General features: G+C 36.2%; 1 protein-coding gene across 1 annotated transcript; it reads right to left on the bottom strand.

The window, feature by feature from the left end:
* Positions 1-24,181: 24,181 nt before the first annotated feature.
* LOC114539698 (low-density lipoprotein receptor-related protein 4-like) lies at positions 24,182-59,926 on the bottom strand. The gene is made up of 7 exons (XM_028560313.1): positions 59,854-59,926; positions 48,575-48,948; positions 43,021-43,393; positions 35,525-35,934; positions 29,931-30,029; positions 29,540-29,665; positions 24,182-24,713 (listed from the first exon to the last, which is right to left on the bottom strand). The coding sequence occupies exons 2-7, from the start codon at positions 48,915-48,917 to the stop codon at positions 24,364-24,366; spliced, it is 1,701 nt and encodes a 566-aa protein (XP_028416114.1). The 5' UTR covers positions 48,918-48,948; positions 59,854-59,926; the 3' UTR covers positions 24,182-24,363.
* Between the last annotated feature and the right edge of the window lie 12,163 nt (positions 59,927-72,089).

Below are 72,089 nucleotides of genomic sequence, written 5' to 3'. Positions count from 1 at the left end.
TGCTTGTTTTATTATTGCACCAATTTTTATTGTTTTAATTTAGTTTAAAGAAATTTTATCATTATAGCGTTAAAATTTGGTATGGCATCGTGTTTGGAAAACCAGCTATTTTCCATCTTTTGTTTCAATTTGGTTGTCTGGTGTTCGTAACTGTGGTAACTGTACTTTTAGACTGCGTTCACACGGGATTCGCTCGTCACGACATCTTCGTTTGCCAATATAAAGCAACGATTATTAGCAAACGCTTTGTAATTTAAGAGATTTGGTATATTTGTTCAGATCTCGGACATTAAAAATCTGTACTGTCTTTTATTAACATCGCAATTTAACTTGTTCCGATGGCAATCCGTTACCGTGTGAACGGGGCCAAAAAAACCTTTTTTTACTCACAAAAGCTTGCCTAGTATATAATATGAGGAGAATGGTTATCCAAAGTCAAAGAAAACTTGTGGACACCATAAAATCAAAGTAGACTATACAGGGTGTCTCAAGAAAACCGAAAACTATTGAAATCACTCATTGTTAAAGTTTGAATGCGGTGTTCACGAATTTTAGCCCGTGGGGATTTAATGCAACCTATAAAATGCTAAATATGAAAAATTTGAAATTGTGAATATGATTTAAAAATTTAAATTAGCCTTGTTATTGCTTCGAAAGAAAATGGTACAGATGACCGCAGAACAACGAGTGATTATTGCTGCGGAGCGAGCGAGCCTGAAACGAGCGAGCGTAGCAGCAGTCTAATTGGCGTAGTAGGCAGTGAAAAGCAAATTTTTAGGGTTGCGTTGCATTGTGGTTGTGCGCAGTGACGCAGTTGTATCCGGCCTGTTTGCATGCGCAGTTGTGCACAAATTAATCTCACCTTTCAGTGATATGGATTAAATACCGATATGGATTAAAAGTCAAACGTCCAAGTCTGGAAGAGGTACCAGATTTAACATACAATCTGTTCTTCATTCGCCTTTGTTTTCATTTATTATAAGATTGACAGTTGCTTGTCGTTTTGCCTGATTTCTACTGTAATTTGTTTTGATTCACAATATAAATATTCGCGCATTGATGTCTAGACTTTTCGTTTAGCATATCGTACGACGCGCGATATACAGTATTGACTATCAAATCGTATTTTAAGTATATTGTTGATTGTTTTGCCTGTTTGGACTTATTTTGACTCAGTGTTAATAATCCAAGTTTATTTCTTCATCTTTGTCATTGCGCCTCGTGTTTCATTGTCATAGTGTGCCTGGGCAGTCTACCGTATTCGAATTTCATTTATTTGAACTATTAAACTGTTTGTATTCTCGGTTTCATTTGCACTACGATACTGCACTTAATTCAGTGTGAGGTTTACTAGGGGTAAAAAGCTCAGGAAAAGCTGCAATTTTGTGTTTAAAATTAAAAATCCAGGTGTTATGTTTTACATATTTGTCATTGCGGCTCGTGTTTCGTTGTCGCTTGCCACATGTAAATACAGTAAATGAGTAGCAATTCTTTGAAGGAACTGATTATATCTTCGATTTCATTTGCACGTCTGCGCTTGATAGTATTTCCTATTTTATCTTATTGTTAGACCACAGTTTAGTTTGATTATCGAAGTTTATTTTTACATCTTTGTCATTGAGCCTCGTGTTTCATCGTCGCAGTGGGTCTGGGCAATCTGCCATATACGAAAATACAGCAAACGAGTATAGCAATTCTTTGAACTATTTAAAGCACGACGACGATGCCGAAGGGTCGCCGAATACATCAAAGGTGGATTGCCCTGCAAAAGGAGTCACTTACATTCTTATTTTTGTTAACTTTAGAGTTCTACTCTTGAGAAATGTAGAATGCCAAAGCACGTGTTTTACGTTGATATTTTTCCAATCCATATGGCATATTTTCATATTCACTTTACTGATTACAAGCAGAATTCCAAGTTGCAAGAAAAATTTCACCTTAACACGTCCTTTGTTAAATTAGTTGCGACGTGATCGTGTGACACATATTTCACAAATTTCAACGCTTTTGTAATATTTTTTTAACAATTGTACAGTTTTGCCAATCCTGTTCTTATATAATATTTGGTTCAATTTGTTTTTAATGCCCGCAGCAATCCTACCTTGCAGGTAACCTAGTTAGAGACGTTTAGTTTGACGTTTACGGCAAACGTCAAACCGCTGGCAAAGTTTGTGTTTTAACTCCACTCTCTTTAAGTGTGCGGCAATTTCGCTAAATTACAAACGTTCTACATAAAACTTGTGATGTTCAGCAGTAATGTAAGAAAGCAATAGGCTATTTCTGATGTATTTAGAAAAGCAGCAAATTCAGCTTTGCCGACTGAGGGTGTATGCAGTCGTTCAAGCATTAAATTTTATACGGCGAACGTGAAACACATACGGCAAAGCTGAATTTGCTGCTTTTCTAAATATATCAGAAATAGCCTATTGCTTTCTTACATTACTGCTGAACATCACAAGTTTTATGCAGAACGTTTGTAATTTAGCGAAATTGCCGCACACTTAAAGATAGTGGAGTTAAAACACAAACTTTGTGAGCTATTTGGCGTTTGCCGTAAACGTCAAACTAAAGGTCTCTATTGTGATAAATAGGGAGGTTAAGATCTACTTCCACTACCAGTACCGATACGAAAATGCTTGACGTATTACAGTTTGGCAGCGCGGAAATTTTAAAGCGTTAAGATTGTGACTTCCGTAAGAAGTAAATAAACATGGCGGAGTATAGCGGCTGTATTCACATCAAAAACTCTAATCACAATCCTTAAGTCTCACCAAACAAAGCAGAAACATTATACAACTAAAACCTAAATAATATTTTTAGAAAACTACTGCAGAAAATGTCAATAATACAGTGAATATATTTCGGTACTTTGCCTACCTATCCACTTCCATTTTCAGCCCCAAAAACGGTATACTCGCGACTTCCAGTGTTGCGCGTGACTGATCATTGGTATCGGTACTCGTAGCGGAAGCCGATCTTAACTTCCCTAATTATACGCGTACAACGGAAGTGCGAAACGCTTTACGACAAAGGTCGACAAGGACAAATTATAAATATTATTAATACATATTTTTGCGTATTATTAATACATCTTTTTGCGTATTTTAATGCATCATACATAAAAGTGCTTATGGCAAACATTTATACACTTGTGGGTGATTTCAATAGTTTTCAGTTTTTTTGAGACACCCTGTATGTATACGACATGGTTTAAAGGCGGATTTCCACTTACAGCGAAATCGTATGCTAGCGAAATATTTGCATATTTTCTTTGGAATTTTTAACAGCATAAATAAATTAGTGCGACTTGACTGTTCTCAATTCAAAAGAAAATATGCAAATATTTTGCTTGCGAATGATTTCGCTGTAACTGGAAATCCGCCTTAAAAGCACATGCATGCTGCAGATAATTAATCTACATAGTGTACCTTTTACACATGTTTTTCCATCCAAAAGCAAACTATATCCCTTTTTACACATTTTCAAACACTTGTACGAGCCAACTGTGTTTTTGCATGAATTTTGACTCAAATTACAAGGGGACGATAAACATTCATTGATATCTAAAATAAAAATGAACCGTTTTCCAAACTACAAGTTTTGTGCTAACTTAAAATGTGTTAATATTTTGATGGTGCTAATCTAAGTTTCCAACCGGGAAGCTGAAAAAAATAGCTTGATCACAGTGGGAATCTAACCCGTGACCTATATGGTTTACAAGTTCAATGCTCTTCTAATTGAGCTAGTAGGTCAAGACGGTTCGATTTAGGCTATGTTTCGAAACTCAATCTAGTCCCTTTCATATCCAGATAGTTAACGAAATTGTTCATTTTTTGTGATTTGTAGCATTTATGTCGCCGAGTTTCGTGATCAAATCTTACAACATGATAAAATAATGCTACACATGCAGCACAACTGTGTGCAACCCAATTAAAACTGTACTGATACCTTAATTAACTAAAACAAAATTATACGCTTATACCGGGCCTATTATTTTCTCATTGAAGCTATAAAAACTGTTTAAATGCTGTCTCATTCGTTAAACTCTTTCAATTAACTGAATAATTTGTCTACTATTGCTGGATATGCAACAGAAATTCTGCGTGGATTATTTCGTATAGTATATAATTATGCCCTTATAGCTGACGAGGCGAGTTAGCTATTATTCATATACGACTAGAGTGAGAAAAAGATGAATAATTAAATGCAGTATTGTGTTTTCTCGAACGTTTTAATACAGAAAAACAGAAACAAAATCGTTTATCTTGTAAAACTATAGTTTTTAACCTATACCGTTGAAAACATTCATTTCAAAGTTTCTAGCCCTTTGATGTATTTTTATGAAGTAAAACTTGATTTTATTGTCGTTAATTAACCCCAGTGGCGTACCCAGCCTGATGACTTGCTATACGAGTTTGCATGTCTTTAGAAATTTATTGTTTTCACAGTCAATTAATGAACACAAAAATATTAGCAAACCCGGACAAATCGCCAGGCTGCATGGCTATACGCCCAAATCATTTAGCCCTTTTTTTGTTTACGTTTCTTTAACGGACAGTTATGGGCTAACATCTGTCTAGTTGGGAGACAATCAGATTGCACATACTCATATCCATATAACAGGAACTGATATTCAACTAATAGAAAGCCAATCTGATTAGAAGAAAACTCATATCTGATAGATATAACCTGTAATATAATAATGCATAAGAATGCATATTAAGTGTATTACCTGTGCATGACTGCCCAATAGCTGTGTATCCTAATTCACACACACACGAGAACGTACCGTTATTTCTACAGTAGCGTAGAGGGCCACATTTTTCAATAGGGCAGCCTTCTACAAAAAAATTGCAACATTAGGTCCCATGAAGAAAAAAAGACTGATTTCGTTTACGGTACAACTATGGTCCACGCATTAATGTTTTAAAATGGCGGTATGAATCAACAATTATGCGATTTCTGCATGTCTACCAGCGCATGCACGTTTTAACTTAGAATGCAATAATCATATTAAAATTATATAAAAAATATAAAAAGAAATATTTCTACACTATAATTGTTTATAGAAATTTACGCACATTTACGGCACATGTACTTTTCGTATAATATGGACCATTCACCCAATAGTATGATTAGATGCGTTTCATGAAGGGATCAAACTTTTTACGTGCGAGCTTAATGTTAATCACCTAAAGGCCCACACAGGCAGGACGCGAATTGGCAACGCGGTGCGAATTTTCAACGTCTTTTATTTCTCAAAAACGAAATTTTTAGTAAAAATATTAGCAAAATAACGATGCTCAGGAGAGAGTATATACATGTGGAGTAATGATATTCTCTCAAAAAAGTAGGGTGCTATATATGGCGGTGCAACGCCCGAGAGCGCTCGCTGCTGTACAATTTTAAAGTATGGCCCTTTTCCCTCAATCTTTTTGGTGAAAATATCTATTAGTTCGTTCAGAGTCGCTGTATCGTAGCATAGTTAAAATATAGTTTATATATATGTAACATAAGGTGAACTGAGATTTAGGTTTCACATTCACGCACCACTGCATGCTGACTGTGGCGACAGATAACGTTATAACTAATTGGCTTTAGAGCTTATTAGAGAAAAATAAATCCTGGCCTATAATAATTCAGTTTTGTCGATGCGCCTCGTAACGTTACAAAAACGTTACGTGCCTGTTTAGAATAATTATCGACGCCCGAATACCAAATTGCCAAAACCCGTTCGAGTTTTCATCAATAAGTATATGTACTTACTTTGTGCACATACTTACTCCTACGATCCAGATGTAATAGACGCAAGAAGATGATAACCTACCTTCAATATGTCGAGATTTGTGCACGACCATAAAACGTTTAGGTACGGAGTTATTAGGTAATAGAATAATGCGCGATATAGTATTGTTAAATAAATTCACTTCTGTGATGTGATCAGTCGGAGACTCTTTACTCTGAAGGTAAATGAAATTTCTATATATATCCAATGGATAACGATAACCTGATCCGATCAGTTCTTTCTGGTTCCCTCCATCGTAATCCATTACAAATAGCCTACCATGCCATGTGGTGACGTAAACTCTCCTGTTTTGGTAGTCTAAGGCAATACCTTCAACGAAATGATTTCCTTTAAATATTGTTTTTCTGTCTTCACGAGTCAAATGTCTTTGCCGCAGGCCATGTGAATGGAAATCATTAGCCCAAAATATGTATCTGCAAAGATTAAATATGTCCTTATTCAAAATGGAGCTTACACGAAGTCATAAGACAAGACCCGGATCAATTTTATCGATGCTAGGAAATTGATAAAAATTAATACAGCGAATTTCTTCCAGAACCGAATTCAAGCAAACATGCTATTGTTCTCTATAATTTTCGAATACATGCAAAACGCTCTTATCGCTTTCTATAAGCGAATGGAAAATCACATTCCCCTTACTTTCGTGCAAGATAGCTACATAACTAAAGAAATAATAATGGGAGTAAACTTGACAAAATGTTCAGGGCTGACTTTATAGACATTCTTCTTGGAGAAGGGCTGAAAGAGTTGTATTTCGTTTAGCCTAAATTGCAAAACTTTTATCACTTCACCAATTTTTTTTATTTCATTTCAGCTCCTGGGCAAAAATATTTAAAGCTATTTCTTAAATAAAGCAATTTCATAGTATTTTCCTTTAAATTCGGTTTGCTTTCGTGTTTATCGGTCATTTTCAATCAGGGGCGGATCTAGGATTTTTCGTACGTTAGTCAAAATATCGGATGTAAAAACGGGGAGGTGGTTCAATTGCCGCCGCCCCCCCGGAATAATGACATTTCAAAAATTATTAACTTATCATCTGAACGCGAAATTTATACAAAAATTATACGCGAAAAGTACGCATTAAAAATGTTAACGTTTAAATGTTTACTGAGCCTTCAGTTTTAATAGCAGAAACACGTGAGCCGAAATAAGAGGCAATAATAGGAAATTACACCCATGGGCATGGAATAAAAACATGAATGCGGTAAATTTGTAAGAGTGACTGAATAATATTCATAACTGTTACAGCATAAGCTAGTATTGCTCCAAGCTATGCTACATGCCAAATATAATATGTGCTTAATGCCGCTTACACCTTACAGTAAATATCGCAGTTGGGCAATATTGTTGATAATGCGCTATAATTCATATTAAATTGCCATATTGGTTTGGTGGGTAATCATGATTACGTTGTACTTTTTGACATAAACATGGATTACATGATTTTACAAATATTCAAATCTTCTTTACGCGCCTAGATCTAGTATTATGCATATAGGCTGTTTGTTAGACGTAAATTCATACAGTAAATCGTGGTTGATACTTGATACAAATAAACAATACAATAATCGACCTTATGACCGAACGACGACGGGCGAATGCAAATATATGCTAATACAGAACCACGCTCAAATATACAGTTAACATAGCAAATTATAGGACTATAGTTTATACGAACTTATAGGAGTATTGTTTATATGAACATCGACATGAATCTTTACCTTATCTCAGTAGATTTCTCATGTTGACGAGCACACGAGGTAACGGAATTATCCATATTACTTGACAAGACGGCAACTGAAAGCTATTCGACATATTCGCTATTTGTAGCGTGAACTTCCTAACAAAGATCTGTATTGGGCCTTGCAGGAACCTCAAATCATTGCGATGAAATGCCATTTTGTAAAATAAATATACGAATTCGTATAAATGGCGAGATCGAGCAGTAGAATCCAACAGATTTTTAAAAATATCCGCTGTCAAACATCCAGAAATTTTTCAATATTCCTTATTTACTGAAAAGGATATATTTTTCCTTTAAGTCAAATAAAGCAAACCAATAAGAAATCAATATTTTTCTTTCACCAGCCAATGGGAAAGCTTAAATTTGGCGAATGAGTCAGACCCCCGCAAAGATAAGGCAAGCCAATGAAGAACCAGTATTAGCCCTCCACCAGCCAATCGGAAACGCTTAATTTGCACAGATGAGTCAGACCCCCGCAAAGATGAGTCAAACTCATTCTAAGCCAATCAAATGCCTAGAATCAGAAGTCGATGAGGCAAAATTCAAGCGGGTATCCGCTATTATGACTCATTTGCCGAGGGCTCAAAAGTCAGTGACCGGCAACTGCATGAAGCTTAATAATTTTTAACTGGACTGTTAATTTATCGAATGACTATTTTCGCTGACTGAAGTTTAAATATTTCGACCTGGACTTGTGTATTTCTTGACTTAGTCGCGTGACTCATCTGACAACCCCTAAATCCGCCCCTGTTTTCAATCGTTGGGTGCGTTTAGTGTTCGTAACTATATAGTAACTGCACATTCATACAACCCTTTTTATTCAGAATAACGTTTAAATTTTGCTGCAATCCATATTAAAGAAATATTTTTTACTACAGGACTTCATTAGTTCTTCCTTTACCTACCCTGCTGCAGAATCAATTTTGAGTTGTGACATAATTTCATTCTTGAAGAGAACCATCGTATACCTTTGGTCTAAGGTCATAACCATAATTTTATAGTGCCTGTTGTTTGCAGAGATCCAAAATATACGACGTCCTTTCCCATCAATTGCCATATCAATAGCGTGTGTGTTCTTCACAAAGATTTCTTTATTTCCACCGCCGAAATTCATCCGATAAATATGTCGTCCTTTCGTATAATATATTTTCCTGTCCACGTGGTCAAATTCAAGCGAATAAAATTTGGATGCATTAATTTTGAGTCCACGGGCGAGGACAGTGGTATCCAGAGATTCTAAATCAGTTGCCAAGATTTCGGCTGCGAGGCGGACAAGTAGGTAAGGTTCGGGGTAGGGTCCTAGAAATAATTTGTTTCTAAGTCAAGAAGAAATTATATGTACTTGTAGGAAGTTATAGCTTGGCAAAACAATGTAAAATGTATCAATTTGATATGAATTTTCATCCTAAGAGAGTATAAAATTTGCTTTCAAAAGCTATATATTTTGACTTGTATCTATCACAAAAATAACTCAAACGCTCTTCTTATGGCTGCGGGTCTAATGACAACGGAGTACGTTTCACTGCGTGTTTCGTGATGCCTAAATCCAGTCCCAATTGTTTCACGCCCGTAGTCCGTTGTCTGCAGTCGCAAAATCTCATTTACAGTCTTCGATAGTTTCGTATCAAGCAAAAACATAACAGAACAAATAGTTATGAAAAAGCAACTGGATTTACTGGGTGCTATTATGAACAGTGACATAACTAAGCAACTTCCCATTTTTATTTTACAGTTTTGTTAAGTCTAGATCTTATCCTCGTCCCCAGGTTTTCCGCGTATTGCATTTGACAAAAGCCCTGGGATAATCAGTCACTTTCTCGCCAAACTTAGGTTGTTTGTGAGGGGTCTCTGCCATAGAAAAAGTGCTGACTCAGGGGTATTATAAAAATAGTGGAGTTGTGAATTTCTTGCAATTTTGCTAGATACCTCACCAGTGCTTGGATACAACGTGCGGCATCTTTATTTGTTTTGGATGTCGTTTGTGTCGTTCGTATTAATTTCGTCCATCGTGGATGGAGAAGAATAAGAAATATCACGTTTTTTCTTGCATTCTTTACCTGCATAGAAACACATTTTACTGTGCGTGCGCATTCTTTCCTTATAATATTCCTTTTCTGCTCCACAACTTGGTGAAATAATTTCATGTCGACTTTTGTTCAAGCACACTTTTCGCCATTTTTTTATCTCGTCTTTTAATTCTTTTAAATGACGGTGGCAAAATGGAATGCCTTTATTACAGTTGACCAGAGCTCCACCAAAGTACATCAAAAAGATGAAACTGATCATTGCGCGTGTAAATTGCATTTTAACCAGGAAATACATCACTTGCACCAAATAAATTTCGCTGTTGAAAAAAAATTTAATTCATCAGGAAACAGCCATACATGATATGTAGATAAAAAAGTTTATTATATTCATTTTGAAATCAATGGTGTTTCTTGAAATCTGATAATTAATAATAGTGTGATTAATTCTCAAATCGCACTATTTTTGAGTAATAATCACATAATTTATAAGCCAATAAGAATGAAGCTCTGCACTACAATAACCAATCAGATTTAGTATTTCAGTTTAACTACCCAATCAAATTACAGGGGAAAATTTCACACCAAATTGCACTCCACTGAGTGTAATTATCATTATTAATCATCCCCGAAAATTAGGACCATTGTGAAAGCGAATATAACCAAAACATTAAAGTAGAATAAATTTTACTTTTCAAGCAAATATCGTACGCGTAGTGTACTCCGTGGTGTTTGCACAACTTAACTATTCATTTTCGCACGGCTATACGTCGGTACTCATTCGGGTACAGGAAACACGCGGTCAACCGTAGTCCGTTGCCCGTAGTCACGCAACTTAAAGTTTCTATTAAGACAAGTGGGCAGGGCAAAATGGAAAACTTCGCAGCTGTACTCAAGTACTAGACTTACGCATGTACAGTAAAAGTTAATTATTTCTTTCGCGGGCACTTTTGCGCGTTTGATCTGAATAACAAATGTTTTCGTTTGTTAACCTTCTTGCCTTTCGGCGACGCGTTTCGACTATTGTAGGTCGTTACTGAATGTCAGCCGGTCCCAAACCTTTGCCATGATCAACTAGCTTGATAGTTCCAAAACTTAGAATAATGCTGGGAAAGGGGCTTCTAACAGTCGTAAATCGAAACAATATATATATATATTGCTTTATGAGTCTTATTATCATTTGCACACTTCTGAACACTACGAACACTTCTGTTAATCAATTTAAAACAACTAAAATTTGCATGACCGACCCGATTATCATTTGCAAATGTTTGAATTCCCTTTGGACATTTCTGATTGTCTTTAAAGAATATCTGCATGAAATACGCATGAGCTATATAGCGCTATATTAAAATCATCTCAGTATTTCTGATTTAGTCCTGGAAAAAGTTTTATTTTTCTAAAGCTATATTGTTGCTTTGCAAAAGTTCATTGACAAAGTTTATGTAAACAATTTGTGCGTGCAATTGCAATAGTTTTTTTGTACATACATTTAGCAATTCAGAACACTATTCCGTATGAGCCAGGATGCTCGTAAAAATATAGATAATATCATGTGCCAGTGCAATAGACTTTTTAATTTGAGTCGAAACACAGACATAGGAAATTGTTCGCTCGGTTTGTTTGCAATTCTGTCGCTAAAAAATATAATTTTTCTTTTCATTTCTTTTCTTTTCGCATTATATAAAAATGAAGCTTGTGAATTGACCTTTTAATAGAAGAATATACAGAATAATTATAACTGTGATCCTACCTTAACTTGAACGGCTTTTACCCTTGTGAGCAAAATAATGTTTGACAACAGCAGCTGCAAGGGCTGCCTTGACTGTCTTCCCAGGCCTCTATAGTCCAAAGCTCTCGAAAAAGCGCATATTAATAAAGCCCGGGCGGTTAGACCGCTTAATGGAGGGGTGTGCACACTAGCCTCGTTCTCGCGTAACTCGTAACAGGCCTCTTCCTCATTTTGCAAAAGGTCTGTATACTCATGTATATATCAGATGTGTAGATATGGAATTCGCATCTTCTAGTGAACTGTGTAATGTTCTGTTCATTATATGGACTAAATTCAGAGTGACAAAAATACACGTCAATAAGCCGCGAAAGATCAGTATATCTATCTTTAGTATAAATTTTGAGGTGACTATTGATTTTCCTGCATTCTGATTGGTCAAGATTCACTGTCCCTGAAGTGGTAGTCCCTGGTCGGTGACTTTAGCTTTTAGTTTTTAAGAAATTGGAAATTTTAAGTAAATATAAATAAGAAATTCTAAGTAAATATAATTTTTTATGAAATGGTGTTCATTATTATTTGCAAGCACCTCGAAATTCATGACAATCAGGCTCGGTAATTACAAGCCTATAATGACTTCGCCCTCGGCTCAGTGAATATTATGTAGGCTTGTAATCACCTAGCTTTCGGCGACTAAATGTTAAATATTTATATATATCAATATATTTTATAAATTATAGCCTAAACATTGGAGTAGCATAAATTTTACTGATCTAAAGATGTCTTTAATTACCAAACATCCAGTCTGGAAATAAAGTTGAGCTTCATTTTGCATTTTGCAGATCAAATATGAAAATTCCGTCTGCTAACCCATTGACGAAGAATCGAAGATATCTCCTACTTTTTGGAAAGAAACTTCGCCATATTTACAAGCAATATCGCACGTAGTGTACTCACTCCGTAGTGTTTGCACAACTTAACTATTCAATTTCGCACGACTACGTCCGTACTCATCCCAGGGCTTCGGGTACAGGAAACACGCGGTCAACCGTAGTGCATTGCGTGTAGTCAGGCAACTTAAAGTCCCTCCTAAGACAGGTGGGGAGGACAAAATAGAAAACTTCGCAGCTGTACTCAAGTATACTGGACTTTCGCATGTACAGTAAAAGTTAAATATTTCTTTGTCCGGCACTTTTGCGTGTTTTACAGTCTTGATTTTAGGTCTTTACTGAATTTACAGTCTAAATTGAATTCTTTACGATAATTTTAACGCAATGCTTTCACACTTTCTTTGCAATTTACAGTCCCAGTACCTTGCCATGATCAACCAGCTCGAGAGTTCCAGAACTTAGAATAATGCTGGGAAAGGGGGCTTCTAACAGTCGTAAATTGAAACAATTGCTCTTTAAATTTTGGAACTTGCATGATTATTTCACTGCATAGGAACATTTTCGGCATGGAATCGCAAGAAAATAGGAACATTAGGCTTGGATATAGGCTATTGTTTATCCGTTTCTTTATTGCAGTAGAGAATGTGGCAATTTGGAATTAATTTTACCTTTTAAACTAAATTTAGTAGAATTAAAAATAACAAGACGCCTGACTTAGGCGTTTACACTGGCCTAAAAAAGGAGGCGCACAGATGAGATGGTTGTTAAACCCGAAGGTGACCCTGTTTTCCCCCTTCAAATAGTATATTATAGTGAAGTGTATACCAGGAATGGATTTAAAATTGTTATAAATATATAGACCTCTTTCTTTCATTGAAAAAAGTGGTCAGTGTGGAAATTTCTCCCACCCCAAAAAATCGAGATGCTGTACTCAAAAATATTCTTTAGGGGATATAGATTAAATTATACGCCACTGTGACAATTTTTGTATGCATTTTTGCAGGATTTAGAGTTCTCTGTGTCTAACAGCCAAGATCCCATGGATTGTCAGCATAATGTCAATCCAGCTAAAAAGCAAAAGGCCAGCGCTGCTGCTCAAGCTATATTAATATAAATATTCATCGTTCAGGCTTTTGAGATATAAAATATGTCGTTAATTATTAACCTTATCTGTGTGAATGAGATTTTATACAAGTTTTAATTAAATTTTGTTGTATAATTATGAATTAGTGCAATAATTAAGGAGACAATTTATTTAAATATAATTCAGTGAAAAATCAATTAATTGCAGGAACTGCTGATTGATCTGTTAAAAAAGCTACTAATATTTTTGTAAACTCTTTAATGCACAGTTTAAAAATGAATTTTCAGTTGAATGTTTGTGTTTTCTTTCGGTTCATAGTCTATAATTTATTCAGTATTAAAAAGAAATATTTCTATATTTTCTGAAACGGCGCTGAGCGAGGGTACTAATTTCACCTGGAGTTTGAGAATTACACCTGGGTATGGAACGCCAGCGGTATACAATCTATATGGTACGTTATTGGAAGAAAACCAATACTGCTTGTGGAGTAAACATCTTCCTACTCAACAAATATATCACAATCAGAGTTCAAAGTTTTACCCATTTCTACTTCTCTTTTTATAGCGTTTAACTTTTCACAAGCTTCCAGTCCTAAGATTGCTTGTTCACAAGCGGATCACTGCCTGCCTCTATAGTTTACTGGTAATATAATTGTTCCTTCAAGCTCTATCACTTTGCCACTGTAGAAAACAAGTCTAGTGCTAGTATCTAGTTTAAACTTTAAAGGCTGATTGTAAATTCATACTGTTATATTCCACTCTTTCTCTGCACTGCTAACACTGATTATTTCTTTCTGCTGCTCCAACGCACCCATATACATGTAGTTCATGAGTGTCTAGTGAATGAGTTTTTATCACACTTTTACATACCTTGGTTTTTCTTACCACATTTCTCACAAGTCTTTCCAACTGCTGGGCACTTGTTTTTGTCTCATGTAACGTCCCGCAGTACTTGCACTGAACATTTTCCAGTTGCTCTTTGTAGGGCGTTCGCTTGTTCTTTGTCTTCGAGTTAACACGATTGACCGTAACGAGTCCTTTATCGCTTCGTCTATTGTGCTCGTTGCATTTTTAAGGCTTCCATATGGCTTCGAGTCTGTTTACCTGCTCGACAATAGCTAAAGCTCTTTGCAAATCTAAGTAACCTTCGCGAAGTAATGTACTTCGTACTGCATCATCTCGGATTCCAACTACGATTGTATCGCGAATTAGTTCGTTACAAAGAGCGCCGAATTCGCAGTTCTGAGTTCTTAGCTTGTAGTCTCAGTAAGTTCAGTAACATACGCATCAATGTTTTCGTTCACACCTTGCATACGTGTACTGAAATAACTGAATAAATGCCGTTCGTATGTTATATTCCTCTTTGGCTTGCAATATGCTTCGAATTTCTCGATCAAAACAGCTGGATCGTCTTGTTCTTCTTTCTCGCTTTACGTGAACGTGTTATATACTTTGATCGCTTGCTCTCCTGCGAGATTTTAGAGAATACAAACTCTGTGTTTGATTTCTTTTCATAGCCCGACGCTACAAGAAATATCTCATATTTCTGCTTATCCTCGCCGGTATACGGCTATGCTCCCTTCAAAGGATATTTGACTAGGTTTAATAAAACCTTCCATTTCGTGCTTTTACCATGGCCACCATGTAATTTATATATGAACGCTTACAAGAGAAATACTGAAGTTTTATTCACAAGCTAGTTATCATGTACACTAATACTTAACACATGCAAATAAGGACACTATTATACTAATAATTTTTATACTAATGAGTGCCATCATACTAATCTATTAATATTAATGAGTCCCAAGCTCCATTATTACACCTAATTTCACCCGGAGTTTGGGAATTACACCTGGGTATTGTGACAGAACCAGTGAACTATAATAAAACCTGGAACGCCAGGGCCATATTTGATTGAAGCCAAAAATTAAAAGCAGAACTGTTTGAAAAACTGAGCTTTTGACTCTGTTTCTCGTTCAATTCCTAGAAAAATTATAGCAAATGACTGTATTTTACATAGTTCTAGACTTTCCTAGATAATTACTGTCTACGTCTGTGTGAAACGTTCAAAAACTCAGAAAAACTATCTGAAAATAGCGGCCAAACTAATGCACTTACAAAATAAATCCGTTTAGCAGAACTGAATATATTATACGAATAAACAACCACCTACCAAATCGTTTTTGTTACGCTCCTGTTTTCAGGCCTATACCTTAATTGCCACTGAGCAATGATGAAGTTTTTAGTCTGCTTGTTATGCCACGCCTCTATGGTGATACCCATATTTGTATTTTGATGATGATTTTTTACCTTATTCCCAAATCCAACTTTGTATACCAGTGATATCATTCAGCGTTGTGAATATTACGATACTTCAGACCGCAAAATCACAAATCAATACAAATTTCTGTCAAAATAGTACCAAGTTAACACTTTATTCATTCCTGATCAAACATTAACATCAAACATATACATAATTTTACAGTTATAGGTCATGCCACTTCTAAGTCCTAGGCTTAGTGCAAACTTACTATATTACTTACTCACTTCTTATAATATACATACACGTCTAGCTTTGATGAATTTGATATTTTCAGTGTAAATGGACTTGAACAGCCAGGGTTTAGTAATGGAAATTTACGGAATGTTCAATCTTATTCAGATATATGTATAGCTATATTATGCAGGAAGGCCTCGCCAAAGTTTGCGTTCACTGCAAAAATCAAGTTCAGAAATCTTCCAGAAAGTTTAGATAAGACCTGGCTGTCCAAAGCGTCCAGTAAAATTACCTGGTTACATAATTTAACCGTGCTATTAAATATATCTACCAATAATTAAAATTGAAGAACATTTGTTGACGGTGAACCGTGTTGAAGACAAGGCCTATAGCCTTAACACTTTCACCGTCAGTGGTCTAGACAAATCGATAAGTGATAATCGATCGAAAAACGAAAATCTCCGTCTTTGGCAGTCAAAGTGTTTTAGAGCGATTCTCTATTACGTCCTCTCCGCACGCACGGGCGAAGCGCGTTTTGTTTTTGCACCGTGCATGGTCGCATGGGCAGATTTTCAAAGGCCGCTTCGCTTCGCCCACGCGGATGAAGCAGACGGTAATGGAGAATCGCCTTTAAGGGCTATTCACATCAGCCGGGTTACCGAGATCTATAATAAAGCGTAAACGTAACAACTTTGAGGTATTGAAATGAGTAAAACACATTTATTATTTTCGAATTTTATTCAAATATATCTGCTTAAAATCATGGCAAATTCCGTCGAATGCGCATTCTTTTCATGAAATATCCTCTCCCTTGAAAATTGTTTTAAAATGGTGGAAAAAGCTGGTATGATTTAAACAAAAATTCAAAATTTCTTCCATGGCTTCTGGCACCCTTTGTGACTAGCCGATGCAAAAAACACGCGTGTTTTATACCTACAAGAGAGGCTTCATTGTCCGCCATCTTGGCTTTACTCATTAATGAGGGAAAGTCAGATAGCTAGGGTTCAAGTCTTATTTGAGTTCACTGGGTGATATCAGTTTTATCGACCGAGGGACAATGTCACAATAATTTTCACGCATGAGCGCAGCGAAACACTGCCAGAGTGAAAGTTCAAAGTTACGTGCATGCATGCTATAATTTTGTGGTAAACCTTTTTTAGCGGTCACCATCGACAAATCGATCAGTATAGATATAGGATAATACACGGTTGCTAGTAGATATGGATTTTATGCTCGAGTGGCAAAAACAATATACAATGAGATACTGTTCTTGTCACGAGAACATAAAATCAATATCTTCGAGCAAACTGTGTAATGTGTAATGTTCTGTATATTATATGCACTAAAATATGAGTGACAATAATAAACCACACAAAGACGACAAGTAAATAAGCCACGAAAGACCATTATAAAAGCGAATATTTTTTAAATTATAGCCAAAATATTAAAGTATAGAAGAAATTTTACTTGTCTAATTATGTATTTCAAGTGTTTTCGTTTATATTTCCAACGTTAATTTCGTTTTATATACGAACCAGAGAAATTAGAAATTCGTTATGTCGCCCTAAACGTCTAACATACGGAAAATACGCGCACCGTACCCCGGATGTATAGTAGCGCATGAGTTCTAAGAGTATTTTAGTTCTCAGTAAAATACCCCCATTGATATAATAAGTTACGTTATAGCTATAATGGACGACTTGCGCTTTAGACTAACTTTTGATCGAAGTAACTAGAGGAAAATAAATCGCCCCATCTAGGAAGATCTTACTTAAATTAGTAAAACTGCTAAGTTTGGCTGCAAAATTTTGTAAAATACGGAAAATATAGCAATGCATGCGAAGTTTGCAAATTTTGTATATTTTTGTATTACGTGCGGAAATGTGTAACTAATTTAGCAGTTTTACTTATTTGAATAAGCTCTTTCAGAAAATGTCCTTTTTTTCGCCGAGATAAGAAATTAGTCTAAAGCGCAAGTCGTCCATTGGCTCTCATGAATGGCTCATGAAAGCACACTGTTATATTGCTGCATGCTTCCTTCTAGATGAACGCCTTAGTAACTAATATAGTAACTTTTGCTTGAATATATATATATATATATATATATATATTATATATAATATATATAATATATATATATATATATTATATATATATATATATATCAAAATTTAGAGTGCACAAGCCGAAGCGTGCTTAATTTAAATTTACCGAGATAGTATGAGGAGCTACAAGCAGGACAACATATCACTATTGCTTACCATGATCAATTCCACTTTAGCTACACACAATAATATTCCTTTCCCTCACCAATTTCTCATTCCAGGCTTGGGACTGGACAATGGCTGGTTTAAAAGGAGGAAGGAAACCAACACACAGACATAAAAGAGATTTAATTCATGAAATGAAGATGTGATGCTATTGTATTATATTACTAATGTGGGACCCGTTTACTACTGTTCAAAGGGATCAAAGGATAAACGACAATGTTAATGGCATCAATGCTTACAATAGATCTATTAACAAAATACGTTCAGTTGTATACGATTGTCGTTCTGACACATGAAAACGAATGCTGATGCCTGATTTTTATTTCGACGCAGATAGTGGAGTTGATTGCGAACGTTCGTTGACGTTGCGTATTTATTCATAGATCCGCCACTGCCCTTGCGGACTGTTCGGTATGGATTTCTTCACAAATCGATCCTGGCAACTGACGCTACGATCCTTTGCAGCAGAAGTTTTTGGCAATGGGCTGTATAAACTTGACGTAAATTTTTTTCAAATAACGATCTCTTGATCTCGAAGCCTTTTTAGTTGTATGATTGCAGGGTTAGGCAGAATAAATTAAAAGGCTTCACTTTAAATTCAAAATACTTTAATAACAACGCTACTGGTCGTGGATTTCTAAAAAAATTTTAAACAAAATTATATTATAAAATAAAATAAATAAAATAAAATTATTTTCAGCTATAGTAATTTATTCTGCTAAACCTTGAATTCGCTACTGTTCAAAGGGTAAACGACAATGTTAATGGCATCAATGCTTACAATAGACCGTATTTAATAATATCGCCTAGTTATAAAGTGATCACTTTATTTGTAAATACCTTCAACGAAATGTGTATATATACCTTCATCAACTTCGTCAAACTTTTCAGCTCAAGCCTGTCGCACACGAGAGCTATTTCTTCTTATTATTATTAATCTATATTAATTTTATACAGGTTAAAACTTGCTCAGCTACCAATGAAAGCTGCTATCTCACAAGAACCTATTAAGTTAGATTAAGTACAGTCTAAAAAAGTCCAAGGAATATAAGCCTAAAGATAGATTTTAATAGTGATATTTACGAAGTCTATAAGAAAGTACGATTAAAAAGTTTTCTCTTGAATCGAATAAAACTATATGTTCATCTCTTTTGATAAGTTATTGAAGATTAGAGCTTCTTGATATTTAAAACTTCTTTTCCCAGTCTCGTTCTTAATTTTTGGGAGTTGAACAGATCAGTTGTTACCACGGTTGTTATATGTGTGCGACGTCTTGATAAAGAAATCATCGAAATACTTGCGACTTTGCTTATATACAGACATCTAAAAACTTCAGTTGCAGCTTTTTGTTGGAGCGACATGTTTAAGTTCTCTAAAGGCCGATCTAAATGATGCGATTAGTCGTATACGATTGTTATCCTGACGTATGAAAAAGATTCATGACGCCACTCTTTCTGTTCATCAGTTTGTAACGAAGTTTAAAATGTGACATCTTTACACGCATTTATTCGAATACATACGCCAGTATACGAATCGTATACGACTAATCGCATCGTGTAGATGGGCCTTAAGATTAGGGGATTTTTGTGTCTACGATTTGTTTATTTTCGGCTAATGACTTTTTGTATATCTTATATGCACATGTTCGTGCATTGTCAAGTATTTATTAAGATGTGCTCCCAAATATTCATAGCTTTTGGCCTCATTCACCGGAATGCAGTTAACGATAACGTCAAATTGTTCATTCTTCTGAGTTTTTGTTGTGTTCCAAATAGTATGAAATCAGTTTTTCCTTTTTTAAGTTTGAGTATGAGATTATTTTGAGATAACCATTTTGCCACCAAGATTGATTCTAAATTAAGTGTATTTTGGATAGTTGAAAGTTCATTAATAATAAATAACAATCCTGAATAATGAATTACCGTAGAGTCTGCATAAAGAAGAATTTTCTTTCATGCAGAACTTGATCAAGATCTTTTATAAGGATTACAAAAAGGAGAGGACCTAGTGTCGATCCTTGTGTAATATGTTCAGGTTTGATGTCACATCATTAAATCGAACAAATTGCGTTCTATTGAATAAGTAATCTTGGAACCAAACAGTTCATAGCCCTCAATGTCATACACAGGAAGCTTTTCAAGAAGACATCAGAGGTGTACCGTGTCAAAAGCTTTTCGCAGGTCTAGGAATACAACTCCGGTTGCTATTCCTCTGACCATTGCCATTCCTATGTCATCAACCAATATTGTAACAGCATGGCTTGTTGATCTTTTGCGTCTAAATCCATACTGGTTGTTGGATAACATGTTGTTTTGTTCCAAGTACTCTGATCGTTGATTGTATACCACATTTTCTATAACTTTTGAAAATATCTGTAAAATTAATATTGGGCGGTAGTTGTCAAGCAGGGATTTTGATCCATTTTTATATTTTAGCCTATTTATATTTTCTGAAGTGGGAAATATGCCAGAGTACAAACTGCGGTTTTTTAATGTAATAAGCAGCACCGCGATCTGATCAGCTCCTTCTTTAATTAGTCTTGGTCTATCAGTCTTACATAACTAACTTCGGCGTTTTGAAAGCAAAACTTTTTCATCAGAGGGTTTACTTTAAGTGTCAGGTCACGAAAATATATGCCTTCCAAATTCTAGTCTCACGATTGTTTTTGCCAATTCTGTACCAATTCCAGCGAAAAAGAAGAAAATGCATTGGCAACAGTAGCTCTGTCTGAGATGACCTGATATCTAAATCTGATTGCTTTCGCTTCACATTTTTTCTCCTGAGTAGGATAGCTATTTATTATTAATTTCAAAAACTGTCGAGTGGCGAGGGGTATCAGTGTTTTATCTTAGGAGGTCTTGGTTGTGATTTGCTTTAGCTTTTCATATGGTCGATGTTAGGTATTGCGAAGTCTTCTATGGTCAACCCAGTCGCTTTCGTTTTGTGTCCTTTTTGCTTTACGTTTCATGTAATCTCGCTGGTGAATGGCATTTTTAATTCATCTAGCTAGCCAAGGTATTTTCTTTTCAATCTTTGGGGATTACAATCTATATTTACTTGGTTGAAATTCATTTACAACTGCCGTTGGCAGTGCAACGGAAGCGTGTAAGATCATCCGGAATTCCGAAATTCCGAGATTGAATATTCGAAAATCCGAGATACAAAAATTCCAGTCCCACCGGCAAAAACAAAATTACAGAATATTCAGCCCAAATCAAATTGAAATCGGGCTTCCCAAAGTAGAAACATAAATGAATACGAACAGCCGATGCATTCACGTAAACAAAATTTACACATACAAAGTTAATAAATATTTGCAATAAGGTGCATACTCTTACTGTTAGAGGCTATAACAGCATCAATATTCAGCATCTGCACTGAGATCCTGACAAAATCTACTGTAAACTCTTTATAGCAGTAGAACTGAAGTTTTCAAAATAGCCGGTGCATGGCGAAAGACCGGTAGGATTTAAATCACTCTAAAACAAGTTCCGTGTACATACGCACGTACGCACCATAACGCATCGCGCTTGAGCTCGGTTAGCCACCAAACTATGGAGCTCGCTCAGACTCGCCCCGATAACCTTACATGTCCCAATAAAACCTAATGGTAGTACAGTACATTCTTTACATGAGGCCCTTTTAAACATAGCCATAGGACCCTGCGTTGGCCCAGTCTGAAACTTTGGTAGAAACAAAACAAGAAAGTTGGAATTTTTAAACTTTTACTGGGTGGAAATTCAATAGCAACTGCCAGTTATGACAGAGCTATACTAATTACATAATTGATTATAATATAACAAGAACAAGAATCAAATAAGCGCTAATGACGCGTCTTTCAATTATCAGCCATGATCACTTACACAAATTAGTTCTCAAAAGCATTAACACAAAGTTCCCTCAACTTTAAACTAAAGTAGGAACTCACTGACTGACCAACATGCTGACTGACAATCTTTCATTGAGACGCATCTAAAAACTACAAAATACTGTTGTATACAATAAGCTACAAATCCTACAAATTCTAATCTAAATGAAATATAGAGCGAGTTGCACCATATGGGATATGTCTTTCATACCATAAAGTCAAGGGATATTATGGCATGTTGCACCGCAATAGTCAATATTTATTCCCTTTTTTTCACCAAAACATAACTTTGTCCAGATAAACAGCATTTTCTTTTTCTTTCGCCAAAACATGATGTTTTTCATTAATTGCTATGTGTTTGTCCTGAACAACAATTCTCTTCAAGTAAACTGGATTATCATTTCAATTCGTTTACAATGCAAAAAAATTCAACACGTGCTGCCGACGGTGCTTCAAAAAACGGCATTTTTTCATGGAAATAGATTTTAGCGAGTTCTTGTTTATAGTGCAACGGCTTTTTTATTTCAATCTTAATTACGATGATAGCATCTTACTTTACAATTACAATATTTAGCCCGAAGCATTAAACAGATCACAGGGACCGGTGAGAAAATATCGGATTGGGGGTTTAAACCTACGATTCGTTGAACACACTCCAATGCGAGAGTTTTTCAACTTGCCACAACCGCGGAAATTCGTCAAAATAAGCTGCTGCACTTCAATATATTTCCCAAGTCATTGAAATAGGAAAGTTATTTGAGAAACAACTCCACATCCCCCTTTCCCGCCCTGATCCACTGTTTTGAAATAAATATATGGTCTGGAAACTCGAGTAAAGCCATTAGATGTACTTTTTCACGTTTTGCATAATAAAGCAATCTTTCAATAAGATTACCTTGTCAAAATTACTATTTATAACTCGTTAAATTCATGATAAACATGATTACGAAGGATTTGTGCGCTTTGAAGAAAGTTTTTTTGGCATAGCAATTATAAAACATCAAATATATAATAATTATAATCAAATCGCTCAGATAGGAACCACTTCCGCTCAATACAAAAGCAACGTCGTCGAAATTGTTTAGCGCGTATTTTGTGAAAATTAGCAAACTCAAGTCCAAGAAGCTTTGGCAACGTGAATCTTTACGTGGGCATTTTCCGCGGCTGCTTCGTTTGCTATTTCAGCCGTGTCTGCCAGGAACGTAAAAAATATATCGCAACTGTTAACATTTCTGACTAGTCCATGCATCATGCATTGGTAACGCCTAAAAGCGTGTTGTTTGAATGCTTTCTTGATTGTTTGTTGGGCTGGATCTCGCGTCGTAGATCACCTCGGCTGGTTTTTCAGAGCGATGTTTTTTACGCCCGCGAATTTACCTTTTTCTTTTGTATTAAAGCAATTTGTTCCAGATGACTGCTGTTGAGAGCTTGGAAACAAAAGTAAAATGGCGTCTCTCGTAAGTATCATGGGTATAATGGGAAACCAAGAATTTTCTCTCACCTACTTTTGCTCAAGATTAATTGTGTTCTATAGACGCAGGCTTTACTCGCTATAAATATGGGACGTCACTCTACTTAGCAGGTGGGATGGTTAGGTGCAGACGTGTCCCTAATCACGAACAACATATACAACCGAGCCTTCCACACCATGTTAATTCCCAGTAGGTTAATTGAGGGATGCCGTTATTATTACACATTGCACCGCCGCGCGCCCAGTTTACGTCGAATCCGCTACACTGCGCTTTCATGGCCCACTTTAGCAAACTCGCGAATACAAATTGCCTGGCTTTATGTCAGAGTTTTTAGAATTTTTTTGGGAAAATTTCGAATTTTAGGTAAATTTTTGATAAAATTTAACCAAGGATGCTATATTCAAAATTTTCTAGGTACTTTACACCTCAACATCAAACCCGCGACGTACGCCTTTGCAACTCGCAATGCTTGTGGCAACTCGTTGTTATAAAATGAAACATACCGATTATGAGCATAATCAAGCTGAAGTATATCAGAATTTTAATTTTCGGATTCAATGTTGTTTTATATCTCTGTTGCAGCGGACAAAACTAACAGACGATTAAATTTTCTTTGTGATTTAACCAATGAAAAGATTGATTGTTCATACGTATATGTCATACAGTATGTGATATTTTTAGTATGAAATATCTTAATTTCAGTGATGTTTTTAGTAAAATATTTATGTTTAGACCAGTCATTGGTGTCTTGGGATGTGTTAGTGTGCAGTGGTCGCATGTCACGCAGTACCGATATTTTATCCTAGACGTTGCCGTTGTTTTCTGCAGTCGCGTCCCAACTCCTTTTTAGCTTATTAAAACAATTGAAGCTCGGCCGTTCAGTCAAATTTCAGACCATATATTATTAACTATGTAAGCAGCAAGAAAAAGAAAATCTAGTCTATTATCTAACCTAGTGTCCTTGAATGATTGTGATCTCAGTAGCAATCCACACCGACATCATGACGATGGTCGCAGTACACGAGAGGACTATTCCATCCATTATGACTGCAATCCCAGATGAATGATTCATCACCAGAGCATTGAACAAAAGAAAGCAATACAGGAACACTTCCTTTCCCATAGTAAGCCCAGGGTCTGATCTTGGTCGCTCCAGAGAAACCCAACTGACGACAGGTGACGTTACCTTCAACAATCCCAAAGTAATTTGCACTGCTGTCGCGCCAATGACACACTGTACCCCAGCCAAATGTTGGATGATAGATTTCGACTCTTCCACTCATGTTGTTACTTGAAGCATTCAATCTGATTTTCAGTTCAGAGTTGGCTATAACATGGACAATTACACATGTTTAGGAAAGACAACTTCCAGTTGATTTTCAGTTCTCATGTCTCTCTTTTCTCTCGAACAAATACGTACTGCGGTATATAAATGAGTGCACTTCTAGTACGTCTAACGCTCTCATTGCTCGCAAAACAGAAACAATTTTGGTTATAGCTAAGAGACAATAAATTTTGTTGAAATTTAACTCACATCACCGATTCGATCATTTATGTTAAAAAATTTCTGTTTATTTGGTATGAAATAAAGCAAGCATTAATACCATCACCTTATTGCTACTATATTATTTCATTTGGGCTATATACTGTTAAAAAAATTAACAATAAATCACAACCAATATTCGAACATTTTGTCATTTGCATTATCATCCCTGCCTGTGCCTGCTACATGCATAAAGATTAACGTCGATATTTTTATACTTCGAATAGCGAAGAGATAGAGTAGGCACGGAGTTTAGGAACTGCTGGGTAAACGAATAGCTCGATATTTAGTTGCGGCAAACTGCATGTCAGTCTTGACGAGCTTGGGCAAAGAAAAATATTTCGTCTGATGATCGATTTGTGTACATTGTATATATAAAAATAAAAACCCACAATTAGAAAAAAGCTGTGCAAATTCTTAGACCAAAAACACAGATTTCGTTGATGTCTGCACGATGATGTTTGCTAATTCGCAACGTTTATTATAAATAATAAATTCAAATTGATTTTGTGTGGTCTGTGCTGTGAAATATCAGACCGAGGCTTTTTAGTAGAGATCGAGCGACGTAGAAGCGAGGATCGCGTAAAGGTCAATAACCGAGATACTGCATGTTTAGATACGGAATATGCGGACCAAGGTCCGGATTTGGGTTTTTCGGCTCCTCGAGAACCAATCAGAACAGAGGATTTTGAAAAGTTTTATAATGATAAAACGAACACATAAAAACAGTTACCGTACTTAGATGTTGATTACATGGTGTCATTTCAGCCCGGCAAACCTGGGCCTAAAGTAAATTTCAATTCCATGTCAAGTTTCAGCCCAGGCTGTGTTATGACACGTTAGAATTATTTTAAAACCAGGCTGAAATTTCTGCCCGGGCTGAGTTTGTAAAGGTTGGTAGTAGACCTATTTCGATTCTTCGAGCGCTTTAAAATCCCGAATGACAATAACTTGATCTTTAAGGGACTATGACTGCACATATAAAAATGAAATAAACAAACGAAAAATCATTGTCAAGGCAACGTTTTCTGTCTGGGTTCAAGTTTGTTTACGATTACATGACAATCGCAGCCCCAGTAGCTTCAAACGAGCTGAAAATTGAGCCCGGGCTGAAATTATTGTCATATTATCGTGGGGTATATTTCATTGGCATTTCATAAAAAAACCTAGGCTGAATTTACAGGGCTGAAAAGCTGTAAGCCGGACTGAAACTCAGCCCTGGCTGAAAGCACTCCAGGTAATCATGCAGACCTCAAGTTACTGTTACTGTACTTCCAGTTGGAAATTATGAGACACTTAATTGTTTCTCAGTTTCTACAAACGTAAGTTTATCGCATGCTCCTATAAATACAATTTTTTTCGAAATAATTCCACACTTTTTTACTTCTCGCGTGCTCTTGAACATATGCGTGACGTCAAGTGGACGAACATCGCTAAATTTCGCTGACTTTTTGCGTTTTCCACGTGGTTGAAATAATGATGAGATCAAGATTGCTGGCTATGGTTGTATATTAACTCGTATACAAGCGTCTCTACAAAGCACCTTTAGCTAATTGAGTACATTTATGTTTTGTGTGCGATTTCTCTAACCACAAGATACACACATATATGATGTCTGCTAAATTTTAATTTTTACAGTTGATATTAGATAGACAATTTTTCGTGTAAATATTTTTTTTGCCATTTCTCTTTGTGCAAAACCGATGTAATTTAACCTACGGTTACAACGTTAGTTTATAAAAATAAATTATCAAATTATCACATTCTTGGGGACCAAAAAGGTCTCACCAGCAGCGCTTTTGCCTTCAGAGCCAGACTCGGAGCCAGAGCAAATGGCTAAAGTTGTAAAATTTCTTAACATTCCCATATCATATCCTGGATTAATTCACTTAAAATAGTTAAAATACTAGAAATAAGAAACTCAACCCGCAAGGTTTTTTGAACGAAAGGGTCTAAGCTAGAACTCGACCGGCGGCATGTGATGTATAACCAATACCATTTTGAAAAAATACGATCGCGGTTGCCGTTCGCTTCGAAATTACGGAATGTTATATTACAACAATCAAATCGAAAACATGTTAAGAAATGTCTGTCAGACTGAGTTAGACAGAGGTTCAACATCGGGTTCACCGCGGTTTGATCTCGGTCCGACCCACGTAGGTTAATCGCGGTTTTTGTTAGGTTATTTCTGGACAGTACTGCATGCGTCTGCTTGTACGTTGCTAATAATTACACAACATGTTTTTTCTTCAGTTCCTATAATATCTGCATGGATATTAACCTGCCGCAGTTTGTTAAGTATTAATTTTGAAATAAAAAAATCAGATAGACAAATGTTATGTACCCCAGGGTCTACAATTTCAAAAAGTGACAGCAACGTCGTAAAACCACTTCCTACCAAAGTGAGTGAGAAGTAATGGACCGTTTGCATAATAGACCAACTTTTTATTTAGGCGACAAAAAGGGAATTTCCGAACAGTACATACCAAAATTAGTAAAATTGCCAAGTTTGGCTGCGAAATATTGTAAGGCGCGGAAAATATAGCCATGCGAATTTGGCAATTTTGTAAACCTTTAACTTACGGCCGGACGTGTGTAATTCAATTAATTACACGCTTCCGGCCGTAGTAAAAAAGTATACAAAATTGCCAAATTGGCGTTGCTATATTTTCCGTACTAGTTGACATTTTGCAACCAAACCTGGCAATTATACTAATTTTGGTATGCTCTTTTTAGCTGTGGTGGTTTATTTTTTCCTGAATGCCTAGATAATAAGTTGGTCTATTACGCAATTGGTCCATTAATCCTTGTATAATTCTTTGCAATAGCATGAAAGTTTTTGCTTCGTATGATTTAAAAGTTTTGAAATAGCCCGAATGTCCAACTCTTATCGTGGAATCGAGTCATGAAAATTTCTCTTGCTATTACTTACATTAGTCAAATAATTATAACAACATATAATTATACCGTGTTCTTTGATGAAATAAATAATCTATATATTATGTTGTATATAATATATGAAAGTTTTTGCAAACTATCCCCTTCGCTAACCAAATCACCTACGTATAGATTATCTCCTAAAGTTCAACAAATACTTCGACTAATTAATTCTCTTCTTTTTTAAAGTCAATAATATTATATTGTCGATTTTCGAGCTTCGTGTATCATTTTAGCCCTTTTCAAATTAAATTGAAGGAGGCGCGTAAAAGAATACGTTTGTGATACACGCATAGGTTGGTAAATACCTTCTTTTTAAGTCCGTTCTGCGTATCGCAGTATACTCTAAAGTAAAAGCTGCCTAAATTTCGAATGTTTTCAAAATTTCTGAAGAGAAACTAGTTATTTAGAAGCGTAGCGAACCTGAGCTTTATTGGCTGCCACCTTATAGTTTGGGAACGACTTTTAGACTATTTTACATTTTGGTAGGTCATCACATCGTTCACTTTTCCGAATTCCCACAGCTTAAAAAAACTTTATAATCATTGTTTTCAATATAGTAAGAATGTTTTCACAGGGTTTCAGAAGGGCACTCGACTGATGTAAAATATTTTGGAACCAACTTCATATGTTCCACGGTTTAATAGAAGACAACACATGTATGTACACGGGATGGCAAACAATTAGTGATGCATGTTTTCATGGTAAATATCATAGTCGGAAGACTTAAAAGAGTGAAGAATGTTTTCTGCGCAATTTCCATTGTTATGCAATGAATGAGTATTGGTAAGGTCGATAGAGCAAAAAGAGAAAGTTGATATGGGGTACACGAAAGAACATTTTTTGATACCTCAAGTAAAATTACCGTGTTTACTCGTTCGCGGCGCTCTTTAGATTTTTAGAACTTCAGATGCGGCGCTTATAATCGAGGGCGGCGCTCAATCAGGGGCGGCGCTCTTAAAAATATTATTTGTGAATTGTAGAACTTTAGATAAAAATAATTGAAAGTTAGATGTAGCCATATGTCCCATTTTGACAGCGAGCATTTGGACATTTAACAGAAAACAAACATCCGCGCACAAATATTTGGAATCTCCGCCTTCACGACTGACCTACGCCTTACGAAAATTCTAAAGACAAATTTAACAACAATTCAGACGGTGCGTCGATTAAGCGCCGAATTTGAAAATAATTAGTGCGGCGCTCAATCGGGGACGGCGCTCAATCGAGTAAATACGCTATGTGCCTAAATTAGGCTGCTGGCGAACTTTCATAAGAACAACATGTGCTAGACGGAACTTAAAAATGCAAAATGCAATTATTACAAGACTCAATGGAAAAGATAAAAAAACTCTTGATTATTGACAGTAGCGTAGCCAGACTGATGATTTGTCCCGCTATGCTAATATTTTGGTGTTTATTGACTGTGAAAACAATGAATTTCTAAAGAAATGAATAATTATAAAAATTCGAAATTTATATAGCAGGACCAAACCGTCAGTCTGACTACGCCACTGATTGTTGATATTCTGAGATTGTCAGTAAAGCATGTAATAAAAATAGTAAGTCAACCGTACATGGCTTTAAGCTTATCTTCCGCCATTCGCTGTGGCATACCCCTGAAAGAGAGTTGAACCAAAACTGGATAAACAAAGAAAAATTTGGGTACATACCAGAGCATTTCACTTCGTCAAAAAATGACTCATTCTTGCAGTAACAAATGTAAGAACCTGGAGTGTTGTTACACCAGCGTTCATAACCAGTAAGATTGCATGGGGATGACATGCATTCATCAATGTCTAAACAAAATAATGATTACATATATAAGAGTCTAAATGATATAATTATGGGCTTAACTAATCATAAAAAAGTGGAGCAAAAGGCATGTTCTATACAATGGCGTGCAGGCTATGTATAGTTTTGAATTCGCCTGAAACCCACTTTTCACCGCTCTCGAAAATTACGTTGCTGGGTAAATATCACGCATGCATGCTTTAAAAATCGATGTTGTCACTAAATACACCTAGACATTACACAGTAATTAAAAGCATGCCTTATACTCACCTGTGCAAGCCTGGCCACTGACGTTGTAACCATTTTCACAATGACAAGTTCGTGAACCATTGATGATCGAACAGTGGCCGTGAAGACATTTGCATTTTCCTGTGAATTCAATTCAGTATGCATTTTTAGAAATATTTGAATTTCACAGCAAAAATTTATAAATATATAATATGTCGATTTTCGAAGCGGATATTGAATAGCTCACATGGCGACCGAAAGTCATTTTGTTAACTTCCAGATTAAACTTCTAGATCAAAATTCCAGATCTCGGACACAATATCTATAGCACCCGATTTGTTGTCGTTATTGGCCCTGTAGCGCTATAACGAGCCAGGTTAAAACTGAGTGTTTGTAAGACAACAGTATCTTACCAATAAGCCAAGACCGGTATAAATACTGTGAAATTTGCCGGAAACAAGCAGACATAAATATTTTAATTATGTAAGTTCTGAATGATTGGCATGGTGGGGAGTAGTGTCCCATATTCATATATTTCTTCATCATATATCATCATCATGCAACACTCGAAATGAATTCCGTATTTCCGCGCATCCATGCATGAATTATTCTCTATGTATTGTTCATCAAAAATTGCAAGCAGCGAAGAATGATTGAAAAGCCACATAGCATGAATCTATTTTTCATTCATTTACAAATTTAATGCGTACACACAACGGATGAAGGTTCTATTAAAAATGTACAAAGTTTGGTTTTCTAATGGTTGGTGATGCAGCGGTTGAAAGCCGGATTTCCTAATACTGCTCCAAACATTCGGATCTTTTGTTATGTCAAATTTCTAACACGCAAGGAAAAGTCGTTTTGCCATTATTTTCTATTCGTGAAAGCCAAGGAACTATCCGTATCATTAGCAAGGAGTGGATTGTAGGTTTATCTTTTTTAAGCTAAGTCTGTCTTATACAAGGTGTATAAAAAAGACCTTTAGAAACTAAACTATTTTTATAATTTAAATGCCCCATCACTCTTAACCTTTGGATGCGTAAAATATTGTCAGCTTTGTGCATATATTACATATCTTTGTCACAAGCACAAAAGCCTTTCTGTTCCTGGAAATTTTACATAACTTCTAAAAGCCAAATTCTGCACAATAATGCATAATCAAAAATAGTTTTAATCGTCCAGACTTATACACAAACGTAAAAACACATACGTATACAAAACACGTTTCGAGAAAGGTTCTTGATCGAAATCCGATGCACCGGTGAAAAGCACAACCTTGAACAACGGCGGTGCGAAATTAATGAGCAGTATTAATTCGTGCCATGCATTAGATATTATGGTTAAGTAGGCTCTTGATAAGGTTGCGATCCGTACCCTTGATACAGAATGGACTAATATTGTTAATTCACCATCAGTAAACGGAATATGTATATTCGTGTATAATAGGTAGACAGTCGGATGTTAAAAGGTTGTTGATCCGTACGTGCCAGCGGCATCGAATGGTCTGTTAGTTTACTATCAGTGAACACACTCTGTCCATTCATAACAGGTACAAAGAATAACGTGTAACTAAGTTAAACTAAGGCCGAACCTTAAAAAGGTTGAGAACGAGAAACATTGCATGTTGTTATCAAGAGTGCGTGTGTTGAACATTATAATTATAAATTATAAATTGCTCGTAAATTGAAATTATAAATGAAATTATAAATTGCTCGTATTTTTCGTGAGAACAAGAATACATATAACTATCGTATTGATAGACATAACTTGCGTGTTATATATTGTAGTGACATTTTGCAGACTATATCTCGGGAACTCCGCTCGAAATATCTGAGAATACAAGCAGTATGGCATTACAATCTGTGCTTCACATCATTTTTAATCCAAGAATCCTGAAAAATATAGGTATTCACCCCCCCCCCCTGAACTGATCTGTCCCGTGAACCTTCTGTGGCTTTTATACCTTGTGCTTCACACACTTTCATCCTTTCCTTTTTGTGTTTTCAACCTCTCTAGACACTTAGATATATTTTAGCCCATGTCTAATCATTTGCGTTTTTAACCTCTCTAGACACTTAGATATATTTTAGCCCATGTCTAATCACCACAAGCAGGGGCGGCGGAACGTAATATATTTTGAGGGGGCTAATTTCACGAGGCGCCACCATGGTTGGCGCCGAGCGAAATTTTTTTGAATTTCAACGCTCTAGATCTTCGGAAATGGCCATTTCAGAGTCTTACTTGCCGCTTTCATCGTAGTTTTTCATGGGCAAACACAAACTGAAAACGGCACAGCGCGTGTAGTGATATCTTCTACATTTGAAAAATCATCTCTCAAATTCTCAAAATAATTTCCGAACAAAATGGCGTTCCGAAAATAATAACAATGTACAACCACGAATATTCTGCTGTTAAAGACGACTATGAATAATAATATTTAATATAAAATATCAAATTTTTATTAGCATTTAATACGCCGGCGAGCATTAACTTGACGACTTCATGTTAACGTAGTTTGTATATTTAATCTCCCATTCTGACATTCTTCATGAAATTTTTGGGGGGGCTAAGCCCCTCAACTTTTATTTCTGGGAGGCTAAAGCCCCCCTAGCCCCCCCTGTTCCGCCGCCCCTGACCACAAGCGAAAAAGATCTCACTCACGCGACTCTACCCACCGATCTTCGAAGTTTAAAAATTCCTCGCACGAAACAGATTAGTCAAATCATAACAAAATTAACAAGGAAATGCTGCGGCAACTTTGCACTATCTCATCTACAGTTTCTGATCTCAAATCTAACATGGAAGTGTGTAGTAAAATAATTTCCCAGCTTGAACATGCCATGGTTTGCGAAAATATCACACATTCTCATTCTGAAAATCAAGTAGATCCCGAACGGGACGATGATGACACACTTTCGATTTTGGCGGGAAACGACAATCCCTTGAACAGCGAGGATTTTGAGGCCATTGAGCCATCAGAACAGATTATTAAGCCACCAGATCAAGCTATTAAGCCTCTCAACTCTAACACACAGCACAAACCTTGTCTCAATACCGAGAATATACGTGGAGACAAATCGACAAATCAAAAAAACAATGAAACATAGTAACTTTATATTTAACCGGAGCCTGCACAGCTCAAATCACAATTATGAAGTGAAAGTGCACAAACAAAGAACGGAAGTCAGGACCTGTCCGGTGGTGACTTTTTACGACTATATATGGCAACCCGATTATGATATCACCCCCAGATGTAACAATTTTTTCCGATGCCTGGAAACAGGTGTGGAGAGCAGTCAGCAGCACCAATCATACAAACGGGAAATAGTCGGCCACCATGAAGTAGTTATACATCAATGATACTCAAATTGAAGGCTGCTTTTCTCGGCCCCCATGAGTCTCGTCCCTGTCTTACTTGGACCTCAATCACTGCAGCTATCTCCAGAGGATCTAACGTTTACTTTATTTACCACAAAGACAACTCGACCGGATGAGACTGTTTCGGCATTTTATACTTGTTTTCCGGATGACCGTAGATTATGTCCAGTGGCAAGTTTTAAACATTACATTTCAACGATGGCGGAATTTAAGAAAACTTTAAAAGACCAACCCAATAAGTTGTTCCTTTCATTTATTAAACCTCATAAATCAGTCAGTTCAGGAACGCTGGCTCGCTGGTTTCGTTCAATGCTGCAGCATGGGTCCGGCTCGTATAGATAGAAAAATTTTCAAAGCGCATTCCTTAAGGGGAGCAGCAACTTTAGCAGCTGCCAACGGTCTGTTCCCGTAGATGAGATGATGGGAAACTTAGCACTCTTAGCACTCTGCGCTAACTTGTAATGAGCTACTTTGCGGTCGTCTCTAAAACGTGGCGCAAACAAGCTTTAAACTCGGCTACAAATAACAACTAAGCCTGCAAGTTCGAAACCAAAGCCAATGGAGTGGACAGAAGACCACGATTTACTGGTAATGCTTAGAATTCCATCGTTTAAAATCTAAACCGATTCGTAAACCTTGTATTTGGATTGAAAGATAACAGAAGTGTGCGGACCGATAGAACCTATTAAAGACTAAATAAAAAAAGAAAACCAGGGACGAGGAAGCTGTCAGTGGTATTGATGTCGATGATGTTACAGAGAGAGAAAGTATGATCGAAGTGTTGTGTGCCAAAGAGGACAGTTTTGTTGATGTCGACACAGCTCGTAAACAAAAAGAAAGAGCAAATGTGGAAGACATGAGAATGAAGGCTTTAGAGCGTTTGGGAGAAATGAAGAAACGCATGACTGAGGATGCGGATTATAGACCGAAAAAAACACGTAGGGGTGGCAGGAACTAATCGAATACCTTAAACAAAGATCGAGCACAGACAGCGAACTTCGTCCAGAGGAAATAGCGCTAAAAAAGTGCTAGCTTTTTTCGGTCTATAATCCGCATAGATAGATAGATAGATAGATAGATAGAGAGTAGAATAAGTAGAATACAATAAAGAACTATATATACAAATTTATTTGATAGAAAATTCTCTGATACTAGCAGGAATAAAAGATCTTAAAGATCTATTAGTTTTTGCAATTAGTAATTGAAAATTACGCCTACATCTTAAATCGTTGGTAACAGAGTCTTTTTGAGGTACCTTGACACGCTTTAATTGCACGATAAAATAAATTCGTTTATTTGCTTTGTTAATAATCTATGTAACATGCATGAACCACTTTAGGTCATCACTAATAGTAAGTCCAAGAATCTTCGCATGCCGGACTAACTCTGGGGAACCAGAGATTAGCTGAACACTGGGGAACTCTTCTCTGGTTGTTTGGAATTGAATTAACAACTCTTCGCATTTTTTATTATGCAACTGGAACTTGTTTCGGTTAGTCCATGTGACCAATTCGTCGGCCCCTGATTGAAAGTGACTGGGTTGATTCTTTGAGACAATTATAGATGCTGTCGTGTCATCTATATATTTCAAGTGGTGGAAGTTTCACAAATTTAGATCATTGATCATCAGAATGAATAACCAGGGTCCCAATTTTGTCTCGTTGTGACGTTTTGTGATATTTCATGCTTGTTTTGCTCAAATGATAGTTTTTATTGCATGCATATGTGGCCGTATTGTTTTTTTCTCTTGTATTTTGCATTTGTATCTTGCTCATACTGTGTAGAAGAAGGAAGTAAATGAAGTTTTACTGAATACGTTGCGAAAACAGTGTTTTTGTGGCGCAGTTCTGATTGAATTAATCAGATGCCAAAACAATTCCACATAGTTTTCTGTAATGTTCAACAGGGCAAACAACAACATATCGCAAGCCATATCTCGATTGTATCATAACAACTGCATTGTCAGATGCTTTGCCTTAGACAAGGAGCTATGGCTCAGATTCATTGTAATGAATCTAAATTGTCGGATATGAACAAAAACCAAATTGTCGGATTGGACAAAAACCAAAATAAATTGAGGCGTTTTCATTTAATAAAAGGTATATATGAAACTGCAAAATGCTGCGTGTGTAAGAGCAAGGAAATTATTTTTTTTCGACGGAAGATTTACTCTAATTTCTGTTTGGTAGTTTCCTTGCCGAAAAGCGAATTCAAGAAGTGAACCTTACACTAACATTTACCAAAATGTATGAGCTTACCTTCAGGTTGTCGATCTTTGTCTACGACGAGAAGCTTTCTCACGTCGAAGCCTTTTGGTAATGGAATATAACGAGATATATTTCTGCTGGTGACATTCATTTTTATGACAATGGGTGAAATTCTTTCTTTCCAGTAAAGAAAATCTCCAATAACGTCCACTGACATCCATCCATAACGATCAGCTGAACCATAATTAGTTGTCTGATTGATGTTAAGGCCATCGTAATCCATTTCAATTATGACGTTAACTTTTCCCAATCCCTCGTACGCGTACACTCGCTTCCTGTTGTAATCCAGAGCCAGATAGCATTCACCAAATCTGTGGAAGTGATATAATTGTTTGTCATCGTTGGCAGTCAAGTGTCTTCGCATTACCTTTCTACCATCATACCCAGTCCAAAATAGATATCTACATAGTGAACAACAATATAAAATTGTAATTATTATTAAAACTGGCTCAAAGTTAGCTATGTAATCTGGGATGTATTGCGATTTAAGGGAACAGAGTGATGACAGCGGCTACAAACACAATAAATAATTGAATTATTCAAAGACATAGGCCTACACACTCAAATTCATTGAGTTGTATATTTCAATCTTCTCATAACGTTTCTATGCCGGTATTTTCATAGAATACGATCGAGGTTGATTATCAGTGTCTTATACTTCAGGGGCCGGTTGTATCAAAGCCGGATAGCGCTATCCACCGGATAGTGATTTTTTCAACCGTTCTAAAAATGCTCGAAAAGCGATAAAATTTCAACTTGGAAGCAACAATTATTAAAGAGGATCCTCGATTTAAGAATACTAAGATTTAATCAAAGTTATAGCAAATAACGAGCGATTTTGAAGCGATTGAAAAAACCACTATCCGGTGGATAGCGCTATCCTGCTTTCATACAACCGGCCCCAGGTCTTTTTATCGACTAAAAAAAAGAGTGTGAGTGAGCTTTCTCAATACATTCTCTTTATGTCACATTTTGTGTTCCGTGGCCAATTTATCGCTTATATTTATCACTATTTATAACATGGAACACTTTTCCCTAAATCACAGGCAAGATCAATTACTGCCAACCGTCACAATATAAGTAAAACTATAATAAGCTGAGACTATCCGCAGACGGAAACAAAGCCGAGTCCTTTTTTTTGTGCAGAATCCCTTTTCCATTCAAACTATACTTGAAGCAGTGCTTCAATTCTCCGCCGTGACTTCACTTTGTATCCGATATTTTCCCGATTTCCAAATTCAAAATTTAACGCGCGTGCAACTATTCAATTAGGGTAGATCAGGGCTGGTTGTATAAAACTCTTAACTCTTAACTATATATACGCTTTAACTACGCGAAGGTAGTCTTAATCACGTAATTAAGCTGGTTGTATAAAACTCTTATAACTCTTAACTACGCTTTAAGGTGGCTCCCTAGAGTTTTGTAAAAATTCTAGATAGTAGGTTTGTTGTGGCGAATTAAGCGCCAATATTGCAGACTAAAGATCAATAATACTTTTGATTATATTGTGGAGTACGTTAGAGATGAGAAACTGTTGACGGATTAAATATAAAGGCCGTTGCTATGGAAACAATGAGGTTTCAACATGGCCGCTAATTATAATTTAATTGCAATTATTTCGTGAATCCTTCGGTGAATTTTCTTTATTTTTCACCGAATGCTTTGCAGGTCATTTAGTAAACGACCGGATCATGGTACTCAATACGTTAAAGCTAATTTTAATCTACAGTTTACAATGTTGGTGCTTAATTCTGCATCATTAAACCTGCACTTAAAAAATTCTCAAAACCCTAGGGAGCCACCTTAACTACGCGAAGGTAATCATAGTTAAAGTTAACGACGTTTTTGTACAACCGGCCCCTGGGCTGGAAGCTTCAACCCTCCTTCATTTCTATATAGAGAGAGTATGAGGGAGCAATTTAAACCTAGTTTTAATAGTCATGGCTTGTGATTGCTGTGAAGTAAACAGTCATAAATCAAAATAATAATATAGTTTGTCACGGCACTAATGCAGTATCCTAACTAGTGTTTCTCACGTGGACGATACAAGTTTGTGTCTAACAGTAACTAATTACGCACATCGGCCCTAACCTAACGCTTAAATTGTCTAAAACGCAAACTCGACCGGAAGTCATACCTGCCACGACGAGGGGAGATACAGCGACTGATAATAGTATATGATCATTTAAGATGCAAAAACCAAAGATGCACAGTTTTGCTTGCGATGTGAGAGAGTGCGCGATATTCCGGTCAGATTTCAAGCATGCCATCGAAGCAAAACTATGAGCAAACGTGAGCATATAATATATTCACGAACATATGTTTAGAAGGAAAACCGTTTGAATTAGTTGCTGGGACTTCGGTGCTAAATATGACTCCTGATTCCTGAACAACAAGCCATTTATAAAGAAGTTATTAAATTTTTATCTGAAAACATAACTGAAGAAACGCATTCTGAGACTGGTGAGGTGTTTCCCCAATTTTTATTCAGCCTAAAAAGGAGCCAGGAAAATATTGAGTGATTTTAAACCTTAAAAGACTTAATGAGGCTGTCACTTAACGCAAATTCAAAAGAGACACTTTGGAAACAGCTATCAAACTCATGAAACCTGGCTGTTTCATGACGCGAAATGTTTTACGCCAAACTTACTACACTGTGCCCATAATGTCAATCTACTGCTTTACCCATGGGACTATCGAACACACTGCGATTAAAATTTGGTCACTCTTGTCTCGGTTACATTCATGACTCCATTTACATCGAAGATTCTCTCCGGTTGTGCAAAGATGCTATTTTTAATGCAACTCAGTTATCAATTTGACCAACTAGGGTTTGTACCAGATCATTCTAAGTCGGTATTTCAACCAACACAAGCTCTGGAGTTTTGGGGATTTTTATTAAACTCCACTACCATGACTGTTTTGCTCACGACCAAGAAAATTATAAAATTACTGCTCTTTGTGTACAATTATAAAAGTTTCCCGAAGTTACCATTCGACAGTCAGCTTCTATTATTGGATCATGTCTCTACAATCCCTAAAGCTGAATTTGTACCGCTATACTATAGAGCACTAGAGCGTGATAAGACCCTGGCATTACGACACTCACACGGGGATTTAAAAAAAAAAACAAGACGCATATCTAGGCGTAAGCTTGCGATTCTGCGTGCTGAAAGTTTCGCTGTACACACACTACTAGGACTACTTAGCCTCCTTCGCAGGCAACTCTGTGCAGTGTAAATTACCTGTGAATTGTGCTGTGAATGTCGAGGAGGAATGCATACATCTGCTATTACTAAACATGCCTGCGGAAGAGGCTAGACACTACTGGCATTCACTAGGCAATTACATGGATTGCTCTAGATTCTGCATTTGGCAATTATTTTTCAATTATATACTATTTAAAACAAGAGTAGGAGTGTTTTATCACATATAAAACAGGACACGAGTGTTTTAGATTTGATAAACTACGAAAGTTTCCGAATAGCGGACGACTGCCAAGTGTGCACACAATTGCCTAGCTTAAAAAAAAAATAAAAAATTACCGGATTTAAAGCTTGCTATGCTGCGCATCGCAAACAATTACGGTGTCTATCACAGGCCAGTATTGATGAACTTAAGTGCTGGGTCTCTTCCCTACCAACTGCATCTAGGATTATTGATCATGGTATCCCGGCTCATTTGAGTATGACAACTGATGCCTCGCATATAGGTTGGGGAGCCGTTGTAAGCGGAACTAGGACATAAGGGCTGTGGTCCGCACACGACATGGAATTCTTATTAACTTTTTTTAACTTCTGGCGATAAAGTTTGGGTTAACATCACTTCTTCATAACACCTGTAACACGCCTATCCGAATTCAATCAGATAATATGGAGGTTAAGATCTACTTCCACAACCAGTACCGATACAAAAATACATGACGTATTACTGTTTGGCAGCGCGGAAACTTTAAAGCGTTAAGATTGTGACTTCCGTAAGAAGTAAATAAACATGGCGGATTATAGCGGCTGTTTCACATCAAACACTCTAAACACAATCCTTAAGTCTCAACAAACAAAGCAGAAACATTACAGAACTAAAAACTAAATAATATTATTAGAAAAAACTGCAGGAAATGCAATAATACAGTAAATATAATTCGGTACTTCGCCTACCTATCCACTTCCATTTTCAGCCCCAAAACGGTACTCGCGACTTCCGGTGTTATCACATTTTGGACGATTGTTACGTCTGCGCATGCGCGTGACTGAATATTGGTATCGGTACTGGTAGCAGAAGTCGATCTTAACCTCCCTAATACAACACCTGTCACATATTTAAATGCAATGGGTGGATGCAAATCTATAGAGTGTGACAATGTTAGTAAAGATATTTGGCTATGGGCCATAGCTCGCAATAATTGGTTATTGGTCGCGTTCACTCCGGGCAAACAAAATACTGTTGCTGACTAACTTTCATGAGAATTTAATGCGGTATTAGAATGAACTTTACATCTTACTCATTTGAGTAGGAATTATTTGAGTAGAACTTTGACACTAAGAGAGACCAAATCTACAAAATTACTAATTTCTTTGGTGAAACCACGTGGTCCTAAAGCATGTTGGTTTTTCATCAGTTTCTGTGTTTCGGAAATTTTATAACAAACTTATTATCATTTGTCGTGGATATTACTAAAGAATCATTATATGAAGACCTCGTGGCTTTGTTTAAGTGAAAAAATCTGGACGATTTGATCGATAAATTCGAAAGTACTTCGAATCTACACATATACTATTAATGATTTTCTATATAAAAATGTTTTCGGAAGATTACTTCCCTCTAGAATATTACTTAGTGATAGAACAGGCTTGTTTCTACCTGTACTATCACGATACATACTATAAAACAAATACAGGTAAGATGACTGTTTAATTTAATTAATTTCTAGCAGACTTTTTTTTAATATTGTACTGCTTAATTACTCAATTAACTTCTTAACTAGAAATACATGCGTGCAGCAACCCCTCGCCATTTCAAACGAAGCAAAATATTTCCTCAGCTAGCCAGACCTAACCTTCAATATTATGAAATGTCCTAAATGTAAAGCCGATAGCTGATGTTTCAAATATTTCGGAAACAAACACAGTCGTAAAGGTGAAGTGACGCGCGACTGCTGCTTTCCGTTGCATTAAGTTATAGACTTTCACAGTTTAAGTGAGAGTTAATACTTCATTATAGCTTAACCTTCAAAGCATCAAAACAGCCCAAATAATATAAATAACCAAGCAGTGAACGTCGAATGTTGTTTTTCGATTATTAAATTCGTGCAGTGATTGCAGTCGACTATATATAAACCTTTAAAGTGATATTTGTTATATTAAAACTCCCAATTACACTTTTAAGGACTCTTTTGGAAGTTAAAACGATGATGTAAAGCCTTAAATAGTCGGTCACGTCTTAGCAAAACCGAGCAAAACGACATACTGTACCAAGGTCATAAAATGTATTCGTACAGCAAACACGAAATAAACCTCGAAAGAAACAAAATCCTACCATTTCAAGGATTATAATCGAGTTGTTCCTTTTCACCGCTAATTCCTCCAGTTCTGATAATATTCTAAACCCTTCCCAGTGTTTTATCTGTTATTTGATTCCACATTTCATATTTTGTTTTCGAAACATTTTTTTAAAAAATAGTTTGCAAAATGACAGTTAAATTGCTGACGTTTTTCACTGAAACACAAACGTTTCGTCTTAGCCAATCAGGAAGTTGCTGATTACCAGTCTACACTCGTTCGCACTTCGCGCATGCGCACAAGTACCATGACCATTGAACGTTCATGACATTTGGGCAACTTTGGATTCCGCTATGTTCTCCCGGGTCCCGGGTGTAATTCCTAATCTCCGGGCGGAATTAGTACCCTCGCACGGTGCTCCGCACCGGCTCGGGGATTAGATACTTATTGATTATATAGTAAAAAGTTAGTTTTAGAAGGCGAAGAGCCACATACGTGGAAAAAAATTTAATAAATCATTATCATTATTATATTTTATAGAGAATGGGGAACAGATGATCATCATACATGTGCTTGTTATACAAGGAAAAAAGAACTTTAAGTCTAACTGGGGCTTTAGTTTTGGATACTGTAAATGTAAGTACATACATTTTGTGATAATTTTTTTGTTAATGCCATATATACATTATGTAAAGCCAAAATAGTTCTTTTCCAGGAGATAATTTTTTCCAAATATAAGAATTAAGAACTCAAATACTGTATCATTGTGGGCTGAAAAGTTGTAATTATAGTTCTTAAAGTTTCTGTAATTTTTTCCCAGAAATAACAAAATAGCAAGATATTTTACAGAGAAGATTGAAAAATGTGCATCAACAACATTGGTTGACTTTAATTCAATGATGTTGATGCATGACAGAAAGAGTATTTATTGCTAAGTTATAAGTATGAACATTTTGAATAATACAGTGACTCTTTGGCTGTCTGCATATTATAAATTTAATGCAGAACATATAGAGAGAATGTGGACTTAACACAGTGAGAATTGTTTCTAGTTGTAGAATGTTGACTTCTAGCGATTGGAGTTGAACAATCTACTTGAGAATATTTTCTTGGATGCAATAATGGTGTATATTAATACATGCAGTATATTGTGAGATTTTTTATGGTTAAAATCTGGAAGGTAATTTTCACCAATTATATTTTAGAACAACAATTGCTAATGGGTTATTTTGACCCATCTGTTTTTACAGAGTTTTTACAGCTCTTCAATACGTAGAGTTATGAGCTGAATCAAACTGCAAATCAAAATTATCATCTACATAGCATGCACTGTAGAACAGATATGAAGGATTTATTTTACCCGTTAATGCAGGTTCGGCAACGCGAAAAAGCATCTGACAAGTCATGAAAATTGAACAGTAATCAAGAAGAACGAATTCATGTTCAAAAATCAAAACAAATCGAAAAAAACAAAATCCGAAAAATATAGTTACTTACGTCGCAAAAATCTTTCTCACAAATCTGACTTTATGCTGATAATATTTTTCTTAAATTGAACTCAATAATTGTGACCCTCTACGGGAAAACATACATTAACGGTTTGAAAAAACGGGCTGAAATACCGTTTGCTATCCGTTTTCTATCCGTGAAAATCAAAAACGGTTGCCGTTTAAAAATTTTAAACGCCCGTTTAAATTTTATTGCTTGGCGTTTAAACGGTTTGTTCAAAACGTGAAAACGTTTTGAGCGATCCGTGAAAACATTTTGGTAGAGCTGTGAAAACGTTTTGCTTTAGCCGTAAAAACGTTTTGGTAAAACCGTGAAAACGTTTTGGTAGAGCCGTGAAAACGTTTAAGTAAAACCGTGAAAATGTTTTATTACGTACACAGACGTAAACATGCAGGTTTCACCTTTCACCTATATAACCAGTATAACGTTTCCGCTTATTAACTCTTGTTGCGATTACTTCTCAATTTATGAAACACTCACCCTTCGATGGGGTCAATTGCTATATCCTGAGGCAAGAGAGTTTCAATCAGCGTTCTGCTGTCTTTACCATCTAAAGTCGCCACGTCAATGGTATTCTTGTAGTAATCACTCCAGAATATACGACGTCCTATCCAATCAATTGTTAACGCCTCAGCATCCTTCACAACGACTTCTTCATAAGTTCCGTCATAATTTGCCCTACGAATCTCTTTATCTTCTTCCGCAAAATATATTTTCTTATTTTTCATGTCAATGTCCAGCGTTGATATATTTCCTTTTCCATCTACGACGACTGTCGCATCAAGGGTGGTTAAATCGACAGCCAAGATTGCAGTCTTGGTCGCCAAGAACATATATTGCTCAGGATAAGGTCCTGGAAAAAGATTCCAGCTGAAGCTAAATACTGCGCATTAATGTACAGGTTTTCATAGTTGTAAACGTAAAAAACTATTGCAGAAATGTGGTGCTTTGTGTGATTGTTCGCTGGATAAATTTTAAAATTTGATCCAAATTTATTTCTTAAAAACATTGCGGCTAGCGCGGCCAGCATGATTTTCCATACAAATCTATAATGAGTGAGGAAAATTTACATTTGCGCATTTTGCTCGATTTATCCAAAACAATTAAAAGATTGCTCAATTTCCAATATTATTAAGGCTAAATCGGTTTTTGTTGATATGTGGCTGAAAAACTTGGAAGTATTTCTGAATCAGAGACCGGTAAAAGTTAAAATTTGCGTCTTTCTTGAGGTGTTTTTGTGAGCGGTTCGTGCCCCAGGATTTACACAAACACCATCTATTAACTCGATTTTTGTGACGATAAAGCACTAAAATGGGAAAATATTAACCAAAATACGAAGATCTATGATATGGGAGAGATAATATGTAACTTGATAGCTCGTGCGGTGGAACAACACTGTTAAAATCTACTTCGCCTGGTGTTATATGTCAGTTCATAGCTGCATGGTGAAGGTGTACTTACTACGACGTTGAAGTTATTATATTTGTTGGGAAGCCTTTTTTAATATACTCAAGAGGGTATACAGCCAAATAAGTTTAATGTTACAATCCTGTGTGCTTGCGATTGTTTAGACAGACTCTGGTTCTGACTAAACCTTGCGTACAGTAATAAAACCATCAGGCATTAATTAGTATTAGTCAATAGTTATAGCCTACACAGCCAGAAACGCCACAGACTTGCTGCAAGTTGCGGGTTTTACCGGCCTGCTGCAAGTTGTGAACAGGTTGCAGCAAGCTTGTTGACGTCATCAACTTGCAGCAAGCCGGTAAAATCAGGCCTGCTGCAAGTTGACATTTGCAGACTTGATGCAGGTTGATGAAACAAGTTGCATCAAGTCTGCAAATGTCAACTTGCAGCAAGCCTGATGGAACAACTTGCATCAAGTCTGATGAACGCATCAATGCTGATGCAAGTTGAGAAAACCAGGCTTGCCGCAAGCTGTCACTTGCAGACTTGATGCAACTTGTTTTATCGACTTGAATTAAGTCTGTCGATATCAAGTTTTAACAAGTCTGATGGAACAATTTGCAGCAAGTCTGTCAGCACATCAATGTTGATGCAAGTTGAGAAAATCAGACTCACGGCAAGTTGTTATCTACAGGCTTGCTGCAAGTTGTTCAAACAATTTGCAGCATGGTTGTGGCTAACAAGTCCTGACAAGTTTGATAACAACTTGCAGCAAGTGGTTAAAATCAGGCTTGTTGCATCTTGATATTTGCCGTTTGCTATAGCAATTTGATAACAAGTTTATTTGATTTGTTCACAACGAGGTTCACAGTTTATAACAGGTTTGTTTATTGTTCGCTTCGGCCGTGGAAAGCAGTTTCCTCGATTATTTTATTGCGCTACACATGAATATTGTCAATGGAGATTTTTGTATTTTAAATCAAAAAGATTATTTTGCTTTATTTAGCCATACTGCTATTTCTAATAAATAAAATTAGATGACTTGAAATGGACAGCTGTAGAAAAATTCTTGCAAGTCGCAATAATTATAAATCTTATAAAAATTGAAATTTAGGAACAACTTACGTATACCACAGAATATCTAACAAAAGTAGAACTCTATACTATTTTTTCGTAAGTGTGATTCGTCATGATTCGTCACTTAGCAAGTACATTTTTTTGAGGCTGTCACTCCCTGCCAATGTCTAAAATCAGGGCATTTTTAGTACTGGCAGGGGGGTGACTACCTCAAATAAATGCACTTGCTAAGTGACGAATCATGACGAATCACACTTACGAAAAAAGTACAGGAGTTCTACTTCTGTTAGATATTCTGTGCGTATACTATCGTTACGTTTCTTTAATCTGACTGGATAAGCGCGTATGCACTCGCCATCAATCCTCGTTGCAATTGGATGAAATATTACAAAGATATCAAACACGTAATCAAGTTCGGTTGTTTTTGTCTCATTTTGGGTCAACAAAATTTCATGTTTTTTAACAAGTGCGAAGTGCGAACTAAAATCCTCGCTAAAATCAAATAAAGCGAAGAAGAAAGAAATCTCAAAAGAAAAAAGCTCAAAGCTGGTTTGATTTTTGAAAAAGTGGCAACGAAAATAGATGATTTAAAGCCTAACAAATGAAAATACATGAACGACTGAGTAAAATTCATCGACATCGTTGATATGAAATTATATGAAATTCGTTACTGAATTTCTTTTCAATTTCAAGAGAAATCTGTGACGAGGAAGACGCCTTATTGAAGCTTGTGTATGTACTATTGTAAAGAAAAATATTTTGTTTGTTTGTTTTGCTAAGTCAAAACTTATCTCACAAGTGTTAAAATGCTTGTTATTTCACGAAACATTAAAACCGAAGTCTCGGCCGAAGTATGGCAACCTCGATGGCTACCGTTTGGTGGATGTACGAAGCTTCATAAGGCGCTTTCCTCACTTTGCTTTTTTACAAATTGCATCAAGCCTGCAGTTCACAAATTGCATCAAGTCTGCAGTTCACAAATTGCATAAAGTCTGCAGTTCACAAATTGCATAAACTCTGCAGTTCACAAATTGCATCAAGTCAGCAGTTCACAAATTGCATCAAGTCTGCAGTTCACAACTTGCATCAAGTCTGCAGTTCACAAATTGCATCAAGTCTGCAGTTCACAACCTGCATCAAGTCTGCAGTTCACAACTTGCATCAAGTCTGCAGTTCACAACTTGCATCAAGTTTGCAGTTTACAAATTGCATCAAGTCTGCAGTTCACAACTTGCATCAAGTTTGCAGTTCACAAATTGCATCAACTCTGCAGTTCACAACTTGCATTAAATCTGTTAACAACTTGCAACAGACTTGATATTATCAAGCCGGAGCAAGCGATGCGAACGCATCCTGATATCGGCTTGATGATGGTAACTTGCATCAAGTCTGCAGCAGGCCTGCTACAACATGCGCGTTTCTGGCTGTGTAATGCTTGATTTTAATCAAATATAGTTGAGACAAGCTTTTTTTTAAATTCTGGTAAAAAGCATGGCTGTGCAATTTAAACCATGTACACTTAATACTAATAAAATAATTAACACTTATTTACTGTGAACAAAGGAAACATTATGTTTTGTGGACCCAAGAAATGTCGAGATCATAGCCAACACATAATTTTAAAACAGCTATTCCGTTGAATTTAAATAGTTGTCTCACAATGTCACTAAAGCCTTTTAATATTTGATATTCATTTACATGTAATACTGTAAAAAGGATAACATTCTCCCCAATCGGAAAAAAAGGGATTTGAAACTGTCTGATGATTATTTGCTTGTTTTCATTCTATTAAAGGCAGAATCATGATAGTAGTGTTTATTTAATTGTTTACTTCAATGGTAGTGATGTTTATTGTTAACAAATGTTCCAAATTAATAATATCTTCTGTGCAATACCCTTCTGACATTGTAGTTTCAACTTGAAGTTGGAAATAAAGCAATGCTTGAGTTGCAAAAATATTTCTGTTCATCAGCTCTAAATGCATGCATAATTGAACCTGAAGTTAAGGAACCTTCATAACTATAATGTCTTGACCATGCCTTATATTGCAGTACCTAATTTGCAGCAAATATACCATGTGTGTGCTATTAAATTTAGTGTTACCATAAGGGCCACTATGAAAACATTTAATGACCCTTTTTCATGTTATTTTTATATATATTAAAATTATTCCAAATTACTATTACATTACTTTTTGTATTTTTTTTCATAACAATGACTGTTCATTACTCCTTCTATCTGTACATACAAGCACACTGCATACAAATATTCTTGAAAAATTGTAAAACTGCATCTTTAGCTTCATTATCAATCTTTTTCATTATAATTGTTACTTTCAAAAAGCTCCCATATTTATTCTTTTAGCATTCTATAGGTTGGGAAAGTTCACATGATCATTTTGAAAATTGAAACTGTATTTAGTATTTCAATTCAACATTGAGTAATTACGTCCATTTGGCATGTTTCTTGTTCACAACGTTTAGATTATAAATGTGTCATAAGGACAACACAATATCGCATAGTAATGATTCTATACAAGTACAACAATCACAATTTATAGTGGACCACCTTAATAGATGGTGTTTGTGTATATCCGGGTCCCAATTAAACACCTCGCAAAAACGCCTCGAAAAAGTTGCAAAATTTCAAAACTTACCGGTGACTGATTCACATATACTTCCGGCCGCATATCAACAAAACCCATTTATCTTAATAATCTTTCAAATTGAGCAATTTTTTAATCGTTTTGGATAAATCAAGCAAAACCGGAAATGTAAATTTCCCTCACTCATTATAGATATGTACCGAAAATGGCACTCGCCCAAATGTTTTAGCACTCCCTGGCCAACGGCGTCAAAAACCTTCAATCCCCCTAATACTATTTTTGCTGAGATTTATGTCCTCACTTCGTGACCAGATTATGAACAACAAATATTGAGCGAGAAGAAATTTTGTTGATTTACGCTCTTTGACGCCAGTTCCAAAGGACAATTGCATGAAAGTACACATCATATACCATCCCCGTTCAGCGAATCCCATAAAGCATCCAGACTACTGCAGAGTCATTAACTACAAGCTTCGCTTCATCTATAATTTTACATTTGCTATAATGAAATTATCATTATATAATAATGTTAAGAATTTTTTTGTCGAGAGTTATGCTCTATAAAAGAGGTCATGTACAGACGTGCGTACGTGTAGCTTGGATTAGATAAGTCATTTAAAAAGCAAAATCGTTACCGAAAATGAGAAATATAGTGGATGTGACTACAAGTCGAACAAGTTATAAGATAATATTCTTGTATGTTTGCATGGTGACAGTCAATAAGCATAGACTATTGAAGGGAATAGTAGCTATATGCAATGTGTAATTTAGCTTGTAGGTACACCACGTACGTATTTAATACTGCAAAGCTTTTAAACACGACTGCATGTATAATTGGCATATAGGTAAAGACTGATTGACTGATGGCAGTCATTTTTTTGACATAATACGAAAAAAAAGAGATTTACACCTATAATTTAAAAAAGCAATGAATCGTTAGCTTACCGTCATAGAAGCACATGTCTGAGTGCATACGCATTCTCTCCTGGAGATATTCTTTTTCTGCCGTGCACCCAGGGGAATTATTCTCTCCTCGACGTTCATTTAAATATCGTTGAGTTTCATTGTCAGATCGTTGACTCTCAGTAAAATAGCGTTCCATTTCATCCAAGTTTTCCATACTGTCATTCACACATCTCTTTTCCCAGTCATTCACGTCTTCTTTCAGTTGTTTTAATTGCTCGTCACAAATGGGAATATCTTCATCGCAATTGATCAGATTTCCACCAAAGTAAATCAAGATCGTTAAAGCAAACAACATTTTGGTTGAAACAAACCTCATTTCCATTATTTCTGTTTATTTTGCCAGATGATTAGATCTAAACAAATGAATAGAATAGAAAAATTGACGGTTGACAAATGACAGCTGCAATACTCGCAAAAACACTATTATACTCGCCATCACAGTCGCAGTTAGATTCCTCCTTTTAAAAAAATCAATAATTCCCCCCTCACCCCCCCCCTTTAGCGATGCAGATTATTTTTAGTAAATAATCTCTGAGCCTGCGGCAGAAGAACGCGACATCGAAGTTGCAATTGGTCATCGTTTGTTACATGACAAGCCTGGTCTGGCGTACGAAAAAAAACAATATGAAACACTATAGCGCTATCGCTTTGATTCAAAAATTTGATCCAAAAATTAGTTTTCATTTTTGACCATTTATTTACGTATATCTACAGAAAAATTAACTAATGTATACCATTAAACTATTTTTTGAAGGTACTTCTTATACATGAAGGAAGATTTATTTGAACACAATCATTCGCAATTACACACATTTAGCCGCGTTAAGATTTAGTCAAGATTTCGTGTTCCAAATACAACGATAATTAATGAAAAATTTGCGGAAATAGAAAAATTCATATCGCTTCTGGCGAGATCTATACAGTCGAGACAATGAATGGAAATCTTGGCTTCAGGACATGGCACTGTACATGTTATATAAACATTTAGGTTATAAGCATTCATGTTGCATTTTTGGCAGGTAATTTTTCTTCAACCCTCTTTAGATGGGTCCGTCAATCATGAGCCATCTAAACCTGTGTAAACTTATATCCAAACTTATATCCGTAACAACTCAATATATTGTTGACTTGTCAACAGCTAAGGTTTCACTAATAACTTTTAGAAAACTACCAGAAGCAAAAAATCTCAAAGCGATGGGGATTTCCTCTTCTGGCTCAAGTACGTGACTTCTCTTTGTTTCGCAATCTTAACTTCACGAAGCTGGTCAGTTGTGATATAATTAACTACATTTTTTCCAAACCTGCATGTATCTTGTTCTCAACGAAAGTTAACCTACCAATACATGAGAAGTGTCAAATTAACCTTTACAGTGCGCACGGGCGGATCTAGGATTTTTCGCACGTTAGTCAAAATATCGGATGTAAAAACGGGGAGGTGGTTCAATTGCCGTCCCCCCCCCGGAATAATGACATTTCAAAAATTATTAACTTATCATCTGAACGCGAAATTTATACAAAAATTATACGCGAAAAGTACGCATTAAAAATGTTAACGTTTAAATGTTTACTGAGCCTTCAGTTTTAATAGCAGAAACACGTGAGCCGAAATAACAGGCAATAATAGGAAATTACACCCATGGGCATGGAATAAAAACATGAATGCGGTCAATTTGTAAGAGTGACTGAATAATATTCATAACTGTTACAGCATAAGCTAGTATTGCTCCAAGCTATGCTACATGCCAAATATAATATGTGCTTAATGCCGCTTACACTTTACAGTAAATATCGCAGTTGGGCAATATTGTTGATAATGCGCTATAATTCATAATTGCCATATTGGTTTGGTGGGTAATCATGATTACGTTGTACTTTTTGACATAAACATGGATTACATGATTTTACAAATATCTAAATCTTCTTTACGCGCCTAGATCTAGTATTATGCATATAGGCTGTTTGTTAGACGTAAATTCATACAGTAAATCGTGGTTGATACTTGATACAAATAAACAATACAATAATCGACCTTATGACCGAACGACGACGGGCGAATGCAAATATATGCTAATACAGAACCACGCTCAAATATACAGTTAACATAGCAAATTATAGGACTAATAGTTTATACGAACTTATAGGAGTATTGTTTATATGAACATCGACATGAATCTTTACCTTATCTCAGTAGATTTCTCATGTTGACGAGCACACGAGGTAACGGAATTATCCATATTACTTGACAAGACGGCAACTGAAAGCTATTCGACATATTCGCTATTTGTAGCGTGAACTTCCTAACAAAGATCTGTATTGGGCCTTGTAGGAACCTCAAATCATTGCGATGAAATGCCATTTTGTAAAAATAAATATACGAATCCGTATAAATGGCGAGATCGAGCAGTAGAATCCAACAGATTTTTAAAAATATCCGCTGTCAAACATCCAGAAATTTTTCAATATTCCTTATTTACTGAAAAGGATATATTTTTCCTTTAAGTCAAATAAAGCAAACCAATAAGAAATCAATATTTTTCTTTCACCAGCCAATGGGAAAGCTTAAATTTGGCGAATGAGTCAGACCCCCGCAAAGATAAGGCAAGCCAATGAAGAATCAGTATTAGCCCTCCACCAGCCAATCGGAAACGCTTAAATTGCACAGATGAGTCAGACCCCCGCAAAGATGAGTCAAACTCATTCTAAGCCAATCAAATGCCTAGAATCAGAAGTCGATGAGGCAAAATTCAAGCGGGTATCCGCCATTATGACTCATTTGCCGAGGGCTCAAAAGTCAGTGACCGGCAACTGCATGAAGCTTAATAATTTCTAACTGGACTGTTAATTTATCGAATGACTATTTTCGCTGACTGAAGTTTAAATATTTCGACCTGGACTTGTGTATTTTTTGACTTAGTCGCGTGACTCATCTGACAACCCCTAAATCCGCCCCTGCAGTGCGGACCGCGAGAAATATGGCGCGACTCGCGAGTAGCGGGTGTACGAGCTTAGCTTTACCGGCTTTTAAATACCAAGTGTATTTTGGAGATGTGCGTGCAGTTAAACCTTTACTTAGCCGCTTTCCTAAGAGTAAAAGCGCTTGAATAATATTTGTTTTTGTAAAACGGTTCATCGGAAAAAATTCAGACGAAATGTTGGATACTATATAGGCGCTCGTAATCTTTAACCATTCTGCAGCATGCAGAAACACAATCAAACCTCGACACTTTTTTGCAAAGCACCAGGATTTGAACGCGTGTAAGTTACGTATGCATCACTATGCATAAATTAGGCTTCGAGAAATGTAGCTGCGTGCATAGTGATGCATACGTAACTTACACAATTGAATAAGTCCATGAAGCTACATATCTTGATTTTTTATGCTTTTTAAAATATCCTTGAAACGATGCTTTCTATTTGCTGGTGCAGCGAGAGAGCAAGCTAGGCAGCACTGAGCACTCCTAATCTATACATCAGGGGTCGGTTGTATCATAGACAATCTAAAAGACAGGGACTGGAAACGCTGTGATAAAAGCAGCGATGCTGGCGTGCAATCCGTGATGCGCCCAAATCACGTAGCAATTATCTGTTGCCCTGACAACCTGCCCTAATTTTGACCAAAATAATCACAAACCTGTTTTATATTTTTTGCCTTTTGGCATTTTTTAAATTTCTATTTACATTGAAAATTTACATTTACTGCAAATAGATATTTTCCTTCAAGGTATGTATGATTTAATATTTTTTTCCCTAGTTTATAGTAATCAAATCTTAACTTTTATCGGAACCTTTACATCAAAATGGCACACGAAAAAAAATCCGCGAGAGTGTACATATGTTTCGAACCCTGAAGCTTGAAAATTACCCGATCCCTTATCAGTCATATCAGAAATTTATCGTTTTAAATGCACTGTGAGTGCATTTAGCGCATCAACATAGCTATGCGATTCGCCAATTTGGTAAAATAAAGGCCTTTTGCATCAACCGGAAATGGCTATTTCTGTTTCCCCTACTCCGAACCCTAGAACTCTAGTTTAAATAAAGTTCAGGCTTCTTAATTTACATCTTTTGAACAAAAATAGACCCTTGGGTGCACTTAACCGAATTTTAAGCATATAATTATTGGGTCAAACAGAACTAAAAACACCCTTTGAGTGCTTGCGTATTGTTTTTGACGGCAAAAATATCGCCATTGTTGTTGTCAAAGTTTGTACTTACTTCGAACCCTGTAACTACAGTTTTAGTACACTTCAGGCTTTGTCATTTACATATTTTTAATAAAGATAAACATGTGGATGCACTTAACCGATTTTTAAACCTATATTGGGTCAAACAAAGCCAAAAACCTCTTTGAATTCTTGCGTAATATTTTTGACTGTAAAAACTGAGTCGCCATTGTTTTTGTCAAAGTTTCCACTCATTTCGAACCCTGTAACTATAGTTTTAATACACTTCAGGCTTTGTAATTTATATCTTTTGAACAAATATAAATCTGTGGATGCACTTATCCGGTTTTTAAACCTATATTGGGTCAAACAGAGCCGAAAAACCTCCTTTGAATGCTTGCGTAATGTTTTTGACATTAAAATTGAGTCGCCATTGCATGATGTCGCTGCTGTCCGCATCACGGATTACGCGTGAAAAAACAACAGCGTTTCCAGTCCCTGTCTTTTGGATTGTCTATGGTTGTATAAAACTATATCTATATCACACTTTGCATACTTAAATCCAAAGTAACTCAGAAATACATGACTCTGATTCAGACTGATTGGCTCATTTTATACAACTGGCCCCAGGAGGGAAAATCTCGATTTTACTTTGCGCGTTGCATTGTGGTACCTCTTATACATTCTTTCTTGAAGAGATTCTTAGCGTTCCAAACGTGAGAAATGTAATTTTGGAATTGGTGAAAATAATGATTATAGTCTATCGATCCTTCGCAAAAACACGTAGAAATTTTGACAAACCAAGCGATTAAACTTGTGAAAGCCCCAACAATTTCTATTCGTTGGCCCGCTGAGATATAACAACTTATAAGCGAATTTTGTCAAACGTCTTCTATCAAACCAGGTTATAATGTATACGTAGTATCGAAATGTTCGTCAAAACGAAGCAATGATGCTTAATTCACACGTACTCTTACGAAAAGCATGGGCCAAATGAGATGACATGTTTCCTCTAGCCACGCAGCTATTCGCGTAACGACACAATAAATTGTTACATGGTAACATGGAGTAGTCGAATTACAAAGTTTCAAATCAATATTACAAATCAATACCCCCTTTCATACCTACATTCATACATATATTCAACAATATCTAAATCCAAAGCCGATAAGAAAATAGACATTACAATAGATAAATTTTACTCCAAAGTGTTTATATAGATCAGCGAACAAACTACGCCATAAGTTAATGGCGACCAAACTAGAAAACACTGGGGGACGAGATTGGCAACACGAACACTGACATCATGCTTTCAGGCAGCATTTCTGTCCATGGGTAACCTAGTTATAAATAACCATGCATTGAAGCAACAGCCCTCTCCCCGTTTTTTTGGTCATGTGAGTGCGTGCTTGATGTTAATAAAACAGTCTCCGCGCGCACAACGGCTTGGCAGAGCAAACAAAAGCATTTTGTATCTTATTTGAAAAAAAAATCAAATTTTTAGCTTATTTATTGCTAAGCTATGGTCTTTGAGCGATAAAGCGCTTTAACAAGAACTTGCTTGAGGGTTATTTCTCTTGATTGCGTAATTAAAACATCAGACCTCAAGAGGCAGAGTGGTAAACCATACTAAAAATTCGTGGTTTATTTAAAAACGACAGCCTGCAGCGAAGCTTGCTTCTTCAATGCAGCAATGAAGTTAATCGGAATTCAAAGGCATAAATCCATGTTGAAAAGTAGGGGAAACACCTCTGTTTGCATAGATTAGGTAATGCATATGATAATGTTTGGACTTTTGGGTTCACAATTGTGAATACCATTTCTTATTTTTTGTATTTAATATACCCAAGATAAGACATTATGGTACTAGAAATACATGCATGCAGCAACCCCTCGCCATTTCAAACGAAGCAAAATATTTCCTGAGCTAGCCAGACCTAACCTTCAATATTATGAAATGTCCTAAATGTAAAGCCGATAGCTGATGTTTCAAATTTTTCGGAAACAAATACAGTAGTAGTGAAGTGAAATCACCCGTTTTTCTGCTGCTTTCCGTTGCATTAAGTTATAGACTTTCACAGTTTAGGTGAGAGTTAATACTCCATTATAGCTAAACCTTCAAAACATCAAAACAGCACAAATAATATAAATAACCAAGCAGTGAACGTCGAATGTTGTTTTTCGATTATTAAATTCATGCAGTAATTGCAGTCGACTCTATAAACCTTTAAAGTGATATTTGTTATATTAAAACTCCAAAATACACTTTTAAGAACTCTTTTTGAAGTTAAAACGATGATGTAAAGCCTTAAATAGTCGGTCACGTCTTCGCAAAACCCTGCGCAAAACCGAGCAAAACGACAAACTGTACCAAGCTCATAAAATGTATTCGTACAACAAACACGAAAGAAACTTCGAAATAAACAAAATAGACTCCTACCATTTCAAGGATTATAAACCAGTTGTTCCTTTTCACCGCTAATTCTTCCGGTTCTGATAATATTTTAAACTCTTCCCAGTGTTTTATCTATTATTTAATTCCACATTTCATATTGTGTTTTCGAAACATTTTTTAAAAAAAATAGTTTGCAAAATGACAGTTAAATTGCTGACGTTTTTCACTGAAACAAGAACGTTTAGTCTTATCCAATCAGCAAGTTGCTAATTACCAGTCGTCACTCGTTCAAATTTTGCGCGTGCGCACAAGTACCATGACCATTGAACGTCCATGACATTTGGGGGCCTTTTTGGATTCCGCTATGTTTTCCCGGGTTCCGGGTGTAATTCCTAATCTCCGGGCGGAATTAGTACCCTCGCACGGTGCTCCGCACCGGCTTGGGGATAAAAAAGTGGGGGCGGACAATTACATATTCGTCCCCTTCTAAGCTCTTGATTCAGATTGTATATTAAAAGTGTTAGAGACTTTATGTTCGTGTTTTGTTTACAAATAAACGCACTTGCCGACCATATAAAATGAACTCGAAATTTCAATATTAAAATTTCTTGTTAATTGTATAGTTAGCGCGTGCTTCTAATTGTCAACAAAACTTTCACATAGTCTCAGTTTATATTAACAATACTAACCCGCTGTGGGTTTTTACAACTGGATGATTTCTCATACTTTTTTTTCTCTTATTTCAAACGTGAATGACTTGAGACGAAAGGTTCGAGCTTAGTACAGTATATTGCTTTGCATACAGTATCATTAAAAAGCATTTGTGTTCGAGTGTTGGCGGTTAAAACTTTGATTTTTTGTCTCTCTATAGTGTGTTTTAGCCAGTTTATTTAGCAAGTTCAGTTAACGAGACAAGGTTTCGGATAAAAATTGCGGACTGGTGCAAACTCTTTTCATCTAATTGGTTTACCGCAGAATCTGACCGGACGCTGCGTGAACGTGCACGTGTACGCCACAAGGCAATCAGCAAGCAGCCAATTAGCAACGTTTGCTACCGGAAACAGTACAGCTTAACCAATAGGGGCTCACCTTCATGACATGTTGTTAACATTGTGCCATTATCAAACATATCCGACGCATATCTAAAGCTCAAAAGGGTAACTTATGTTAAACACTTTCTAAGTGTTTTCAACCCATCTTCGCGATTTTTTCCACCAATTTCCTGATTTTCATAAAAAAATAAAATAAGTAAAAAAATCATGTAAATATATTTTTATTCCGGGGACTGACTAATATCCATATAAAGAACATCAGGGTTCTACCATACTCACCTTTGAACTTTTTACCTTCTTTCATATAGTTAATAAAACATTGTGTTGAATGTATTTTTAAATGTAAATGATTGTATGTAAATAGACATTGGTTCTGGGAGATGGAGTGCTCCCAAAGGTCACCCTCTACCCCATATAGACTCGCATAAATCTATACATGCATTCTTGTCTATACCTAATGACCTTCATAGGGATCCATGACTCCTTTGGCCATTTAAGATTCCTATCTGGGGAGCTATGACATCTTTTGAGTGAAGTCCAATACTGGGGAGCAGCTGCTAAACCCCTGAGGACGTCCAGCATTGGGATATACGACCCCTTAGGACATCAGAGTCCTGGCCAGGACTACATAATTAACTAGAATAAACTACATGCAAAAAGCTGTAACGAGTCTATAAGGGGTTATTTGCAATATATTTAGAGCACTTGTACCTCACAACATCTTCTCCCACAACTATTGCGTGTTTAGTGTCTGTCTCGGTTGGTCCTTTAATAATTTATAGCGATAGCGTTGTGTCCATCCGAATTGAAGCGTTGACTGAAGTTTTGCATACCAATTTTTGCTAAATTATGTTTGAATGGAGCAATTGCATTTTATTTCGGTTTAATCGTGAAAACATTTCTATTTTTCACTTTCCGTTTGAATATTTCGCACGTAGCTACGTTTTCGTTTTACATAAACAAAATACTTGTGATATTATTAAAAGTGGCTAAATGTAAATGTAAATTGGTGAAGAGTCTTGCAGAAGAAAAGTGCATGAAGTGTACTTGTGATATTATTAAAAACAGCTAAATGTAAATGTAAATTAGTGAAGTCTTCCAGAAGAAAAGTGCATGAAGTGTAAGAAACACAAAAGTTTCGTTGTTCCCGAATAGACATTTCTCAAAAGGAGAATTGCATTGCAAGAAAATTTGCACCATGTAAAAACAGGGCCTTGTATAGGCTTAATTTCAAATAACTTCACGCACAACTCTGACGCCAGTGAGGTAGAGGAAATTGTGTTTCAGTTTAACTTGTTTGTAGCTAATATTCTATAAGGATACCTAGGATCTGTGAAACCCAATTAAACTCTGTCGTTTAATTTAAATATCAGGCAAATTTTCTGATCAGGAATATGTGTAGTGAATTTATATCAGGTTTACATAAAGTATTATTGTAATTTTACTTAGAAACCAGGCCTAGTATTATGTAGTTATAAATTGGAAGCCATTTTGTAATTTTTGTTAGTGTTAAGTAAAGCCTACTTAAGAAAGGTTGTTTGTCGCTTACTTACTCTACTTATAACAATATGTCACCCTTGGTAAGAAAAAATCGCGCGGTTCAGGACATATATTTCGTAATGCACTATATTTTCAGATGAAGAATATTTCTATCGCCAATTCTCTACAGTTTGGATATTCAACAGCTCTTCTGAAATTTTCGGATGAAGCGTTTTATAAAAACAGAATACTTGTGAGATTATTCAAGCGTATTTCTTCTTAGGAGAGCGGCTAAGTATAGACTTAAAGACAAGTAACTCCTCTAACTCAGAATACACCTGGGGCCGGTTGTTCAAAGCTACACGGCCAAAAAATGATCAAGTTGTTGCATCAGGGGTGAACAATGTTGTGCTGCAACCCATAAACAGTATTGTTAACAATGTTGTTGAACCTTGTTGAATCATTAGTGTTGATGCAATGTTGTTGTAACAAGTTGTAACAACATTGTTAAAAATACTGTTTGCAGGGTGCAGAACAACATTGTTCACTCCTGTTTTTAACAACTTGCATCAACCTGATGATTTTTACGCGTGTAGGTGAGAGCTTAACCCTGGGTTGAAACTAACGCTCTTTTGCGTTTATATGCTTCTGCACTGGGGTTTGTTTCAAGACTTTACAAAATAAGACTTCTATTCATCCACAAAATATTTATGAAAAAACATGTTCAACTTCATAAACAAGGGATTAAAAAAATTGATCTGAAAACTTGAGTTAACCCCGGTTAAGCTAACCGGCTTTTGAACAACCGGCCCCTGGCGTTTAAATGCTCTGTTTGGTTGCCGAAGTATCTGGTTTAAATTTCATGAATTTCGATAAAAGGTTGATGTGCTTCTTAGTAGAGTTATATATATATAGTACTGTCCAGCCGGAAATAACACTGCGGTTGCGGCTCGGTCAGGGTTTGGCTGCAGTCGACCGACAGAAACTGCAGACGACCGCAGGGAAGAAATACCTCGCAGTTGCCGTTCGCTTCCGAACGAAATGTTGAACAGCTGAGAAGAACAAAACAATAACCAAATCTATCAGACCGAGTTAGGCCAAGTTTTAACTTCCATCTCGCAACGATTCGACCTCGGTCTGACTTCGGTTCAGTCGCGATCAGAGCGAAGTTTGACCTAGGTTAACGGCGGTTTTTGCTGGGCTAAATCAGATGCATTCGTCTAAATGGCAAGCTATTTCAAAGCGTACATTTGAAATAGCTCTCTTTGCCGACTAATCCTTATCAGTTTAAACATCGTATTATTCTCTTCAGTTCGACACACCTGTCAAGCAATTCAGTCTTATGTAGCCAAAGCGATATAACATTGAATAATTTTATGTTGTCATTATTAAACAAAACAAAGTTACTTCCATGCTTCCCCCCAAATTGTAGCGGTTGTTCAAGCAATACTGTAAATATACTAAATATCATCCATGCAACACAAACGTTCTTTCTATCGAGCAATAAGAAATATTATATATTATTATATATTAGGCTAAATGCATTGAATTCGTTTGAATGGAAAGCTATTTCAGAGCGTATTTCAAAAGTTCAACTGTTTTGAAACCACTTATCTATTGGTTAACATACGTTCGTTCAAAAGACCGAAGTCTGAAAGTTTCAGCCTAAACTGGTACTCGTCAATATATATACGATCCAGATGCGAGCATATATTGTTTTTATTTGGAAGGGCGAATACAGTACATAGGTTAACCTTTCCTTTGTTGTTGAATGAATCGAATGAGACGTATACTTTTAACTTTCCTCGTAAAACTTCTGGAATATCACCGCAATACGACTCAAACACGTGCAAGGTATATTACGGGGAATAAATTGTGCTTCAACAAGTATTACTGAATGTATATGTTTATAATCAAGCAAACGAAGCCCTCGTATCTTGATAATTTTATGATGTTTTCTAAAGTATTCTCAAAACAATATATTCAATATATAAATGCATTTCTATTACTTAAAAACGCAATGAAATATCCATCATAAAATATACATGCATGGACTAAATCGACTTGGCACAAAAAAAAATTAATTCGTTAGCTATTTAAAAATAGCAGTGCCTTCCGTTTTAAAGAAACTTAAAAAGTTAGCTTACAAAAATTTTTAAAATATCCTACCTCAGCTTGTATGGTGTTGCTTTCTGTGATAGCTATATAGAGTTTCCCTTCGTCTCCCAAATTTCGATGTCTGCATGTTATGGATGTATACAAAAGGCGTATTCTAAAATACTGAAGGATATACGTGCAATTATATTTCATTAACTCCGCTTAATTAGACACTTCTTAAGAGTAAAAAGGCTTGAATGATTGTAATAAAGATTTTAATAAAATTTTTCTTCGGAAACACACTTGAACTATAAAGAAACATAATTTCAAACGTTTTCACCGCCAGCAAGCAAACACGAATGCTTTTCCATAATACTGCATGTAAAGCAACATAAAAGCAAAAAAACATGTCGTGAAAGTGATTTACGTTAGAAATAAAAGCAAAACAAGAATTAGAAATTAAAGATATTAAAAACAAGTTTGGAAAGAAACTTACGAGCAGTTTTCACCTGTCGTAATAACAATAATTATTCCTCTTATGGAAGCGGCGCCTCATTTCCTTTAATCAATAAGCTTATATTCCATATGCAGTCAACGAATACAATTGTGATGATTAATGAAAACCCACAACGGGTTAACATTGGTAATATATACCGAGGCTATACTACAATGATCATTATAAATTGACTAGAATGCATTAGGCCAGTTTCAAACGTCGAACTTTTCATGTACCGAACCTAATGCAAATGAAGTAAAGGCTTTGTTGAAGTTCATTTGCATTCGATTTGGCACATGAAACGTTCGATGTCTAAAACTGGCCTTAGTTCTGGAATTTCAAAAGATTGATAATTTTATCGGAGATCGTATGCATGTCAAACTGTTTTGTTTATGGCATGAAATTTTAATCGTCGATCAAGCATCCATCAAAGTCTCTCCTCGTTTTTGGTCTTTTTTACCGCCAATTACTGTTGGTAATCAATCCCTGTTCCCATAGGAACGGTGCTAGACACGAGTTCTGAAAAGGTTTTTTGGGATATACGACAAAACAAAACAAAAAAAAACTCTAGATTTGTTGTTTGATAGATATATGCAATTTAGGCGACGCTTAATTCAGTTCCCTGTTCAAAATGTCAGTTTATATAACTAATTCACTAAACGGTATCTAACCATCTTATTGAAGGCTAAAATTTTGTCACAAACACTCCCTTAGTATTCAACACAGGAGCTCTGACTGTGTCAAAGTTTCGATTAAAATATTCTGCAGGAAAATTGAAAGCGTCTGCTACAATAAATTTGTAGCTTATAATTTAACAGTGCTAAATATATTTGGATTGAGGCTGTGAGCGATACTGGATTTTTAACGTAATGTCTTTTTGAACTATAATGCTTATGGATATCAGATAATAATGGAACTGATTAACGGCCGAAATGAATATTTTAGCAGTTTGCTATAGAAAGCCTAATCTGCGCTGTAATAACCAAGTTTCAAAGTAAAATGTCACATTTATCTCGTTTTAAGGTCCAAACATACTGGACGCGATTTGGCAACGCAGCAATTTTTGAAAGTTTTTCATTTTCCGAAAACAAATAAAATTTAAACTATCATTATATTCTTGTAGATTACTTAACGATAAATACATTTTGACTACTCTGGTGTCCGTAGATTCCAACTTTTGCCTCGAGAAATAATTTATGTGCCTGCTTGTGAAAACTGAAAATTAGCGTTGCGTTGCAAAATCGCGTACGGTCTAGCTGTGTCGACATTTAGTCATAGCAATAATAATAAGCGAAACAGACGCACGCCATGTTCTGAATTTTATGTCATATGAGATAAGAATTGTATGAAAAAATTGAATAGATTTTTCGCTATACACAGGGTGTATAAAAAAACGTAATCCAACTTCAACAGGATATTGTAGGTGAAATTTTTACACATTATAAGAGATCAGGTTACTATCGAATGACAATGTCTTTATATGTCTTTTTATATGCCTATATCTAAACACAATAAATTATAGCCTTGCGTAACATCTTCAATACGAAACGGACATATACAAAATTAGCAAATACGACGCTGAAACAAATTGTTAGTAAGAATAGCATATTTTCACTTCGGAGGTCGGTTGTTCAAAAGCCGTTTAGCTGAACAAATCTTTTGTACTAGTTAAAATATTCAAGTTTATTTAACATATTTTTGACATTTGAAAATGAAAAATTAGGCACGCTTTGGCTTGTGCACTCTTGATTTGCCATAACAACCTTTCTAAATTTTGATATTAAGCACGCTTAGGCTTGTGCACTCTCGTAAATGTATAAATTTTTAGCAGCTCGCGACTGATTGTCCCGCTCATGTGAATATATAACGTCGCCCACTGTATGAATAACACAACAACTAGATTAACCGAAGTTTCGTCATGAACTTTCGTTAAAACAGTGGTAACTGATGCTCGATGGACTGTACGATATTCTTTGCGTATAAAGTTTTGTAAATCTGGAGTTAGGTTAGGACTCACGGGAGGAAGATCTACAGGTGCAAAAACATTAAGAATTTTTTTCAAAAAGTCTAAATGTTTTCGGGAACGAAGTCAAGCATTCTTTACCTGCATAGAAACACATATATGAACTTTACAACTTGGTGAAATAATTTCATGTCGACTTTTGTCCAAGCATCTTTCTCGCCAGTCTCTTATTTCATCCTTTAGTTTTTTCAAGTGTTTGCGGCAAAATGGAATATCATCATTACAATTGACCAGAACTCCACCAATATACATCACGAAGATGAGACTGATCATCGTGCGTGAAATTTGCATTTGAACAAGGGAATATATCACCTGCACTGAATAAAATTTGTCGTTCAGTACGTTGTTTTAATTTTGGAAAATTTTCGTTAATTCTCTAATATAACTTACTTATTAATTTATTTGTATCAAAATTATTGAACAATGTTCAAACGGAAAAAATGCAAACGGAACACGAGGTCCCATGCGAGGCATTTCTCCGATTGCATGTATATACAAAAACAAATAACACATGCCCAGAAGAAACATATATAGCTACACGCGTCGAAGAATAAGCATACTAGCATATGCCACAAGCTCGAAAATTAAAAATTATTGTTTTGGGTAGGGGTTGCGGGGGGGGGGGGTATTTTTATGTTTGAAAATATATATTTCATCGGAAAGTGAGAGTAGCCTAAGATAATGTAAGAAACAACTAACTAAATTAGAATCAGGCAATAGCATATGTTAATTCTATTCGAAACGACCATGGACAGGGCATGTCGGCGTCGTAATAAGTGACTAATGAACGTAAATACGTTCTTGATAGAATCGATCTAAAGATTGCCAGGCTACGTAAGTTTGATCTTTAGTCTGATTTGAATACGCATTTAAGACAAATTGAGACATACATTTTTATTCAACTTCACGTCTTACTGAGTGCCTTACGTATACAAATGGGAAAGTTAGATTTGTAGCATAGGTAAAGATTTCAGTGTAAAGAATATATAGTCATGTTGAGCATAAAAGAGAGTTTTCATTCATTATAATGATTCAATGTTCTTACGTATTAGATTTCCCACGGAATTTCCCATTCACACTACTCGTACAATTTTGCACAGCGTGGCTAAAATTCGTCACCATACCCAATTTTCTCAGTGTTTAAATCTTAGAATAGTCTGAACGTTTAAACTGCACTCAATTTATCGGCACGGCAATGCTAAAATGGCGTACCCCTACCAATTTCATTTGTGCCCAGTCTTTGTATTGGTACGCTGAACGCTAACAAAATTTGGTACAGGTACACATTTTGATGTTTGATAAATTTAGTGTAGCATAAAAAGTGAGCGTGAGTTAAAAGGCCTTTATACATGCGTGCATGTGTTCTACGAAATCGATCCGGTTTCGTCGAAAACCATATTTAGTATAGTCCTTCTTGCGTCTCCTGCGCCGACGCATAAGCGGAACAAAAAAGAAAATTGCTCGTCTTAAATAAAATAAATATTATCGTCTTTACTTTCATTACCTGTGCATGCTGTTTAATTTTTTAGTTAACTCTGCATTTTTATCACCGGTCGACGAAGAATTCCGCATGTTGATCGTAATCGGTGCGGATGAAATGCGTGTGGCTTTGTGAAAATTCGTTCTTGTTTAAAAACTGCGGAAATAATCATTACCGCTTCAAGTTAGATATATTTTTTTTACCAACCACAATATTTTTTGTGTTCAAAAGTCATTCACAACAACAGGTACGCAATTTGTCGGTACGAACCTTACTGAAATAAATTCATGTCGACTTTTGTTTAAGCATATTTTTGGCCATGCAGTCTTTTGTATCTTATTCTTTTCATTTTTTAAGTAACAGTTGCAAAATGGAATATCATGATTACAATTGACCAGAATCCACTAAAATACATGAAGAAGATGAGACTGATCATCATACGTGTAACATGCATTTGAGCAAGGAAATACATCACATGACTCGGGTAAATTTGGTCGTTCAATACATTTCTTAATTCATCAGAAAAGAGCAATACATTATGGCAAATTCGGTGCACCGATTCTCATTGTTTAAAACTGAAACAGGATATAATTCGTATGATTGAAGGTGGTAGGGTATAATTATGTGGAACACTAATTGTTGTATGATGATTGAAAAATTTTACATAATTTTATGTCCAGTGCAGTAAACGTTCCAAACTGGCCAGCCACAGTAGTGACGTTCTCTCGGAGATCTCTAATTAAGCGCAAAGGAGCGTTTTTTAACAGCGAAAAGAAGAAGTACCGATATAGAAATTTAAGCTGATCGGAAATGAACACGACTAAATTACTTGACAATCATGAAGTTTAGAAATTGTTCGCTCCGTTTGTTTACATTTCTGGCATTTCTGGCATTTCTTTACATTTTCAAGCAGACTGTAGCCTTTCTACAAGACTTTTTATTTCTTTAAATGCAAGCTATACATAGAATATAAATGTTATCTTACCTCTATTTGAATGCCTTTTCCTTTGAGAGTGTAGTGTTTAGCAACAGCAGGCAAAGAATGTCTTGACTGAAACTGTAATACCAGACTTCTAGCCAAAAAGCTCTCGAAACTGAAATGAAAAAAATGTCAAAAATTAACATAAAGCTCTACGAACTGTAATATAGAGGTGTTTTTTTTTAACGTTTCAGACAGGCTTAAAACCTAAATATCTAGCAACAACAGGAACGGGATAAATTATCTCATGTCTTTTTTTAATACAACTAACTGCTCAACCATTTTTCCCCTCGCCACCGCTAGCACGGGAAGTAGTACGCACTAGGAATTTCTTCCAAAATCCATGTTATGGAAATAGTATGGAGTTTACAATATCCTTACTATTAATAAATTGCCATTTTCATACTATGGATATACAGTATGAGCATCCAACATGCATTATTTCATTGCTGTGGAACGAAATTACTTCAACTATGACTTTTTTGGTACTCGGATCTCTGGGTTATTTTAAGGTGGCTCGATACAGTTTCTCGAATTTTTTTTTGGCTCATTTTAAACAGGGATACTAAGCACCTAAATATTTCACTATAAGGCTAAAAGTTAATATACTTTGCTGGAAACATACCTAGAGCGGAAATATTCTCAGAACTTTTACCTGGCGAACGTTACCATGGCAACAGAGACGTTTCAAAATGGCCGCCAAACAAGGTTTTATCGTGTTTATATCACAAACGAGTTCGGTAACCCCCAATTTTTTTGGCATTAAACGTTTACGCTATAGATTATTTATCTATGAAAAAGTTTTAAAAAAATTCTAAAAAGGGGGAATTTTTTATTACGCAAAAACAACGTTTTTGCAAATAGAAAAAATTCCCCATGTTAGAATTTTTTTAAAACTATTTTATAGATAAAGCATTTATGGCGTGAACGTTTAATGCAAAAAAAATTGGGGGTCACCGAACTCGTTTGTGATATAAACATGATTAAACCCTGTTTGGCGGCCATTTTGAAACGTCTCTGTTGCCATGGTAATGGGTGCCAGGCAAAAGTTCTGAGAATATTTCCGCTCTAGATATGTTTCCAGCAAAGTATATTACCTTTTAGCCTTATAGTGAAATATTTAGGTGCTTAATATCCCTGTTTAAAATGTGCATCTAAAATTTTCGAAAAATTGTATCGAGCCACCTTAACCCGTTCCCAAAATATTTTTATATTTGCCCTACCCAAAATATGCTCTTTGTTAAGCTTTATATTTAAATTGTAAAAATAGAACAATGCAAATGAATAGATCACTTAGGCCCTGTTTACACGATAGCAGATTCGCATTGTCATGGCATCAAAATTAGCCATGTCAGAGGGAGTTTTATAGCCCAAAATTTTGATAGCATCATTGCTTTAACATGATCTGCAGGATGAAAAAGTTTTGTGAAGAAATATATCGTAAAACACCTTAAAACGATTTCGTGACTATTTGAATCCAGTATAGTATAAACGGGGGCGCGATGTGGGATAAGAATTTGATTTTGTCACAAAAATTAATGGGCATAAATGTCATTTTTAGCCATTTACAATCAATATAATTGATTATAGTTTTAGTGATAAATGACAGCTCAAATTAATATAATTAAGAGATAGAGCAGTATGGGGGTTTTAATGTCAAAGGTTTCGTCCCGAATACTCGTTTTTAGATGGAATTTAAGGCCCGTTAACACTACACTCGATTTATTGCCACGGCACGGCTAAAATGGGTACCCGTGCCCATTTCATGGTAGCCTGGGGCCGGTTATTCGAAAGGCGCTTAGTTAAACGGTGGATAAGCAAAAGTTTAAAACTTAATACTCTCATACATCTTGTGAATGACTGAACCTACTTCTTTTGCATTAAATATGCACTTCCATCGAAAATTAAACTATTTACATCGAAATTTTTTAGTTCAGTTATTCAATAAATAGGCAATTTTGTTTTTCATTTTGAGCTTATCCACCGTTTAGACTAAACGCCTTTCGAACACACGGCCCTATATCTAAAAATATACAATATAAACAATATTTCCCTACTTTGACTCTTACTGTAAAGTGTAAGCGGCATTAAACACATAATATTTGGCATGTAGCATAGCTTGGAGCAATACAGTATATATAGCTTATGTTGTAACAGTTATGAATATTATTCAGGCTTACAAATTGACCGTATTCATGGATGTTATTTCCTATTATTGCCCTTTATTTCGATACACATGTTTCTGCTATTAAAACTGAAGGCTCAGTAAACTTTAAGACATTTTTAATGCGTACTTTTCGCGCATAATTTCTGTATAAATTTCGTGTTCAGATGATAAGTTAATAATTTTTGAATTTTCATAATCCCGTGGGGGGGGGGCAATTGACCCACCTCCCCGTTTTCACTTCCGATAATTTTCACTAACGTGCGAAAAATCCTAGATCCGTCCCTGTTTCCATGAAACGTAAAGATATCCACTCTAATTTGCTGCCACGATCTAGACGGAGTCGGGTGGGGCTTCAGTGGCTCGGATGGTTGCTGTAGCTTGTTTTGGTTACATATGCTGCAGGATTTGACTAGCTGTTCATGCAATCTCTTCGTCCATTTCAGGCCAAAACAATGCTTTGCAAACTCGTCGTTTACTTACTTCAACTCCGAGGTAAGGTTGATGTATAATCTTGAGCATTTCTTTCCGCAACACAGCCGTAATTACCATCTTGCTTCTTTTGAGGATCAGGTCATCGCAGATGGTCAGCTTTTCTTTATAGCCCCAATAGCTCTGAATAGATGGGGATAAATGGGACTTGTGTTGTGGCCACCTATCGATGATAACTTGTTTCAACCGTTGTAAAACTGGACCGTTCTGTGTCTCCTCCTGTAAAGCAGCTTCGACGGGAAACAGGCAGTAACATGTGTATTTCTAGCTCTTCTTTGTGGATATAATTATATCGTTTGGATCGACCTCTTGATAAGCTCTGCTCACGGTATCGGCTACATATAATTCGGTGCCTTTCTTGTAGGTAACTTGTAAATCGTACTGTTGCAGGCGAAGTAGCATTCGTTGCAATGTCATCGGACAGTCATTAAGAGGTTTCGTGAAAATGCTCATTAATGGTTTGTGGTCAGTTTCCACTTTGATGGTCTTTCCATATATAAACTGGTTGAACTTGTTACGCGAAAAGCCGATGGCCAAAAGTTCTTTTTCTATTTGTGCGTATCGTTTTGGGGCATCTGACAAAGTTCGCGACGCATAGGCTATGGGGTGTCCGTCTTGTTCCAAAACAGCTCCAAGTCTAGATTTGCAGCTACCACAGGATATCTTTACTGGCTTCAAAACATCGGAATAACTTAATGTTGGCTGCTTCGCGCAATCTTCCTTCAATATTTGAAAAGGCTTTTCGATGCTCATCGTTCCACTGCCAGGCTACGTCCTACTTCAGCAGGGATCGTAGTGGAGCTGCTTTCTCAGACAGGTTTGGAATAAACTTTGCGAGGTACTGTATCATACGGAGGAATCGTCGTATATCCTGCTTCGTGTTTGGTTCAGGCATCATCCGAATGGCTTGTACCTTTTCTTGGTCTCCCTTGATTCCATCCGACGTGGTCGTATGTCCGATATACGACACCTCCGTAACTCGTATCTTGCATTTATTTTTGTTCAATTTCAGTTGAGCTTCTCGGGCTAGGTCGAGAACCTTCTTTAAGCGTCGGTCCTGCTAATCGTCATTTCGACCCAAATCATGAAATCATCAGCAATCACTTCACAGCCTTCTAAAACACCAAACAATTCTTCCATGACTCTTTGGTAGACTTCAGGAGCAGATTTAATGCCAAATATAGGGCAGGCGTTTAAACCTATAACGTCCAATGGAGTGTTGAAACAGGTCAGAAATGAGGACTCTTCATCCAGAGGGATTTGCCAAAATCCACTTGTAGCATCCAAAGTCGAAAATATCTTGGCTTCAGGTAATCTAGTTAGAACATCTTCGACGGTTTTCAATACTCTCTCTTCACCGCCTCGTTAAGATCTTTTGGATGGATACCCAAACGGATCTTATTTGGTTTAACGACCGTAACTAGCGACGAGACCAACTCTGTTGGTGTAGTGTTTGGCGTTACAACTTTAACTTCTGCATACGATATAAGTCTTCTTGAATTTTTGAAGAAAGAGCTACAGGAATTGGACTGGTCTCACGTTCTTGTCAATTTCTATAATTATGTTACGTTATTGGAAGACAACCAATACTGCTAGTGGAGAAAACATCTTTATATTCAACAAGTATATCACAATCAAATTTCAAAATTTTACCCATTTCTACTTCTCTTTTTATAGCGTTTAACTTTTCAAAAGCTTCCAGTCCTAAGATTGCTTGTTCACAGCATAGAACTCAAGCGGATACTGCCTGCCTCTAAAGTTTACGGGTAATATGACTGTTCCTTCAAGCTCTTTTCCACTATACGTAACAAGTCTAGTGGCAGTAGTGCTAGTATCTAGTTTGAACTCTAAAGGCAGGGGCCGATTGTATAAAACTCTTAACTACGTTTTAACTACTTTTTAACCACCCAACTGTAGTTAAAACGTAATTTAACTCTAATCACGTAGTTAAGCCAGTTGTTTAAAAACGTAGTTAGCGTTAACTGTAGTTAAAATCTAGTTAAAGTTAACTATCCTCAAGGGCATCGTTAACTTTCCAAATCGTAATTAAAAATGGCGTCTTAATTGAGCTTTTGAGGAGTGAGAAAGCGTTAGGATCGACACATACCAAGGTTGTCAACCGTTGTCCACTCAGAAAAGTTCCCGTCGAAGCTGGTAAACTCTCAATATGCTTTTATTTTTGTCATTTGGGCAGCAACGGAGTATATTTTTGCTTCGGGAGACGTGTCGATTCCAAATTACGATCCTAGCAAAGATTAGCCAACTCCATTTTCAACTGCAACTGTTATTTTGACTCAAAGGGACCTTTTTATATTAAGAGCGCCGTTTTCGTTGAATTAAATTGAACTTTTTTACAATATTTTAAATCAAAATACTGTAATTTTTTGTGAATACAAGTCCAAAGTCTTGTTTAAAATCAATAATAGCGGTCAATAATTTCGAGATACTTCATGCTATTTCTCTGTTTAACAACCCCACGCAAGCTCCACGCAAGTTAACTACGTGATTAGTTAATCATCCGACTAACTACGTTTTGTGCAACGCAGTTAAGTCGTGTAGTTAACTAATCATAGTTAAGGATTTAACTACAGTCATTAGCGCTAATCATAGTTAAAGTTAAATACGTTTTTATACAACCGGCCCTTGATTGTAAACTTATACTGTTATATTCCACTCTTCCTCTGTACTGCTAACACTGTTTACCTCTTTTTGCTGCTCCAACGCACCTACATACAGTTCATGAGTGTCTAGTGAATGAGTTTTTATCACACTTTTACATACCTTGGTTTTGCTTCCCACATTTCTCACCAACTGCTGGGCACTTGTTTTGTTTCGTTGGTGTAACATTCCGCAGTACTTGCACTGAATATTTCTCAGTTGCTCTTTTTAGGGCGTTCGCTTGTTCCTTGTCTTCGAGTCAACACGCTTGACCATAACGAGTCCTTTATCGCTTCTTCAATTGTATGTGCTCGTTGCATTTTTAAGGCTTCCATATGGCTTCGAGTCTGTTCACCTGCTCGACAATAGCTAAAGCTCTTTGCAAATCTAAGTCAGCTTCGCGAAGTAATCTACTTCGTACTGCATCATCTCGGACTACAACTACGATTGTATCGCGAATTAGTTCGTTACAAAGAGCGCCGTTCTGAGTTCTTAGCTTGTAGTCTAAGTTCAGTAACATACGCATCAATGTTTTCGTTCACACCTTGCATACGTGTCTGAAATAACTGAATAAATGCCGTTCGCATGTTATATTTCTCTTTGGCTTGCAATATGCTTCGAATTTCTCGATCAAAACAGCTGGATAGTCTTGTTCTTCCTTCTCGCTGTACGTAAACGTGTTATATACTTTGATAGCTTGCTCTCCTGCGAGATTTAAGAGCATACAACCTCTGTGTTTGATTTCTTTTCATAGCCCGACGCTACAAGAAATATCTCATATTTTTGCTTATCTTCGCCGGTATACGGCTATGCTACCTTCAAAGGATATTTGACTAGTTTTAATAAAACCTTCCATTTCGTGCTTTTACCGCTGCCACTATGTAATTTATATACGAACGCTTACAAGAGAAATACTGAACTTTTATTCACAAGCTAGTTTAATACTTAACACATGCAAATAAAGACCCTATTATACTAATAATTTTTATACTAATGAGTGCCATCATACTAATCTATTAATCTTAATGAGTCCCAAGCTCCATTATTACACCTAATTTCACCGGGAGTTTGGGAATTACACCTGGGTATTGTGACAGAGCCAGTGAACTATAATAAAACCCGGAACGCCAGCGCCATATTTGATTGAAGCCAAAAATTAAAAGCAGAACTGTTTGAAAAACTGAGCTTTTGACTCTGTTTCTCGTTCAATTCCTAGAAAAATTATAGCAAATGACTGTATTTTACATAGTTCTAGACTTTCCTAGATAATTACTCTCTACGTTTGCGTGAAACGTTCAAAAACTCAGAAAAACTATCTGAAAATAGCCGCCAAACTAATGCACTTACAAAATAAATCCGTTTAGCAGAACCGAATGAATTATACGAATAAACAACCACCTACCAAATCGTTTTTGTTACGCTCCTGTTTTCAGGCCTATACCTTAATTGCAACTGAGCAATGATGAAGTTTTTAGTCTGCTTGTTATGCCACGCCTCTATGGTGATACCCATATTTGTATTTTGATGATGATTTTTTACCTTATTCCCAAATCCAACTTTGTATACCAGTGATATCATTCAGCGTTGTGAATAGAGACCTTTAGTTTGACGTTTACGGCAAACGCCAAACCGCTAACAAAGTTTGTGTTTTAACTCCACTATCTTTAAGTGTGCGGCAATTTCGCTAAATTACAAACGTTCTACATAAAACTTGTGATGTTCAGCAGTAATGTAAGAAAGCAATAGGCTATTTCTGATGTATTTAGGAAAGCAGCAAATTCAGCTTTGCCGTATATGTTTCACGTTCGCGGTATAAAATTTAATGCTTGAACGGCTGAGGGTGTATGCAGCCGACGTTCCAAACACCATTTGGTAGATTTTGTTATTTACGAATGCCATTTGGTATATGTTCCGCACAAGAAGTCTTTCAGAAGAGAATGGATCACGTATTCGGAGAATTGCCAGGTGTCCACGTGATTGTTGATGACATACTTGTAGCTGGATCAACAAGAGAGG

This window comes from Dendronephthya gigantea, unplaced genomic scaffold (genome assembly GCF_004324835.1).
Source record: "Dendronephthya gigantea isolate DGI-Jeju-01 unplaced genomic scaffold, DenGig_1.0 000213F, whole genome shotgun sequence".
In the NCBI taxonomy this organism is placed as follows: Eukaryota; Metazoa; Cnidaria; class Anthozoa; order Malacalcyonacea; family Nephtheidae; genus Dendronephthya; species Dendronephthya gigantea.
This window is presented reverse-complemented; position numbering and strand designations above follow the sequence as displayed.

Excerpts from the sequence above, each read along its gene's own strand:
- LOC114539698 (XM_028560313.1), bottom strand. The coding sequence starts at position 48,917 with ATGGAAATGAGGTTTGTTTCAACCAAAATGTTGTTTGCTTTAACGATC. Across the intron at positions 30,030-35,524 it reads CAAAGATCGACAACCTGAAG|GAAAATGCAAATGTCTTCAC; the intron begins GTAAGCTCATAC and ends TTGAATTCACAG. Across the intron at positions 24,714-29,539 it reads TGACGAAGTGAAATGCTCTG|CCAACTCTGAACTGAAAATC; the intron begins GTATGTACCCAA and ends TCCATGTTATAG.